At 42.3% G+C, this 71,233-nt stretch overlaps 2 protein-coding genes across 4 annotated transcripts; both read left to right on the top strand.

Moving 5' to 3' along the window:
• Positions 1 to 3,467: 3,467 nt before the first annotated feature.
• NAP1L1 (nucleosome assembly protein 1 like 1) lies at positions 3,468 to 39,411 on the top strand. 3 transcript variants are annotated; one of them, XM_065629990.1, is made up of 15 exons: positions 3,468 to 3,490; positions 21,679 to 21,713; positions 22,424 to 22,512; positions 25,088 to 25,190; positions 28,358 to 28,499; positions 28,963 to 29,043; positions 29,250 to 29,378; positions 29,894 to 29,965; positions 30,632 to 30,771; positions 33,857 to 34,002; positions 34,087 to 34,106; positions 35,362 to 35,484; positions 36,475 to 36,507; positions 36,941 to 36,991; positions 38,685 to 39,411. In XM_065629990.1, exons 2-15 carry the CDS (start codon positions 21,697 to 21,699, stop codon positions 38,718 to 38,720), a joined length of 1,182 nt encoding a protein of 393 aa, XP_065486062.1. In that variant the 5' UTR covers positions 3,468 to 3,490; positions 21,679 to 21,696; the 3' UTR covers positions 38,721 to 39,411. The 3 variants fall into 3 exon arrangements, with proteins under 3 accessions (XP_065486062.1, XP_065486053.1, XP_065486045.1); XM_065629981.1 differs by lacking the exon at positions 3,468 to 3,490 and adding an exon at positions 3,754 to 3,877; XM_065629973.1 differs by lacking the exon at positions 3,468 to 3,490 and adding an exon at positions 4,149 to 4,248.
• A 6,273-nt stretch (positions 39,412 to 45,684) lies between these two features.
• Positions 45,685 to 51,888, top strand: PHLDA1 (pleckstrin homology like domain family A member 1). The gene is made up of 3 exons (XM_065632112.1): positions 45,685 to 45,741; positions 47,014 to 48,002; positions 48,223 to 51,888. Exons 1-2 carry the CDS (start codon positions 45,685 to 45,687, stop codon positions 47,995 to 47,997), a joined length of 1,041 nt encoding a protein of 346 aa, XP_065488184.1. The 3' UTR covers positions 47,998 to 48,002; positions 48,223 to 51,888.
• The last annotated feature ends 19,345 nt before the right edge of the window (positions 51,889 to 71,233 follow it).

The raw sequence follows: 71,233 nt of genomic DNA on the forward strand, positions 1-71,233 counted from the left end.
TTTTATTCTGTAAATAGTTCAGTGAGGGTGTTCTCGTTTTCAGTGACTGATGATAACTTCCATGGTGACTGTAACTCAGCCAGCCACCACAGACAGAAGCAGATGAGGAGCACTCCTATCATCCCTTGTTGTAACTCGGTGCTCACATGAGGACCGTTGCCAACAGATTTCACGAGAGGGTAACCTTGGGCAACCAGTACTTTGGAAAACAGTCGGGGGTGAGCTGACCTCAAATCAGCTACGATCAGAACACAACATGAGGCCAGGCTGAGAGAGTTTGGGTTGTTCAGCCTGGAGAAGAGAAGGCTCTGAGGAGAATTTATTGTGGCCTTTCAGTACTTAAAAGGGGCCTGAGAAAGATGGGGACAGAGTTTTTAGCAGGGCTTGTTGCAATAGGACAAGGGGTAATGGTTTTAAACTAAAAGAGGAGAGATTTGGGCCAAACATGAGGAAGAAATTTTTTACAATGAGGGTGGTGATACAGTGGAACAGGTTGCTCAGAATGGTGGTAGATGCCCCATCTCTGGAAACATTCAAGGCCAGGCTGGATGGGGCTCTGAGCAACCTGATCTAGTTGAAGATGTCGCTGCTCATTGCAGGGGGTTGGACTAGATGAACTTTGAAAGTCCCTTCCAACCTAAACTATTCTATGATTCTGTGTGGTCACAGCTTTCCATACATCACAGGTTTATGGCGCTGAGCAGGATCCGAGTCCTGTAAAACTGAGCCTTTGGTGTGTGCCAAGTGTGCTTGGTACTCTGAAAGTGTATCTAGGTGTGCCTGTAATCAAATCCACATCCATACTAAGGACCTTTTGCATTTTTCTGTTAGTTCAAAAGGGACTGAAAGAAGCTTAAATGTTCACTGAATTGGTTGTTACAGAGGAGTTCTTGATCTGAAGTAAGCATACCGAGCTACATGACCTACACATTTTCCTAAGCAAAAGCACTGTCACGCTAGCTTAGCTGCAGCCTGAATGCAGCTCAAGCACACAGGACACATGCTGTGCTTAGGCAGACTGAGCCTGGATGTGTCAAACTCATTCATTGCAGCAGGCTTGGCCTTCTGCAACAGCTTCAGTGCTTGACCTTCAAGCCCCTCTCAGGTACAAACCCAGGTCTGTGCTCCAGCCCTGAGTGTCCTCATGGCCTCTGTCTGGAGATGTCCCCTGCCTGAGCCTCCCTCTGCAGCCAACCTAGATGTCAGTGATGCAGAAGGTAGGGGGAAGGACTCAGAAGTGAGCACAGCTGATAAGGCCTGTGCACTCCAGGGAGAGATCAGATTCCCTGGTGCTTAATTGCTTTGTGAGTAAGACACGCAACTGGAGTGTGAGGGACTTGGTTGAAACTCTTCTTCCTCTGACATGCAGCAGCAGTTTGGCCTCAAGTCACTGTCCCCAGGAGACCTGCTCTAGCTCCTATGGCATGGGGCAGCTCTCCCAGGGTCTCTCAGCAAAGCTCTTGCAGCTTGCAGAAAAAGCTGTGTCTCTGCACACTCAGTGACCACATCTGCACATTTCTTACATGCATGTTTTAAGGCTTTTAAAAAGCTTCCTCTCAAGATGTAATATTTTCGTCTTCCTGTGTATTTCCCATGCTTCACAGCATGCTCTGCAACTTTTAGTTTCAATCTGCCTGGATACACAGGAAGATGAAAATTCAAAGAAGAGAAGAATATAGAGACCATTAAAGCTCAAATACAAGTTTAATTTCAACCCAAGTCAAGCTTTAAAGTTTCTTATTGTCACGGCCACACAAATGTTGGATAAGTCAAACCATTTTGACTGCAAACCCACCCAAAATAGAAAAATTGGATGTGCATACAAATCAGGTATTGTAAGAAATGGGCTTGTCTTTTTCTTTCCATAAACGTGTGATGGCAGGGGCCATGTGGAAGCAGGGTGGTATGTGTATGTCCTCCACCTTGTCCCTTCCTACTTAGCTGTTCACAGCAACTGCTGCTTCTCGAAAAATATTTCTGTAACTGTTGTTCTTCAAAAACTGCTGAAGAGCCCTAATACAAGGACTTTGTTTTTATTTTGCCTCATGAGAAGGGGTTGACCTACCTGACTAATGGTAAAACCCCTAAAAGACATCTGTGAATTTTGGATGAAAAGGCATTTCCCTTCAGTCTAGAAGTAAGTTTCCAGCTCAGACATGCATAGATCCATCCGCACTCCTTGGCTCCTGCTGTTAGCTAGTTTACCCTCTACTCGATGCTGCTGGCTTCTGCGCATCTCATTGCTTCTGTACATCACTCCTCTGCAGAAGTCACTGGGTCTCACCTCTGGGTTCTGCATGTCACGAGGTGGCAGGCTGCAGAAGGACACGCCAGGCAAGCCCCGCCTTGTGAATCACTTGTTTACAAATGATTGCCACTTTAGCTGATTGAATAAAGGGAACATCTGCAATAGCATATAATTGGTGTTGCAAGAAATACCAATCGATTGCTCATTTTTATCTGCACAGCTCTGTTCATATGCCCAAGCATGGCACATCTCAGATAAATAAAAAATTAGCATCTAGTACAGTTTTAAAATCTGAGGGTTGCAAGAGGGCTACCGATTTTAAAATCACATAACATCACCATCTCTGTTTCTCCCTAATTCTTGTCACTTGGACTATGCTGTGCAACCTCTGCCTGAATCGTTTTGCCTCCTTACACTACTGCAGTTTCCAGCTGTTTTAAATTGAACGTTACGAAAAAGCCCACATCCCAAAATTCAATGTACTGGGGAACAGGGCATCTTAAGTTCCCTGCATAAAGCTCTGTCTTGCGGGTGGGATTTCTTTACCAGAAAGACATCTGCTTATGGGGGCTGAGACTTTACTGCTGTACACTGGAACTGGTGTGGCCCTGTACAGTGAAGAATAAGATCCTTTATCTTTTGCTTGTTCTCAACATAGTGTTGCAGATGCTAGGCAAATTTTTTGCTTTCTGTTGTCATTTCTATTATTTAAATAGCTACATTTAGCCTGCCGATTGCTTTAGACAAGTAGATGCAAGAATTTAGTAAAATGCAGAGAACACACAAATATCTGGTGATTTATCCTCAGTGAACAGCTCTTATACCATTGCACCGTGTGTCTGTCCATCCCTCCTGCCTTTAATAATGTTTGAAATCATCGGCTCATTCCAGCCAAGAGAAGCTGAAAGTCCCAAACACATTTATGTTTCTGTAAGTCTAGTGTAGATCACAGATGTCTTCCCCAAGCGTGCTCCATGCTATTACTCAAGACCACGTGCAGGGGAGAGAAGCCCTGGGAAGGAATCGGTTTTAGGAAAGGCTTCACTTGGAGCTTACAGTGAGGCTTGAGAGGCATTTGCAGAAACCAGGCTGCTTAGGTCTCTGGCAGGCAAGCACGGCAAGTTCAACTGGGAGGGCTGAAGCTGTTGCTGCTGGCTGTCCGTCCCGGGCCAAGGCAGGAGCAATCGAAACTCTGATGAAACAGCGCTTGAACCACCATGGTTTTCAGCCTGGTCTTTTACGGTAAGCTAGTGCTGACTGTGGTTTTACGGTACCCGTAGCCTTTGTGAATAGGGTCTACCTGTTTGAGTAAATCTGTACCTACTTGACAGGCTGCTGCTATTTTTGCTCTGGTGCCTTCAGAGACCCCCCCAGTTCACGCCTAAAGCAGCACTGAGGTGGTCAGGGTAGCATTACGTCCCGACTCCCTGGCAGGTCCCCCCTCCCGCCGGGCAGGAGGCGCTTCCTGCGCCACGCAGTGACCCACCGAGTGGGGAACAGTTCCGGGCGCCACAGAACAGCCCAGGCCGGGCGGCCCCCAGCTCCTGGTGTGCTTGCGGGCGGGCTGCGGCCCAGGCGCAGGGCACCTTTCCCCTCGGGCCCGCGGCGGGGACGAGGAGCCGGCGCGAGGTACGTGAGAGGACACACGTCCCGGGGACGACACGCCCGGGCCTTCCCTGCGCGCGGCCCGGCCCGCCCGGCGCGCGGCAGCGGGCGCGCGGGGGAAGGGCGCCCGCCGGACAAGCCCCAACCGCCTCGGCCAACGGCCGGCGCGCGCCCGAGGCGGGCGGGCAGGCGGCCGGGCCGGCGCGAGCGAGAGGGCGCGCGCGCGTTGCCAGGAGACCCGGGGCGCGCGGGGGAGGGGAGGGAGAGGAGGGGGGGGTTACGTGGTGACGTTAATTCTATATGAGCGCGAGCGGCGGGAGCTCGGGTCTTTTTACCGCCAGCCGCGCGGCGCCTCCTCCTCGCTCCTGAGTCACCGCCAGCCCCGGCCCGCGCAGGTACCGGGCGGGGCGCCGCGCCGCCGGCCGCCCCCGAGGCCGGGGGGCGCGGGTGGGGGGCAGCGGCTGGGGGGCTCCTGGCCCCCGCGCGGGGAGGCCGCGGGTGCCGGCCTGGCCTAACGGGGTCCCGCGGCCGCCGGGGCGCGGGGGGCCGGCGGTGCCCGCACCGCTCCAGCTTCTCCCTCGCGGCCCGCGGGGCGGCAGCGCCGCTGCTCACCCGGCCCCTGGGCGGGGAGCGCTGCCCGCAGCCCCACTCCCGCGCGTCTCCCCGCCGAGGGGCCGGGCCGGGCTAGGCCGGGCCGCTCGGCTCGGGCCGGCGCTGAGGGAAGGCGGGTCTGCCCGGCAACACGTGGGGACGGAGCGGGGCCGGCGGGGCGCTGCCGGGGAAGGGGAGGGCGGCGAGGCCGGAAAGCCGCACCGTGGGGAGCGGGGCGTGCGTGTGTGTCCGTCCGGCCGCGGTGAGGGACGCGGCGGGGGTGGGTGCCGGGCGGGCGGTGGCTGCGCACATGGCGGGGGGACGGCGGATGGCAGCGCAGTGGCCTTGTGCTGGCTCCCGGGCGGGGAGCGGCGGCTGGGGCGTGCTGTGCTGCTGGCCGCTGGCAGGGGGACCCAGAGATTCAAGCAGGGGACCGGCAACTCTTGCTTCCTGCCTCAGGAAACAGCGTTTTTCGGGTTTCTGGAGTTCAACATATCGTTTCTGTCGGTGCCTGCTAGCTGGTATCAGCCAGAATGAGGCCCTTGCTTCCCCCCTGCTTGTAGATGTGTCCGGTGTAAAGGATAGAGGTAGGAGATACAGGAGGTGAAGGACGACTGTTACCAAGGAAAGCTAAGAAACTGCCTGAAAGATCTAGTAACTACAATTGGAAGTATTGTCTTGTGTTTAGCATTCATATATATTTATCTGTCTGCATATAAAATGTATTCTATCTACTCCATATTGGATGTTTAGGGGACTTGCACAGCCAGTATTTGTGGGACTTTCAATATTTAATACAAAACCTTCCCCATTTGATTGCAGAAGAAAACACAAGCCTTTTTTCAAATGACTGTGGTATCGTAATAGTATGCAGCATCTTTCAGAGTTTGTCTCCAAGCACATTGCAATTTTGTGCATGTCTATTTGTGTTTGAAGGCCTATGGAGATACACTTAGATTTCATGTTTTAACTCCTTTGAGAAAGGTAAGATAAGTGGGTACTGGGTGTGCAAGGTATGACAAATACTTTCCTCCATTCACCTCCTCTGTTGGGGTTTCAATGTCTGCTCTTGGATGTTACATTAATCAGGCAGGAGATAGTGCCTGATTATTTTCATTTTGATCATGAAATAAAACTTGAGAGAAGAACTAAGGCCTAAGGCTGCATAGAGTCGTAGGTAGTTTCTGACTAGCTTGTTAGTAGCTTGTTAGTAGCTTGTTAGTAGCTTGTTAGTAGCTTGTTAGTAGCTTGTTAGTAGCTTGTTAGTAGCTTGTTAGTAGCTTGTTAGTAGCTTGTTAGTAGCTTGTTAGTAGCTTGTTAGTAGCTTGTTAGTAGCTTGTTAGTAGCTTGTTAGTAGCTTGTTAGTAGCTTGTTAGTAGCTTGTTAGTAGCTTGTTAGTAGCTTGTTAGTAGCTTGTTAGTAGCTTGTTAGTAGCTTGTTAGTAGCTTGTTAGTAGCTTGTTAGTAGCTTGTTAGTAGCTTGTTAGTAGCTTGTTAGTAGCTTGTTAGTAGCTTGTTAGTAGCTTGTTAGTAGCTTGTTAGTAGCTTGTTAGTAGCTTGTTAGTAGCTTGTTAGTAGCTTGTTAGTAGCTTGTTAGTAGCTTGTTAGTAGCTTGTTAGTAGCTTGTTAGTAGCTTGTTAGTAGCTTGTTAGTAGCTTGTTAGTAGCTTGTTAGTAGCTTGTTAGTAGCTTGTTAGTAGCTTGTTAGTAGCTTGTTAGTAGCTTGTTAGTAGCTTGTTACTTTACTGCTGTACCCATTTTACAACAGGAAACTCCTTAAAGAACAAGAAGGACACTGTGCTTGTATCAAAGTGAGCTAAATGGCTTCCAGTCTCTTGGAAATCCAGATATTATCTTAATTCTTAGGGCAAAATAAAATTTGAAATTTACATAAATTTAAACTTGAATGACTTTATATCCTGTATACCAGCCAAAATTTTGGGTTACTCAGGGTTTCAGGTACCTGAGACATTGATGTAAGTGCTTGGAATAGCCTATTGATACCTGTATTTCCTGTTTGTGTGGCTCACTCCTATAGGAGCAGTATATATTAGCAATCTTCCTTCCTTCTACTTTTCCTGTATTTTGTGACAGGCCTTGCATATCATGTACTCTGGTTTCTGAGGACAGAGGTTTGTTTATTTGAGTGTATGTGGAATCAGGGTCTTGTGCACAGGTGGTACAATCTGGTGTTTTTGAGGGCCCCTGGTCTGTCTTTGGCATTCACAGGACTAGGAGGTGAGGGTTGGGGCTGCTGGCAGTGCGCAGCAGTGGGCTGTATCTGTGCAGCCGGCCCAGTGCTACAGGAAGTGCCAGAAGCACTGGGTCTGCTGTAGTGCTCTGTGTGTACAGCACAGTAATGCTCTTGCCATCCTGCTGTTTCATCGAGCCCCTGCCTCAGTCAAAAACTGTTCCTGGGAGCTGGCAGGGCACTTGTTATGGTGATTGCTTACTGAGCACCCTGGAAGTGGGTGGTCTTTTTTTTTCTTTTCTTGCATAGCTGACGATGAACCTGTGTGCACAAGTGAAACTGAAAGCAAGGCATTGTGGGCTTGTATGTTATGAAGCTTTTAAACAGACTTTTCACAAGCTTGAGTGAGACCTGAGTTTTCCAGGCTGAGACAGTGTTCTTTAATATAGAGCTCCAGATCTTCAAGTAAACTTTGGCTTACTGTGCTGTCAGTTGCTTTGGTGTAGGTCTGTTCCTTCACTTAACTCCTAAAAGTTGAAGTAATTGTAAAATGAAGAATTTAACTCACTGTGGCAGAGATTATATTTCTTCAGGGAATACAATAGCTTGAGGATTTAAATTTCAGTAATGAAGAATCTCAGGGGAGGAAAGACAAGCATCTTCTGTTTCGAATTCTTGGTCAAATCCTTTGGTAAAAGACAGATTGTTCCAGTAGGCTGGTGGGTATAATGAACATGTCTATGGTATCTATGCCTGTTTGCTAATATCGTTGTAACCTGGTTCATCTTCAGATTCTCGTGGCATGGTTGCGAATGTGCTGTATCTCGAACTGAAAGTCCGATTCTTATTTCTTTACGGAACTTTGGGAATTGGACAGACTGCAGAAAATGGAGATGCAGATATTCTTAAAATGCCTGTTTGTTTTTCTGCTTTTTTATGTACATTCAATGGAACTTCAGCTCTGGGCTTTTCCATGAACTGATAGTGCTTGGGTATTAGTGTGGTACTCGTAGGCATTTACACAGAAGATAGTACTGTGCAGACAGAAACAAGACTTCTAAATGCTGGTTGTATTTTGCTGGAGCTGAGGAGTCTTTTGAGTTAGATGGAATGCATTCACCCAGACCAGAAGCTAACTTCTCATTGGGAAATTAGCTAGTAAATAATAGAGCAGAAGGGTATTGTACAAGTAATGTTTAATCTGAGGAACATTTGTGATGATGGGTTTAATGCTTATAGGCCAGTTTTCATTTGTAAATTACTTTGAGCTCCAAAGTGATTGTAATTGAAGTTAATTCAATCTAGCTGATCATCACTCAGCTCAGAGGTTTGTGCAGTTTCTAATCTCCTAACTTTGTTAATCTGAAGAGCAGCTCTGGTGTCATAATGTATTTGTCTGGAAAACCAGACATGCCTGGCAGGCATCACAGAAGTTGCTTGGGGATTCCTTTGATGACCTTCTGAAAAATTAAGCAGTTTAGAAACAATGCATGAGGTTTTTGAGGACTTCCTACACTCAACAAAGATAATGCAAAGGAAAAAAAAATTATGAATATGGCTTCATGTATTTAGTGATAACTTTGACCTTAAATTTTCAGGAAGATTACATATGTTGCACAATAAAACTTCAGTTGCATTCAGACAAGAAAATGAGACTGCTAATTTACTTTTGGTACTTTGTATTTAGTTTTAAAATATCAGTACTTCAGGATTTGAAGTAATTTATGTTCTCCCTAAAGATTAATCTTTTTAATGAATTTACATATCACTAAAACATAATCTGCATCTTAACTACTGTCAAAGGCTAGACTGGAGATCTTTCCTAGATGGAAAGCTATTTAGATTTTAATAATGGAAAACAGAGGATGCATTTGGGGGCTGAATATATGCTTAAATGTACATCTGCACAGACATAATTTACAGTGGCGATGTCTCAGTTTAAAGCTTAACTTGCGGTAATGACTAGGCAGTTGCGCATCAGCTGTTTCGCCTGGTCTTTGTAGACTTTAGACCAAAAATACTACCAGTTTATTCTTAGTAGCTCTTTATGACCCAAAGGCGAAATAAATTTTTTAGATGAGAAAACTTCCGTTTCTGGGTGTACCTGTAGCTGTGAAGCATTCAGTTGCTGATTTGACATTTATTCTTTAAAAAAACCAAAACACACCACTACCAAACCCTCACACACAACCTGAGAGATGCTAGAAATGCTCTCATTTTTAAGTGTAGGAAGTTCTGGTTCAGAGGTTTAACTAGGCACATGAGTCTGAAAATGGAGTAGAGCAAACCTCCAGGCTTTGAAGAGCCAGGTTAGAACCATAAATGCTTGTCATCTTTTCTCACTGTCTTCAGTAGTATTAGTTCACTCCAGTACTTTATCTAGATGTTGTTTAACATATGGTGTTTCAAAGGAAGGGCAGTTCTTTCATGTTTCTTGTGGGATGACTGGCCATTGATAGAAGGCTTCTTTTTAGTTCTGGCTCTGGTTAAAAACCTGGCTTAAGCATTGAAAGGTTAAGATGCGGGGACATAAAATAAAACAATGGTTTACATCCACACAAATTTTTAATCAGTTCTTTTTGAACTTCCTTTAACTTAAATATTTTAGTGTCATTTATCATTGTTCAACTCTCAAATACTGTTAATCTCAGATTTAAGCTGCTTCTGTTCCACAGATATTCCTGTGACTAGACCCTGAAGTGGTTTATTTCCTCTCTTCCAGAATGTTCAGCAGTGAATATGGTATTTTTTTAAGGATATGACACTGAAGTGTATAATGATCATATTTTGCATTGTCTGTTTTAGTCATCATGCAGTCATTTCAGATCTTGCCTACTTCTGCATGTTGAGTGGAAGCCTTCAGTGGGCTGTGCACAATTATACCTGTGCCTTTGCACAGCAATTTTTTTGCCTTTTGAATTCTAAATGATTTTGAATTGTTTCTTTTAATATATGTTAGTTAGCTTTTACTACTATGTATTTTGCCTCGCTTGGATCACCCTTTTAAGCAGATCTTAGTTCTGTGCTACTCCAGTTTTGGAGATTACTCATCTTGACTTTGGATGGTTGAATATGAGCTGGTATAAGAGCTTTATTTTGTTCCTTGTGTGTGCAAAGTAGCATCATCAGAAACCTGCTTGCTGTTTTTGAACTGGTGATATCTTCATGAAATGGCCTTTTGATTCTTTTATCACCTTCACTGTTATGGAGGTATCAGGTGATAGTACTGGTACTAAAAGCACCATTGAGTGAAATTCACAAGAAAATGCTTCTGAAGATCGCTTTGTAAATAAGGCTCAAGTTCTTTTGCTCTCTACAGGTGTAGTATATGTTACAAATGCTTTTTAAACTCCGCACCTGTATTCATTTGAAAGTGACTTGCTGAAACCATAACCATGTGTATATTTCTGTTGGGTCTTACTACCAATTGTAACATCTCATCCCTAACAGCCACCAAAGATGTGTCAAAGTTAGATTGATGTTGTGTGGGGTCTTTTTTTTTGTTTTGTGTGGTTTTTTTAGTGAATGCTAGCTTCTTAGTTGAAAACTGGACATTTTAAGGTTTGCTGTTTAGTAATGGCTTTGTTTTGATGAGAAAATATTAAGATAACAAGGAAGTTGCTAAACATATTTTAGAAATTTCAGTGGTTTCGTGGGGAGTGAATGAATTTACAATGTTGCATTCATCAGATGTTCCAGCAAAAAACACCCTTTTGAAACCTATGTACGTTTTCTGGTGTGTGTGTTTACTTTCTTTTCAGATAATGATGTTTAAATGTTTTTTTAAAGTCAAACTGTGTAAAAACTTCAGTGCTGCAGTGTGTGAGCCTTGCAGATAGCAGCGTAACTGCCAATATGGTTGTTTGATTATGCGTCAATCTCAGTAGTCAGCTGACACTCTCCTTCATTTGATGTGGCATGCACAAGCTGATCTTTTAAATTGTTAAAATGCACCCTGCTACCTGAATTACTTTATTAAAACACTATTTTTTTATTACTTTGACACTAACAAGCTGAATACTTGTACCAGCATGAACTGTATAGAGAAATACTCACTTAGGAAGCTTTAAATGTGGGTTTTTTTATATATGAAGATTCTGATTTCAGCCCTTCAGTGTGGCTGTAGTTTTTCTGTTATCAGTGATGGAAAGGAGAAACTCCAACAAACTATTCTGATTAGTTTGTTGAAAAAAAAAAAAGTCTTATTTAGGTTTTTCAGATTCGAATTGAAACTTCTGGATTACTTTTCTAATCATGAAAGATTGTCCTAAATAGAAATTGGTAGGTTTTCTGCTACAGAATCTTGGCATCCAGAACAAAGGCCACGTTGTGTGTTAATTATCCTATTTTTAGAACATGATCAGGGAGCTCAGATCAGTAGTAGAGACAAACATGCAGATATAATTCAGCCCTGATTTTAAATTGTAATGCTGTAGTCTATTTCCTTCTCCTTATGGAGACTCGTGTTTTGCTGCAAGAGTAAAGAGTAAGGCACTACCTAAAATTCAATAAAAATGCTACAAAATTAGAGTTCAGTATTTATTGACTGAATCTTCATTTCCTGATTTAAAATTAAGGGGAAAGCTCTAAAACGTGTTTCCACATGAACGAAAGGAAGCCCTGCAGTTACTAGTAACTAAGTAACTTAGTTATATATGTGATCACTCTATCCTGCTTTGAAGAATCTGAGTTTTTTCCCATCATGTAACTGGCATTCTCTTGCAAATTGTAGAGCACTTTAAACTTGAAATGTATAAAATGTGTTTTCATGCCATAACATGTTGTTGTGCAGAGACCTGCAAGCGTTAGTGAAATAGTTGCGTTGGCAAATGGCTGAAGTTGGTGCCTTTACCTCAGGAGTTACTATGAAAAGTGAAAATTACCACTTGAAAGAGAGAGAGCAGACAGTTTCAATTAATTGTGTTGTGTTACTAGGTTCAGCCTTATCATGATTTAGTGTTTCTATTCTCAACAACCACATTCTGAATTTTGCCATGTTATTAGAAGGTAATATGTTGTAGCATACTCTTTCACAGTAGCTTCAAACTTGTCTAACCTTGTTTGTGAGTTATTCTAAAATGTCCTCACCTGTAGTGGCCTGCTTCGCTTGGCCCTACTGTTAGTTACGCAATTGCAGGTCTAGCCCTGTACAAAAGAAATACCCAGCCCTTTTTTTTAACTTTACAGCTGTTCAGACATTGCTGATGAAAGGAAGGGGGTATGCATAGCTAAGAAAGAACTGCGATAAGCTTTCCCAGCAGCATTTGCTAGTTATATTTGCTTTAGCTGACTGAAAAGGTGGTTCAGCAGAGAAACTTGGTGTTCCCTTTACAAAGGGGGCATATCTCCCTTCTGGTGATGTGAGTGCTTCCCATCTTGGTCAGTTTAGCACTTCCATATAACTAAATGTTCTGAGTATGTTTTGTGAGACACCACTGCTCATCTGAATTTCCTACCCTTCTCTGCTTGGTCCAGAGTACCTTACTCAAGCTTCTGCTAAAGATTCCCATATATTGCCATGCCAGTTAGCATTGCTGCTGTTGACTGTGTGTCTTTTGGACCTAGTGGATGAGTTGGTGCTTGCATAATAAAATTGCAGCAAAACAGAAGGGTTTGAGTTACTATGTCCAGTTACAGTGTCCACTGGCACCTTCTTGTTACGGTATTGAGGAACCCGGATTACTTGCTTCCATTGGCCATTAGCTCCTTAATCTCTTTATCAGACCTCGATAGCCTTTATATTAGTGCTGTCTTGTTTATTATCTCATGCTCTTGTTTTCTGTGCTTGTATTTTGGCAGACTATCTTAATTACCTACTCTAGATTTGAAAATTTAATTTTGTCAATTTTTGCTCTTCTACATTAACAGTCATAAATATTTTGTTAACAGAAGAACTTTGAGGCACTTTTAAAAGGAAATTGTCTCTGGAGAGTTCAGTGGCTGATAATGCCTTTCATCAAATAGATGTGGTCTCTTGATGTTCTAGCACAGGACCACCCTGCTCACTTAATTAAGACTGATTTTTTGGGGGGGGGTGGTGGGGTTTTTTTTTTCCCTTCAGCTTTCCTAAGAAGGTGTGTTTTTCAATAATGTGAATGCTATAATCCCTTTGTAACATGTTGCTTGTCTACCATGTTAATGCTAGGCACAATATCCCCTTGTTACATGACAGTTTCCATGCTAATGATGATAGATGTTTCATGAATTTGATCATACAAGTAAAAAAGAAACACTTCGTCTTCTGCTTGATCACCTTTTGAAATGGCATTTTTTTAATCTGATAGGTTGTTCAATTGCTTCTTTTCAAAGAGGAGCTAAATGCTCTCTTAGTTACTACTCAACTGAGTGATCCTTTCTCATCTAACAATTTTCCTACCTGCTGGTTGGTACCATAGCTTCTACTAACAGTTGTGAAATTATTTATATGTGGTTTTTTAGGTCTTAGTACCAAAAAATTTGAAGTGTGTAACTCTACGCCATGTATTGTGTACTTCTTAAACAGTTCACCCAGTTCTAATATTGATGTGAATGAAACTGCGCTATGCAGAGCATCTGAACTCTTTAAAATAACAAACCTCCCTTAGAGGTTTAAGCAAACTACCCCAAACACTTATTTTGAACATCTACAATCAAAGAGCGTCTTTTGATCATAGAATGGTTTTGGTTGGACGGGACCTTAAAGATCATAAAGTTCCAACCCCCCTTCCATGGGCAGGGACACTGTTCACTAGACCAGGTTGCTCAAAGCCCCATCCAACCTGGCCTTGAATATTTCCAGGGACTGGGGAATCCATGACTTCTCTGGGCAGCCTATTCCAGTGCCTCACCACCCTCATGGTGAAGAATTTCTTCCTTATATCTAATTAAATCTACCCTCTTTCAGTTTAAAACCATTACTGCTTGTCCTATCACTACATGCACTTGTAAAAAGTCCTTTTCCAGCTTTTTCGTGTGTCTCCTTTAGGTACTTGAAAGCTCTTATAAGGTCTCCCCAAAGCCTTTTCTCCTCCAGGCTGAACAACCCCAACTCTCAGCCTGTCTTCACAGGAGAACTGCTCCAGCCCTCTGATCATCTTTGTGGCCCTCCTCTGGACTTGTTTCAACAGGTCCATGTCCTCTTTATGTTTGGGGCCCCAGAGATGAACACAGTAATCCAGGTGAGGTCTCACAAGAGTCAAGTAGGGGGGAGAATCAGCTTCCTCAACCTGCTGGTCATACCGCTTATGATGGAGCCCAGGATACGATTGGCTTTCTGGGCTGCAAGTGCACCTTGCTTGCTCATGTTGAGCTTCTCATCAGCCAACTCCCCCAAGTCCTTCTCCAGTTTGCTTTCAATCTGTTCTCCTCCCAGCCTGTATTTGTGCTTGGGCTTGCCCTGACCAAGGTGAAGGACTTTGCACTTGACCTTGTTGAACTTCATGAGGTTTGCACAGGCCCACCTCTGAAGCCTGTCAGGATCCCTCTGGATGGCATCCCTTCCCTCCAGTGTGTTGGCTGCACAACATGGCTTGGTGTCATTGGCAAACTTGCTGAGGGTACACTCAGTCCCACTATCTATGTCACTGACAAAGATGTTAAATAGTGCTGGTCCCAGTACTGACCCCCAAGGAACGTCACTTATCACAGGTCTCTGCTTGGACATCAAGCTGTTGACTGCAGCTCTTTGAGTGCGGCCATCCAGCCAGTTCCTTATCCATGGAGTGGTCCATCTGTCAAATCTGTGTCTCTCCAATTTAGAGATGAGGATGTTTTGCACAAGTCTAGGTAGATGTCATCAGTTGCTCTTCCCTTATCCACCAGTGCTGTAACCCTGTTGTAGAAGGCAACCAAATTTGTCAGGCATGATTTGCCCTTATGAAAGCCATATTGGCTGCCATCAATTACCTCCTTATTTTCCATGTGCAGGAGGATCTCCTCCATGGTCTTGCTGAACACAGAGGTGAGACTGACTGGCCTGTAGTTCCCTGGGTCTTCCTTTTTTCCCTTTTTAAAAATGGGGGTTACAATTCCCCTTTTCCAGTCAGTGGGAACTTCGCTGGACTGCCATGTCTTATCAAATATGATGGACAGTGGTTTAGCAACTTCAGCTGCCGGATTCCGCAGGTCTTGTGGAGGCATCTCAGCAGGTCCCATGGGTTTATGCACCTTCAGGTTCCTTAGATGATCTCAAACTTGATCTTCTACAGTGGGTGGTTCTTCCTTCTCTCAGTCCCTGCCTTTTCCTTCTGTGACTTGAGTGGTGTGGCTGGAGCACTTGCCAGTGAAGACTGAGGCAAAAAAGTCATAGAGTACCTCAGCTTTCTGCATATCCTGGGTAACCAGGTCTCCTGTTTCCTTTTGGAGAGAGCCTACATTTTCCCTAGTCTTCCTTTTATCGCTGACATACCTATAGAATTGTTGCCCTTGACATCCCTGGCCAGATTTAATTCTATCAGGGTTTTAGCTTTCCTAACCTGATCCCTGGTTGCTTGGTCAATTTCTCTGTATCCCTCCAAGGCTACCTGTCCTTGCTTTCAGCCTCTGTAGGCTTCCTTTTTGTGTTTGAGTTTGTCCAGGAGCTCCTTGTGCATGCATGCAGGCCTCCTGGCATTCTTGCCTGACTTCCTCTTTGTTCGGATACATTGCTTCTGAGCTTGGAGGAGGTGATCCTTGAATATTAACCAGCTCTCTTGGGCCCCTCTCCCTCCAGGGCTTTGTCCCATGATATTCTGCCAAGCAGATCCCTGAAGAGGCCAAAGTCTGCTCTCCTGAAGTCCAGGGTAGTGAGCTTGCTGTGTGGCCTAAGGATCTTGAACTCTGCAATTTCATGGTCACTGCAGCCAAGGCTGCACTTGAGCTTCATGTTCCAAATCAGCCCCTCCTTGTTGGTGAGAACAAGGTCCAGCATAGCACCTCTCCTTGTTGGCTCCTCTGACACTTGGAGAAGGAAGCAATGCATTCCAAGGAACTTCTGGATTGCTTGCATCCTGCTGTGTTGTCTAACAGATATTGGAGTGGTTGAAGTCCCCCATGAGGACTTGGGCTTGTGAATGTGAGGCTGCTCCTATCTGTCTTACAGGTCCTCTTCCACTTGGTCTTCCTGGTCAGGTGACCTGTAGCAGACCCCCACTATAATGTCATCCATCTCTGCTCTCCCTTTGATCCTGACCCATGAGCTCTCAGTCTGCACCTCATCTACCCCCAAGTGGAGTTCCTTGCATTCCAGCTGGTCATTGACAAAGAGGGTGACACCCGCTGCCACTTGTCTCCCCTGCCTGTCCTTCCTAAAGAGCCTGTATTCTTCTGTTCCAACACTCGAGTCCTAGGAGCCATCTCACCACATCTCTGTGATGCCAATAAGATCAGTCTTGCAGGTGTGTGCATGTCGCTTGTTTATTCCCCATGCAATGTGCGTTTGCATAGAGGCATTTGAGTTGGGCACCTGATGAAGCTGACTTTGATGGGTCTCTACACTACTTTAATTTTTGTTTTCTGGTGCTGAGTATGTAAAGCAAAATGTTACAGGTTGCCCTCCTGGAATGCTAGGCAAGAACATCAACTTGAATTGACTTTCAGTTAATATATTGTTCTCGAGTTTCCCAGTCTGTAGTAAGAGTTGAACTTGGCTGTTATGATGTCATTTGTCTGGCACTTTTGGTTTCTGCATGCAGTGCAAATAGTTTGCAAGACTTAATCCTGATATGCAACTAGTTGTCCTCCAGCTGGACCTCTCTTTTCTTCCCTGACTTCTGACTTAGTCCACTTAATTATTTTATGTTGCCGATTTTTAATCCCACATAGGGTTCATTTGTTTTAGGTGTTTTCTGTTAATGTGTTGCTTTTAGTTGCCCAAGGCTTGCCAGAGACAGAAAGTGGCTGATATGCTATTCTATGGACAGACTGACTGACTTGCGCTGCTCTGAATTATTGACTACTGGGGAAATTAGTTTGGGCAAAAGAGTAGATTCCTTTTAAAGATGTGAGTAAACAAGGCTTGTCTGTAACTTAGGTCAAATATCCTCAAAAAGCCTCATTTATATCCCTTGAACTACTTGAGAAATTTCTTCTAGTTGCTATTGCAAGCTAATTGTTGGAGCAGTTCCTCTAGAGAAGGCTAAATGATGTTTCCTGAAAGGGAAGGCATGGGTCCTGTGTGTGGTATAGTATCCAGAGAGATGCTGAACAGCTGAGATCTGTTGGCGGCCTGCCAGCCGTAGGGCTTGTGGAAAAAAAAAAGCAAAAAAAAAAAAAAAAAGCTGTTGTTTTGCTGCAGAAACTGTCTTAGGAATGTCTTGCCTCCTCAGCTGACTCCTGATTCACCTCGCTGTGACCTGTCTTCCCAAGGCTGAGCGGATGTCAGGGTAATCTCATACTGGCATGCTTACTTCGGACACTTAAAGCTGACCTTCAAAAAGAAAAAGCTTCTCACCAGAGTGTTTGTGTCCTAGCTGTAATGTGGCTGGTGCTGCTGTGCAAATTCAGATCGGTTTCTGCATGGATAAAGGCAGATTGGGAAGGGCTGAATATTTACAGTTTGTGTTTCTATCTTCACTTGACCAAAATTAAAGGAGGAACAATAGCCCCTGAAAAACTGTGAAAGCTTACTAGTGGGTAACTTGAGGATGAACACATGGCAATATCATTGTTTCTTCATGTATCGAACTACACTTCTTCAAAACATGACAGATTAGAGGTAACGTCCTTTAAACATCATAAAATTAGCAGATTTTCATACTGCCTGGTAAGATTTAGGTTTGTAAGGGTTCTGCCAATTTTTTGTAATTCTGCAGGATGCACTCAAAACTGTGGCTAAGCTTGTACTGGATTAACAGTCTCCTAACCTTTCAATTTTGAAAAAGGACTCGTTTCTTGTGATGGTGGGTGGGCTTGTGATCAAGTTTAAGCTACCTGTATGAAAGAGGTTTTCAACTTTAGCCTTTGGAAAGCTTGCACTGTACTTTGCTTTTCTGTGCTTTTGCTTCCTTTTTGTAGCACAAACTTCCTATATGTTGTCTTTAAAGCCCTGCAAAGATAAGATAACTATTTCTTTTCCTCTGTGTATTTTTCCAGTGAGCAGCAAAACATTGTGAGGCCTCTGCGAGCCTCTATATTTGACCATAATGCAGTGCTACTGGTTGTAGCTGGTTAAATAACAGGGAAACAAAATATCTTACAAATAAGGAGGTTATTTGCCTGCTGGCTTTTGGACAGGGAAGGAGGCTACACTTTATTGGTAATCATAAATCTTTTCTTGCGGTCAGGGGGCCTAGATTTTAAGTAGTATCTCAGCCCAAAGCAGCCACCTAGACACCGAGGCTTGAAGTAACACCAACACACCAGCTGTAGCCAGGTTTGTTATAATCCTGCACTGGTAATGGTGAACTGATATCTCCCAGGGACTACTTCAAGGAGAAACACCAGTGAATGCTTCTTGTTGCTCACATGCCAAGGTGCAGCTGCTGTTCACAATCTTAAGTGCACCTATGAAACAAACTGGGAAGGATGGCTGTGTCTTTCTTGTGGAAAGCTGAGTGATAGAGTACTACATCAAAATAATTAGTTTTGGGGAGATACTGCAAAATAAGTACTTCAGTGGTGTTTTAGTATTGCTAATTGTGGTATAGATCGTATCTGAAGCTCTCGCTAATGGGCTGGGACCTCGTATTAGGTGGTGTGAAGTAACAGTGGAAGGTGTTTGCTCTTAATGCATTTTCTCAGTGCTTTTCTGCCTCTACAGGTGGTGTGTGGTTTGTTTTATTTTTTTTGAACCAGTAGAAATGTGTTTGCAGAGAAGCTTATGGTTGCTTAGGTATATGACAACAAACTAAGCATGATGCAACTATATATCCATGCTAGTGGGTTGCACAGATTAGTCTAAATGTCTGCCAATGTAGTTCTCTTGGCATTATGCCTCATAGCCTCCTCGCACAAGAACTGTTCAGAGCTGGCAGATGACAGAGTCATGACAAACAGTAGTATCTCCTCAGTTTGCAGAAGAACTGGTCCAACTGCAAATGTTTTGATATTGAGTTGTGTAAAAAGCGGGGGGGAAGATTAAAGGATGAGACATGAAAAGACTCATGCAAGAAGAATAGGAAAAATGGGTTAAGGCAGACAGGAACACAGTGGAGGGAGGCACTGAAGTTGGTAGCTGCTCGATACAGTCTGTTTTAATTTCCAAAAAGTCTTTAAAGTATGTTATCCAAAGTCTTTGAGTAAACTGGGACATAGTCGGAAAACATACATTGTTGGCATAGATTGCATGGAATGTTTAAGCAGAGGGTAACTGCCCCTTGCAACAAGGGGAGGCAGATGCTGGACTTCACAGGGTTCTATAATGAGATGAATGCCTTTAGAATTGTCAAAGTGATCTTAAAAGAGAGGTGAACAGTGAAAAGATGAAAGTTGTTGATGAAAGATAGTTGTTCAGACTGGTGAAAACAAGGGCCTGCCTAGGAATTCAAGAACATGGGGACTTCTGGTAAAACTTCCTCTGCTACAGTGTTGCCCAGCATAGAAAAATTTGACTTAGTTATGATCTCTGAGCTGAATGTTGCAACTCAGAAACAGAATTTTAGTGCTTTGATACTTGAGCGATATCAGTTTACCTGCAGTTTCAGGGAAGATGAGGACTAGTTTATGAAATAAATATTTATTATGAGATTGTCAAATACGTGCACTTCCTGAGTCAGTGTGGTGTTTGTGTGGGTTTCCTTTTCCTTTTTTTTTTTTAAAGTTTGTTTGTTTGTTTGGTTTGTTTTGATGATGTTTTAATGGTGTGTTTTCAATGTGATTGAAAGCTAGAAGAATTTCTGGAGGAATTCTTTCCATGTCATTACTTTTTTTTTTCCTAGGTATCTGCTGCTGTTGGAGATGGGATGGATACTTCTGAAAGTTTTTAGGCATGACTTGGTCATAGCCAGTCTTGTGTCCTCATTTAGAAAAAAGTGTTTAAATGAACTGTAGATGTTGGTCTGTTTCAGCAAACCTGTATCTAAGTTGTTTCAGCTGCTCTTTCATCTAGCCCACTGGCTTGGTGAGACAACAGGGGTTGTGTTGTCACTGGCTGTACCTTTAAAAGAACTGCCTCAAGTTTTGTGGAAAGTGAAGCTGTATTTGATGAGGAGAATGGAGAGAGAAATGTTAATCTCTGCAAGGAGCAATAACAGTTTGAACATTGTCACATTTGCATAGAAATGTATGATCATACAAGGCAGGTGTACTGTGCATCCCGTATTTTTTTGCACGGTGATACTACCAGTCTCCTAGAAAAGGTCCTGCATGAACACAAAGTTAAGAGGAAATGTGTAAGGAAAAAGTTGCATGTTTTGCTTGGATAAAATCTTTTGCAAATCAGAAATAATGCTAATTTTTAGGTTTCTCAAGAAATAAGGAGAGATCTAAATGTGAGTGGTAATTGTAGTATGTTTTCAGTTTCTATAGGTCTTCAGTCCATGCTGTCTTTTGAGAATGATATCCAAAGTAGAGTCTTTGAAATAGTTTTATAGACATCTTGCCATCCATATGTAAACCTGAAGTGATCCAAATTTTGTAAACTTAATATGAGTCAAGTTTTACTGGAACTCTTGGATTTCTTACTGAATTGTTAGCTGTCCTGATCTGTAGCAGCACTGCCATCCTATTTGATACCAAATACTGTGTTATTTTTCTGAAATAAATTGACAAGTAGTTGGTTACTTAGTTTTTCTACATAGTAGGGAATTTAACCTTTTTTTGATTATGTGTAGTCTCCTAAATACTTCATTGACACTGTAAAGTTGTGGTCCTAAATTAACACATTGGATACTTCCTTCCCATGTAATTGTTGGGAAGTAGTTATGACACTGGAAAAATATATTTTTATTATATCTACCTAGAGTGTAGGTGTTAAATTATGAAGTTTAGATTCTCACGTGTCTCTTCATATTGACTGTTAACATCCTGATCTTGCTAAGATTGTGCTCTTGTGTTTCACACTTTGGATAGATGAGTGCAGTTTTCATATTTTCTGGAACACATGCTGCCAATGCTTTTACTAAAATTCTCATTGGAACACGTTATGAGGAGTTGAACTTTCTGAAAGAAACTTGAGCTTGTTTAGTTTACTGGACAGCAGTTAAAAGAGGGACTCTAAAGCAGTGGTTTCCCTGCTTCTTGGACTAGGGGATTCTTGGTACTTCGTGTCTCCTGGAACCGTTGGACCTAAGATGGCAGTAATGGGACAGTGTTTTCTTTTGTGTAGTATTGTTTTGGGTAGCTTGAAGTCGGGGACATCTTTTTGGACACTAGACTCCTAAGTACCATTTTGCGGGTAGAAAATGTTATTCATCTTGTAGTACGTTTGAGAATATAGGTGTTTCATGGTATAGAAGATTTTCAATAGTTTCAACATAAAATATTTCTAGTTACTGGAATGTGTTTGCGATGATACTGAGATAATTAAGAAAATTCTGATCAGTTAGGACGTGGAAATTAGTTGTGTTAAATAGCTTGGCACCTGGCATCAAATATTTTTTTTTACGTGTTGCAATTCTATGGGTATTCTGAGGAACTACTTGGATTGATTTTTGTAAAGTTGAGATTAAAACTAAATCCACAAAAAAGTGTCTTTAGTATTAAAAGAAAGATTTAGCTCTAAGTATCCTCTACCTGCAATTACATGCTGGAAATGAGTAAATGGTTACCAAAAGAGTTCTAGCACCTTTTTTGCTTCTGTTTTTCTCAAGTTATACTTCAACTTCATACTTGGACAGGACTAGTTTTCGATCTTTGATATTAGTACAGTCCTATAGTACAAAATGCAACATGGCATTTTGCTGGTACTTCAATTTATGTGAATAAATCTATGGGTTCTAAACCAAAACAAAGTTTTAAAATATTTCTGTATGCTTTAGAGTGAGGCCTCAAAAAATGCATGGGATATATGCCACTGTTCAGACTATAATAAGTATTTGTCCTGTTTATTAGGGCTGACATGGTGGTTGTTCCTTTCCTTTTTAGCATTATAGCACTTGCTTGTAGACCTTTTAAGTGAAGTCAAATGCTGATTTTTGTTTTTTTCCCTAGGGTTTGAAATCTAGAAGAATGGCAGACATAGACAAGTAAGTAAAATCTACATTATTGAGGCTCTGACTGTGTCATACACTGTACTTCAGATGGCTGTGATCTCCATAAACTTAGTAGACGTGGTCTAGGTAGTGATCTTGGCATGGTGACAAGATGTGAGGTTTACATCATGTGGGAGAAAAGCTTGAGTTGCTCGTGCTAAATGGATTTGGGGTCTTAATTGTAAGTAAATCTAAAACTGGGACAAGGCACCAGTGAACTTACTATGTTGGTTAGAATTCTGGAGGGGAGAAACCAGTAGTACTGCCCATTACTATTGTTTCACTGAGCATAGGTTTTTCTATATTTCAAATGCTCATATTGCATGGTCTTTTATGTAAAGATTAGGTGAACATATCCTCAATACTCAGGGCCTGTGCATCTTAACAAAGAGAATGTGTAGAGCAGAAGGAGGCTTTTGACTAATTGATATCAACAGGAGCTGAAAGAATTATTTTATAAAAAGAAGTCTTCAAAATTCTGCAAAGCTGCTAGCTCTTTAAACTGTTCTGAGATTGTCGAATGTGAAACTTGAATCTATGAAGACAAATTTGACTTTGGCTATTAAGATTCTTAGTTTGTCATAGATCAAAACTAATGCAACAGTTTGCCTCTACCCACATGATCTCTAACTTGAGTTCTTTAGGCTCGTTATAGTATTTTGTAAAATTAACTTCTTGATCCTGTTATTGAATATTCCTAATAGCAAAGAACAGTCTGAACTTGATCAACAGGATATGGAAGATGTTGAAGAAGTAGAAGATGATGAAACTGGTGAAGATGCCAACAACAAAGGTAATGTTGAAAACAAGAGTTTCTAAACAGCTGCATACATGCTTTCTAATTAATGTTACAAGGTTTTTACTGCTTAAAACAATATGAAATGGTAAAACATAACTACTGATGCATAACTATTTAAGTTCTGAAGGACTTTTTTCCAGTTGTGTGATTTTTATTAGTTGTCTGCAGTCCTTTATTTTAGTCATGGTTAGTACCAGTTCATGCAGCACTGGCCACTTATAAGGATAAATAATTGGAAAGGATTATTGTGGGTATGTGACTAGATTCTTTCAAAACTAACAACAGTTAGAAAGTTTTAAAAAGTGAAGCTTCGGGTAGAAGAAAATCAGGTGCACATGTGTGTGCGCATCTCTTATTTTTTGATCAGTTGCTTAGTAATTTGCAGCTGAATTGTTAAGATTGTGAACAGAACAAAAATCATGCTTAGTGTTGCCACTTTTAAAATGAATAAATCCTTTTTTTTTTTTTCCCCTCAACAAAAAAACCTTAACATGTATCAGAATACTTGTTTTGTCTGTGCTGAACTGTCTTACTCATACTTTGTAGTTAAACATTGGAGGCATGGTTAGAATCTGAAGAGCAAGTAGCCAAAAGAGAAATAACTAATAATAAATAAATAATAAAATTATTTCTACCACCGATAGTGCCACATTATGTGACTGCTTGAACAGAATAATAACACTAAAGTAGCATAATTTTGCTCAAGATGATGTTAGAGGCTTTGCTGTATCTATTGAAAAAAGTGTTTTCAAAACTGGACTGCAAAATTGTGGGGAGCACACTGGTCAGCTGAAGAACAGCTTATAATAATTAAATGGTAGGTTTTCAGGTGTCCAAAAGCAACCCAGGGGTGAATAATGTGTATTTTTAGTGATTAATCCCAGCTATTGTAGACAAGTATCTAAGGGCAAATTATGCTATAGGAATCTTGGAGGGAAATTGAATTTTATAAATCAGAAACATTTTTTCAGTAGTAGGGAAGCCTGACACTGTTAAGCGGTTCTTTTGCATCCATAATTCTTGCTTGTCTAGTTTTCTAGTATTTTTTTTATGCACAATTTTCCTTGTATTTTACTGATTTATTTTTTGAAATTAGTTTCATTTTTAAGTATGTCAAATGTCTTTCTGTGGATAATAAGTATAGCAGTCAGGCTTTTAGGAAAAAACCTCTCTGAAGACATAGTGTTCATGGATCCACAAATTTGCAAAACAGACTATGTGGTCAGATTTTAGTTACAGGGAATGTGGCTGTTGGCATTGGCGCACCATGTGTATACTGATTTGGTGTTAAAGAATAACTGGCAACGTACTCAAATGGCACAGTTAGGTAGGTTTTCAAGTGTATAGGAAAGTAAAATGAATAGTAAGACCAGAGAGAACTAGATAAATTGTCAAGAAGAATAGTGTTGACTAATGTGAGGTAATACCTTCAAGAAGTAATTACAGCTTGTACTGCAAAAATATAAACTGATTGCAATTGTTATGGAAAAACAGGACTATTTTGGATGTTGCTTGAAACATAACTTTTCAGCATGTAATTTCAGTGCTAGGACACAAAAGTGGAAGAGAATATTCACATATGGTTACCGTACTGAAGGGCGTAGAAAAGGAAAATGGTATGCTGTTTCCAAAAGCTTTGTATATCAGAAAGGATTCCGAAGCTTCACTGTAGTTTGAAGGTGTCAGAAGAATGCTATATAAACCTGATATCTTATAAGGAATGCAAAGTACATGTTTGCCTATCTGTAGATGTTGAGGATGGGGGAAGAAGGCAAAACCAGCACGATAAAAACTGATCGTAAATTCTTATTAAAAAATATGAAGTAGTGAAATTAATTTCTGCGAGTTGAGGCACAGATTTTGAGCAGAAGTTAGAGTTGATGTTAATTTGGATGATGAGAACACTTAGGCTAGGAATTCGTGGTTTTTAAATGTACTTCTACCTTGTAGTAAATCTGTCTTGTAGTTTGAAACAGGTTTTCCATTGGGACAAAGTGCTTTCTAAAGGTGATGTAAATGATAGACTTCAGGGACCCTAGTACTGATACTCTGCAGTCAATAATGTGTCAGACTATTCTAATGAATAATTCTTTTGCAGGAAAAGTTAGGTAAACATAGGTTTGTAAAGCAATTTTAAACGTAAGTCTGAATCTGTCTCGTTTCTTCCTGTTTACCTGGAATGGAAGGAAAATCTCAATTTCAGTTTTTATTCCCTTCTTAAAGTAAAAGCACATTCTTCTACCTTCCCATTCCTTAATGAATTCAAAATAAAAACAGTCAAGGCAAAACATGCTTTTAGGGGCATGATATAAAACCTTCCATTTTAACAAAAAAGCTCAGCTTGCTGAGTAGTAGCCATTTTAATTCAGGTGCTGTTTCCATTTTCAGAATAGGATGGAGTTGATCCATGCTTCCAAAATGGAGAGGTGTTTGAAGTACTTTGCCTATGTTTCTTTTTACAAGTGGATATATAGTAAACTTACTGCTCTTTTGTAGTATTTGAGTAGCTTTTATTTCAAGATTAGTCCAAAAGATGCCCTTTGCACTCACATAATTTTCTTTAATTCAGCTCGGCAGTTGACTGTGCAGATGATGCAAAATCCTCAGATTCTTGCAGCCCTTCAGGAAAGACTTGATGGTCTGGTAGGAACATCTACAGGATATATAGAAAGGTACAGTACTTGTTCAGCATGAGCAGAGCGGTATAATTTTTTTTTTTTTTGCTTTATGAGTACTATTGTCTGTAACATTAATAGTAATAAACTACTGTGCTGCCCAGATAGCAGGAAAACTAATATAGTCTGCCTGTAGTGCATATCAGAATTGAAGAGTGTTTACTTGGGCTTTTATGAAGAAAAATCTTAAAATATTTACAGTGGCTGACCTTATCCCCCACAGTGATAACATAGCACACTTATAAAAGATACTTTCCTGCTACTTGGAATGTCTTTTGTAGCTTTGTCTTTATCAAGAAACACCAGTTATCTTAAGTATGGTCAAATACTTCGAGACCTAGTGTCTCTAATAGTCATTTTTTTTGTTAGAGTGTAACTGGGAGCTAATAAAATTACAGATGGTGTATATCTGTGCTTCCTGTGGTCTCCTTATGTAGCAAAACTTGAAACAATCTCTTGCTAAGATTTTCTTTATCTGTGTTAGCAGGTAGAATTTTCTGGCTCTCTTATGTAATTTCTGATGGTGTATGAACACTTCGCACCATCCACAGGAATAATAAAACATACAACTGTCTTGCTGTGATGGGCTCCTACATTGCTATTGACTTGAACTGGGGCAGCTACTGAGTAACAGGCGTTCTGCTGCTGCTACTCCTACTCATACCACGTTCCTGTTATAGACCATAGCATGGAAGAAAAGCCCATTTAACCAGCAGCCATCACTAATAAATACTGGTCCAAGAAAGAGCACGGAGTCAAATGGTACCCAGGTTCTTTCTTGTCTAGATGCTTTACACTACAGGCTTTCTATGCCAAATATTTTTCTTCTGTTTTTCAACAGATGTTAATTAACCTCTACAAATCTTTCAGGTCCTTGATCTAAGAGTGAACAAAAGTGGTAACATTGATTTATGTGGCGTTCTTCTAGTCAGCTGCTCTCTAAGATACTGTACCATTTCTTCATCAATTCCAAGTACAGTAGTGCATTATCACAAAAGTATTGCAACTCTGCCCATGTACCAAATGCTTACCTAACTTGCATTACAAAAATAACTTGAAAATGTGTGTAAACTCGAGTGTGCACTTTCGCAACATATGCATGCTGACTTAACCGTGCTTTACAGGTGCCTCTTATGTGTCTTTGCAAGTATTGTTTTGATCTTATTTAACTACAGTCTAGGCATTGAGATGGCACAGAAGTCATCAGGAATGGGGGATTCTAAAAGCCTGTTATGTGGGCTGTTAAGGAACTAGGTGCATAAGCTGGTAGGAAACTAAACAGGTTCTCAGAAAACATCTGTCTGCTCAGGCTTAGAATCTGCTAATTGCTTGGTAGCTGTCCAATAACTTACCTCCTCACCTGTGCCTGGCCACAATAATTTTAATGAAACTTGCTCTCATAGACTAGAATTTCCCTCAGCTTCTCGTAGGAGGTTGTTTTCTTGTGTGATCATAATAATTGCTAGTGGCTTGTATTCAGAGCAACAGGTTTTACTTGCCACCGTTGTGCAGTTCAGTTTGGATTTCTTGGTCTGCTTTTCTGTTTTGGGTTTACTTTGTAAAAGCTGTCTCTTTCATGAAACTACCTTTCTTCTTTTTGAAAAGGACAAAGATGATAAACGTAGTGGATGTACAAATTGCGAAATTTCAACTGGTTGGCATGGACCGTGATGAAATGCAGCTTTGACACATGAAAAAGATACTAGATTCTCTAATAAAGGGGTTAAAATCTCTAGCCTGACATACCAGAGTTGGACATGCTACACGGATGGTGCTACCTCTAAGAAATTTCATAGTGCTTTATATTCACTTCCCAGGACCAGTACTCTTAGTCTTGATATATGCATGTGGCATTAAGTGGTCAATTGTTCCGTGACTTATTTGTGTGGTTAGATTAGTTTTCTTCCTTAACGCTTTTTTTTTTCCTTGAACTAACTGAACTTGCTACTTAAGCTGCTATTAGTTCTGATGTTGTACTTGAAGATAAAATTACAGCAAGTGATTAACTTGACTAACTGCTGGAAAAATGTCAGAGTAACAAGAATGTTATCAACCCTTTATGAGCATACATGACTAAATTTAAATGGTTTTGGTAGTCCGTGTAGCAGATATACTTTTGCCTGAATTGGAAGGTTAAGGGAAATATGGATGTAATGGTGATATGCATTACCTTAGTAACCACAAATAGTATATTCATGTTGAGCATAAAGCTGTTGGGGAAGAGGTTTCTGCATTTTAAAAGTGGACAAGGATGCTGGAACGTATCCTTGTCCTACCTAAGAGAGGTAAGAAAGCTCGAGTAGTACAATGTTTAAGCTAATATATTCTTGGTTACTTCCTCTAGCCTGGAGCTGGTCCTAACAAAAGCAGTTCTTTAATACTGTGTTCTAAATAACGTGGCACAACTGCTTAAATAAAATAAATATGGGAAGTTAGCATGGTAATCTCCGTAGCCATGTGCTGGGGTTTGGCCCATCTCACAGGCAAGGGAGGCTGTCAGCAATCTACCCTGTGAATCTCATCAGTAGCCTTGATGTAGGTAACTTTCTGTCCTAACAGTAAGTCTGTGTTAGCACATTTTACTAAAGTTAAAGCATTAATTGCTTTCCTTTTACACATGTATAATATGGAGGCTCATTTAGCAAAACAGCTCTGGCTCACTTTGGGAGTGACAGTTGATGTGTTAGACAGTAGTACCAGCTGCTTTCCTCAGTGAAACAAATGTGAATTTTGAAGATTAACTTCCTTAAGCAAAGACTAAGTCAATTGTCCTAAACTTACTTTCATAAAACTAAGCCAATTAATGATGACCTTTCTTAATTATGCTCAATTATATGAATTTACTATGCTACTCATTGCTAATGTAAAACTTGTTTTTAGTATGAAGTTTAATTGCACAAGTTTGTCTCATGATTGACCCAGGTCTTTGGAATGCTCTGTTTCAAACTGAGGTTAAGCCTTAGTTTAAGGGCCTGTGCTAACAGTTTCAATCTGCATGGTTCAGTGGGTCATAGTTTTGATTTGTGCAGCTTTCTAAAACTTATAATAGAGTGTAAAATCTGTTTTGATGCAAGTCAGCTAACTTGCAAGGGGGCTGGATAAGGAGGGGTCAATATGTGCTTAGAATGCTGTGTTAGTAACAGTTCTGTTGCTGAATTTTTCAGCTTGCCAAAAGTTGTTAAAAGACGTGTGAATGCTCTCAAGAACCTTCAAGTTCAATGTGCACAGATAGAAGCAAAATTCTATGAGGAAGTTCATGAGCTGGAAAGAAAGTATGCTGCTCTCTATCAACCTTTGTTTGACAAGGTATTTTAATGCTAATCTGATTTATACCTAAAAGCTTTAGTTAAAACACAAGGGAACATAAACTGAAAGCTTATGCATGTTCTGAATTACTTTGGTCTCATATGTGCCAATTCAATTCAGTTGACACCACTTGACTGTCCATGTGAATATCAACTAAGATGAAGGGGGAGAAAGGTTCAGTCTGTTCCATGGTTACTGAAATCACTTTAATATACCAGGCCTCATCTTTTTAATTGAACAGATGTCAGATGGTATGGTAACCTCTCTGGAACTTTAGTGCTTATTTTGGTGTGTTGAAAAGCTCATAGCTACAGAGTCATCTTACAGGGCCAGAAGAAAATGTTTTGATAAATAGTTAATGTATTACTAATTGTGTAACTTTAGGATTAGGAATTTACTGGTTAGAGCATTGCTGATCTGAATGATGAGGAAATACAAAAATATTCTTGGTTTAATCTTCTAGCGAAGTGAAATCATCAATGCAATTTACGAACCTACAGAGGAAGAATGTGAATGGAAAGCAGATGTCGAAGAAGACATTTCAGTGAGTATCTTAATCAGTTCTCAATATCTCATGCTTTAGCATGAAACAAGATTCAGTACAGTAACTAAAATTAAAAAAAAATTAGGTGATTTGCTTAAAGCATGCATATGAAATTTCATCTGTGCTGGTATCAACATAAAACTCTTAATGAATCTTGTGGGCACTCTTTTAAAATTAAGAAAAACTAACATTTTTATTCTATGAAGGAGGAAATGAAAGATAAAGCCAAGCTTGAAGAGGAAAAAAAAGATGAAGAAAAAGAAGACCCTAAAGGAATTCCTGAGTTTTGGCTGACAGTATTCAAGAATGTGGACTTGCTTAGTGATATGGTTCAGGTACGTGGTGCTCCAGACTTGTTTAAAGTTGCATTAGTACTTAATCCAAGTGTCTTTAACAAAGGAGTAGAAACAGTACATTGCTTTGTGTGTCTGTTGGAGAGCAAAAATGGAACAAGTAACTTGGGTGTCATATCGTACTTTATTCAACTGAGAGCACACAGAACTCTGAAATACCTTTTTACTGTGCTATTTGTTGAACTTATTTTACCTTACTAATGCACCTTTTGTGCCCATAGGAGTGTGTGAGATGCATGTTAAACATTGGTAAAAACTGTACTGGGTGTTTCCACAGATTTAGGTTGTGTACTGCAGTGGAAACTATACAGCCACTGTTGCCATCTCTACTTCCCTACCACCACCTGCTGGTCACATTCATGAAAATGTTTGTTCTGTAACCAGGTTCTTGTCCAGTGTGAGACTGAATCTAAATATGGCTCTTTATCACTGCAGGGTCTTAAATCTGTATACAATTTAATGTTATGAAAATTGAATAAACTGTGTCGTCTTTACAGGAACATGATGAACCTATCCTGAAACACTTAAAAGATATCAAAGTGAAATTTTCAGAAGTTGGACAGCCTATGGTTAGTTGAACTTCTTAAACAAGATTACTTATTACTGTTATCTTAAGACTTATATTTGTATATTAGTAGTGTGGTCTGTGATAGCCAATTGTCTTATGGCGATCGTGAAAAATATGCAGCTGCTGCTTGTCTTCTGAAGAACAGTACAAGGACCAGTACTAGTCTTGCAGTATCATATGAATGAATTTGTACTTAATTTAACCTTCAAATTCTGATGAGTTAGTCATCCGATATTAAGGCCAAGTAACTAAGTTTCACCTTTACATTTTGATACCTTCAGGAACCTTTTGTGTAAGTGTTATAATCGGGTATAATTTCCTTGTCAGAAAGCAGGTAACTTCTCAATTTAAAATATTAAAACTTAGCAAGCTATCTCTGTCTTAGAACCTGGAAAGCTGTTCACCAGGAGATCTTGTGTCATTACTACAAGCAGTATATTAAGTAATAAGCACAAGATCAACATGTTCAATGAAAACATTTGAATATTTACTGTACAACTTGGGCACCAAATTGCAGAATAAGTTACGTATATGTGCTGCTTCAGTATTGGTAGGCAAGGATATGTTCTGTTGCATGTGTATTTTTGGTTTTGGATTTTAGGTACTTAGAAGTTAAATGTATATATTACTAAATGGCTGAATTTATCGCTCTACAATTCTTTTCAAGAGTTTCACATTAGAATTTCATTTTGAACCAAACGACTACTTCACAAATGAAGTGTTGACAAAGACGTATAGAATGAGGTCAGAGCCAGATGATTCTGATCCCTTCTCCTTTGATGGACCAGAAATCATGGGTTGTACGGGGTAAGTGCTAATAAGTAACTTTAAGGCCATGTAACAGTTTCCTCCTTAGCATTATCCAACTGTAGACTTTCAGCATCTTGGGAAGGTGCTAAAAAAGATATCACTACATAATAACTTGTAAACGACTGGGATCAACTTGAATTTTTTAGTGTTTTTCAGTACAATATATAAAACTATATATTTTATCATAGAATGGTTTGGGCTGGAAGGGACCTTCAAAGCTCATCTAGTCCAACCCTCCCTGCCATGAGTAGGAACATCTTCAACTAGATCAGGTTGCTTAGGGCCCTGTCCAGCCTGACCTTGAATGTTTCCAGGAATGGGGCATCTACCACCTCTCTGGTCACCACTCTTATCATAAAAAGTTTATTCCTTGTATCTAGCCTGAATTTCCTCTGTTTTAGTTTAAAACCATTACCTCTTGTCCTATCACAACAGTCCCTGCTAAAAAGTCTGTCCCCATCTTTCTTACAGGCCCCTTTTAAGTACTGAAAGGCTGCAGTAAGGTCTCCCTGGAGCCTCCTCTTCTCCAGGCTGAGCAACCCCAGCTCTCTCAGCCTGTCCTCTTACGAGAGGTGTTCCAGCCCTCTGATCATCTTGGTGGCCTCATCTGGACTCCAACAGGTCCATGTCTTTCCTGTGCTGAGGGCTCCAGAGCCAGGTGCAGCACTCCAGGTGGAGTCTCACCAGAGCAGAGGGGCAGAATTACCTCTTTCGATCTGTTGACCACACTCCTTTTGATGCAGCCCAAGATATGATTTGCTTTCTGGGCTGCAAGCGCACACTGCTGGCTCATGTCCAGCTTTTCATCCACCAGTACCTCCAAGTCCTCCTCTGCAGGGCTGCTCTCAATCCTCTCATCCCCCAGCCTGTATTGATCCTGGGGTTTGCCCTGACCCAGGTGCAGGACCTTGCACTTGGCCTTGTTGAACCTAATGAGATTCACATGAGCCCATGCTTGCACAAGTCCCTGTGGGTGGCATCCTGTCCCTCAGGCATGTCAACCACTCCAATCAGCCTAGTGTTGTCTGCAGACTTGCTGAGGGTGTGCTTGATCCCACTGTCGCTGATGAAGATATTAAACAGTACTGGTCCCAGTACGGACCCCTGAGGGACGCCATTCATCACTGATCTCGATCTAGACATTGAGCCATTGACTACTAGTCTCTGGATGCGACAATCCAGCCAATTCCTTATCCACCGAATAGTCCATCCATCAAATCAATACCTGTCCTGTTTAGAGAGACTGCCAGTGAAGACTGAGGCAAAAAAGTTGTTGAGAACTCTGGTTTTCTCCTTATGTTTTTGTGAGTTAGGTTTATCTCCATCTCCAGCTGCACCTTGGCTTTTCTGACCCCATCCCTACCCAACCAGGCAATGTCCCTGTACACTTCCCAGGCTACCTGTCTCTGCTTGCTGCCTCTGCATTTCCTTCTTGCGCTTTGGTTTGACCAGCAGGTCTTTACTCAGCAGCACCAGTCTTTTTGCCTTTTCTGATTTCTTACACATGGTGATCGAGAGCTCTTGTGCTGTATGGAAAGCATACCTGAAGTACATAGAGTGTGTGCATATATATATATATTTATAAATACAAAATCTAATCAGTATTTCTCTAGAAATACTGTTCTGCGTTCACTACAGTGGAATTGAAAGACGGATGGTGTTATCTTTTTCTACACTTTGACAGCTTTTTCCAAAATTTGTTTGATGACTTATTTTAATCCTTTTGTATTTTTGACATGCAGCATTTTGGGAAGTCTGTTACAGTTTTACTTTCTATGTTGTTCTTGTCCAGTTTGTTTTATAACTGTTGGATGTGCCTCTGAGTGTCTTTCAGCTGTGTTTGAGAAATGGAGAGCAGTCATGTCCTATTAACTCCAGGTTCCTCGTGATTTTAAAGATCTGTCACATTCCTTTCTCTGTGACCTCTTTTGTTCTAAATTAGCTGTTATTCCTCAGACTAAATCTCTTTATTCTGTACATACTCTTTTTCTTGTGGACAGAAGGACAAAAGAAACCAGACTTGTATGTAATTAGCCTTATGGGTACATCAGGGTTCTGTGCTTTGTGACCCGTTCAGTTATTTTCATCTTAATGTCTCTAATGTTTTGACTGATCTGAGTGATGATAACTAATTTAGAGCCTATCATTATGTAGTCAGGGTTGGTTTTACCCACACCTTACCGTGCAGTTATTGATACTGGCTTTTATTTACCACTTCATTTTCCAGTCACTTAATGTAATATATTTCTGCAAATGTCCTGTAAGATTTAGTCTTAAGTTCTTGAGTAGTTTCAATCAAACTGTTTTGTCTTCTACAGTTCAGACTGGTTTTGAAAAGCGTAAATCCTGGCCGAGATCACTGTAAGATGATTCTTTGCTTCAGTGAACATGATTTATTCCTAGTCCTCATTTTGTGTGTTAGTTAAGACAGCCTCTTCTTATCGCCAAACAATTCATCTCCTTCCTTTGAGTCTTTAAAGGCATCTAATCAGAAACTTCCACACATGTGAATGGTCTTACTGATGTGACTTCTTCACTTACATGTCCCCAGAATTCTGCGTGTCAGACAAGCCTGTGGGCATGATTTAGCAGGATAGAGTTGTGAAAAATAAAGAGGCAAAAATCCCATAAACTAACAGCTAAAAACCAACCAAAAATTACATTCCTCCTTGATGCATTATTTTAAGGGCTTATTGATTACAATTATAGGTGTGGTAAACCTTGGCATACCTAGCATGACCAAATATGACATTACCTTATAATGGATAGGTAGCACGAAAAATTATGTGACACCAGTCTGTGATAGTAAACTAAGTAGAACTTGGTAGCAGATTAAAATTGGTATTTCAGAGATTGAGTGGGGAAAGAGAAACTTTCAGATGAAAAAACTTCAATCCTAAAAATGAACCTGTTACTTTTGTTCTCAAGTATAAACTCATTAAAAGATAGCACTGTATAAACACTACCTTAACATTTATATTCACTGTATGCCTTGCAGTTGTTATAGTCTCAGTAGGTACCTGTAACAAGTTGAATGGTATTAAGTGGCTGTTGTGGTTTTTTATTTTTCTTTCCTCTCTAGTTGCCAAATAGACTGGAAAAAAGGGAAGAATGTTACTTTGAAAACCATTAAGAAGAAGCAGAAACATAAGGGTCGTGGAACAGTTAGAACCGTGACAAAAACTGTTTCTAATGATTCTTTCTTCAACTTCTTTAGTCCTCCTGAAGGTAAACTGAATATTAGTTTGTCTGCCTTAACTTTAGATATATTATGTACTTCATTCACTTATTTATTTAATTTTTTTCCTACAGTTCCTGAAAGTGGAGACCTGGTAAGTTGTCTTTTTTTTAAATAAGGGGGTGGAGGGGAAACACCAGTAAAGGAATTCATGTTTTTATAAACAAAGTTTGTTGAAATTGTTTGGCAATTTCTTAAACGGCTTCAGTTTTAACTGTTTCTATATTTAACTGAGAATACTTGTGTGAATAGTAGGTATTTGAGTTTTCTTCATTAGGAGTATTTGTTGAATTGGATGGTAGAGTTCAGTTTAGTAAACTGTAACAGCTTATCCTTCCTGAAAGCTACCTTGTGAATTGTTAACAGTTGTACAAATATAGTGATCTTTGTTATTAGCCTTTGGTCTAATGGGTGTCGTCTCTCCCTTTGGGTATCGTTTGGATGATCTTCTCTAATGGCTGCATGTATCTGGTTTGTATTTTATGCTGTTAAAAATTTCCCAAGATTATTAACTCTTGGACAAAGTAATAAAACAAGAACAGAAAACTGCAAGAGCCCACTTTTGTGTGCTCACTAGTAGAAAACTGTGGCAATAAGCCATGTTTTTCCAAGGAGAAAAATTACTGAAAACACTTAAGTGCTTTATCATGCAGCTTTAGTGAGAAATCGGATTAAAGCCTCCAGAAGCATGTTGTTAAAACTCCAGTTGGCAGGGACACCAAGAGCTGTGTGCTCATAATTTTATTTTTAAAAAGCACCTTTTAAATTCAAAATAACTCCTCAGATGAGGAACAGCAAAACACTTGGTGTGTAAGCAAAAGGAGTGAAAACCTGGGACTGGATCAGAGTATTTTTAGGTGTTCAGGTGCTTCACAATGGGTTGCCTAATGAGAATCATGGAGGAGATGCACTGTAGAAATTAGAAGTAGCTTGTAAAATCTTTAGGTAGGCTCACCTGACTACTAGTTAGTTCTTAAGGGTATTGTGCATATGAATTGAAAGTTTATGGAAGGTATTAAGCAGTTTTTCTATTTAGAACAAAAGCAAGTTGGGAGTGGGGGAAGAATAAAACTTAAATGCTACAATTTTGTGTAATTAAGCTTACTGAAGAAGCAGCCTCCCTACTGCATAGAGCAGGTAGGCTGTTTAAAGTGTACAACTTGGTTTCACAGTTTCAATTCTATAAATTGAGTCCTGAACCAAATAAGTCAGCACATGGGATTTGTAAAAATCTGACCACATAAAAATCTGTGCAACTTGTGTCAAAAGTAGTTACCAACTTATGGTTTAGGAAATAATGTTGGGTTTTCTTTGTGTGGTGGTGTGTGTGGGTTTTTTTTTTATTGCAGGATGATGATGCTGAGGCAATCCTTGCTGCAGACTTTGAAATAGGCCATTTCTTGCGTGAACGTATAGTTCCCCGATCAGTATTGTACTTCACAGGAGAAGCTATTGAAGATGATGATGAAGATGTAAGTATAATGTTCTTTCAAAACACTAAAAACTTTGAAATAATACTGCTTTGACTTTGGGTAATTTCTGACCTACATTGTTGGTATCCTTAGAATGGGATGTATCAATATTAGTTTCAGCTGAGCTTCCTAGAGTGTTCAGTATAGAGCAGCACAAAAGTACTTCATCTTTGAAGTAGTGACTTCAGAGTTTTGTGGCAGAATTAGTGGTAGAAGCTGAACATTTAGAGGATGTCTGAGTAGAATTCTGTGTATAAGGCATTCCTAGGGTGCTGTATCCAATACTTTGGTAGAACTATAATAAACTGCCAGAGAAAAAAAATCAGTTTCTGTGTGCTTACAGTGATATTGGGCTACCACGTTCCTTTGAGATTCAAGCCTGATCCTTTCAGGAGGGCACTTATCTTAAAAAATGTTAGCTAAGCGCAAAGTATGCTAAAATATTCAAGGCAAGCCCTGCAAAAGCTTGAATTAAGCACTTTGAAGGAGCTAAGCTCAAAAAACAAACCACAAAACCCCAGAACTTTATATGGGTAAAATATTTTCTCTCCTCTGCCTCCACACAAACAAGGATAGTTTGATAGTTTGATTTGGCTAAGATAAGTCCAGTCTTAAAATTAATTTTTAAAATGTAAAATGGTAGCCCTCAATCCAAAGCCTGTGGCTCGAGGAGGAGGGAAGTGACTGACTGTACAGATTGCCTTAGACTTTGAGACACCCTACTGCCCAGAAATGTTGCCAGAGTCTAATAAGTTCTTCCAGTGTTGCACATAAGGAACTTAAGGTGGGCAGTTTACCAGAGCATAGCCTGAGAGACTGAATATTGTTCATGCTGATGCATAAAGCATTTTTAAATCTGTCAGGTATAGGAAGTTCTCTTAGAGTATAATACAATGTAGTCTCTGGCATCTACTTGATTTATCTTGCTGTACTTGAGCCATGAATGACTGCATTTATGACACTATCAAAACTATTTATTTTCTTTCCTAGTATGATGAAGAAGGTGAAGAGGCAGATGATGAGGTAAGTTAAAGTAAGGCCTTAACTTAAATGGTTTCTCTTTTGTAGTTTATGTGGAATAAGAGTAAGAATTCCTTTACTTTTTGAATGCTCTGGACACAAATTTAAGTATTACTTATGAATGTAAGGTACAACACATTATTTTGTCGATCTAAGGTGAATATTAAAAAATCAAAAAGGCAAACAAAATAACCCACAAAACACAAACCAATCACCGCAAAGCAAATTAAGACAACCCTAAGGTAATTTACAAATTAAGTTGCAACTGATGTCAAAAGATGATGTGCTTTGTGGAGGGCAAACTAACACAGTTTGCATAACTTGAAGTGGTAATTAATGTATTAAAGGTTATAATATAATCTTAGTTTTCTTGAAGATGTCTCAGGAAGCTGCATGTGGATAAGCTAGAGATATTTGAACAAATGTTTCCTTTCAGGAGGGGGAAGAAGAAGCAGATGAAGAACATGATCCTGAATATGACCCAAAAGTAAGGAATTAAAGCATATTTGAAGTTTGTGTATGCATATACACACTTAAAATGTAAATCCTGATTTATCTTTTTTTTTTTTTTAATTTAAGTATTTACTCAATAGTTCATATGATGAGTATGTTTTGGCTGAGGCTGTTTCAGTCCCAGTTCTGACAGACTTTTATTGGTAGAGCAACTTTTTGAATTCCTTCTCCAAGAATCATCTTGTGAAAGTAACTTGGCTTTGAGTACTGAATTTAGTCAGGCTTGCTTTTCTATAAACTTGTTATGCAGCAAGTTACTGCTAGTGATTAAAATGTTCTATAGTTGTTCTAAGGACATGCAGAGACCTGAGTAATCCAGGTTCAGTTTTTAGGAACATGTCACAAGCTGACTGGCACATATTTTCCTAGCACAGTACAAAACAGAGGCTGTTTCAGGGCAGATAACAGCAAGCCTTTTATTGCTTGAGGTAGCAGGAGTCAAGGTTCAGGAATGCATCTACAGCCAAGTACTAAAATGTGAACAGCCAAGAACAACTGGCAGCTTTCTTACTGCATTGGAAGGGCACATGACTAGTCAGGTTCAGTTTGCAGGAAAAGTGATTGATTGCGAGCCACTCAATTCATAGCGCTTTTTCCTGGCTGAGGGAAAGGCACGTTTGGCTGGCTGAAAGCATCTGATGGTGGTAGGTGAAAGTTGCAGTCATGAAAAGGAAGTCTGTGTGAACTAAAAATATCTGCTGCAAAATGTTCTTGCAATTTCAGAGGAGGCAGTATTATTTTTCAGGAGGAATGGTTTGAGCTATAATCAAAGTACTATTGAAAGAATTACATAATCTTAGCATTGTATCTAGAAAGATGTGTAGGGTACAGAAATATTTTTCAAAATGTACAACCTGTTGGTGAGGTTTCCTCTGCTCTAGTGTATTCAAATTGCTTCCTATCAAGAACGTTTTGGAATCAAAATTAAAAATTCCCAAGATGGGCTTCTTATTTCCACTATTTCAGGTTGCTTTTTGAGGCTAAACAGAACTGAGAAAGGGCAAGACAGTTTTGGAGAGAACTGCCAAAGGGCTAGAGAACAGCTATTCAGACCAAGCTAGTGGACTAAAACTTGCAACTGAACTTTGCCCCCCCAAATTATTTTCCTTAAATTTGCCTATTACTGTGAGATATTGTTGTTTTTCTGTTTCAGTATAACAGCAGAAATTTGCCATGTTAATTTTCTAACAACTGGACTTTATTGCAAAAGACATTTCCGGAGTGTTAGGAATGTACCATGATTTGGTGTTTCATCGCATTGCTCTCAGAGGCTTCTGGAGTAAGGCCGTGCCCTTGTTACTGACCACAAGAAGTTTCTTTTGCCTCAAACTGCAGAAAGCATGGATGCTGCTTCTGAGCTGGGTTCTTCGTTACTGTATATAACTTCTCCTTGTTCTAGTTTTAGTGTCATTCAGACTATCCCACCACACTTAGTTCTGAACTGATTTTTGTTCTGGATAATAGCCATGCACTAACAAAGCCAAAATAAATGCAATGTGGATGCTTCCACATCCAAAGGCAGTGGTGTTACTAATACAAAGCAATTACTTTAAGGGAAAAGATGATGGAAGAACATGAATACTGGGACTTGAGAAAGTATGCTTAGCAATATTAATAGTTCTTTTAAAACACTATCTTTAAACTGATATTTCCTCTTTTTTCAACAGAAGGATCAAAACCCAGCAGAATGCAAGCAGCAGTGAAAGCAGTGTGTATGTGGCCTTGAGGATTACCTGCACTGTAATAGCCTAAACACAACTATTAGTTACTTACAGCCTTATGTTTTGTATCTTGGTAGAAATAAGTAACCAATTTGTTAAAAAAAAAAAATCAAACACATAAGAACCAGTTTAAAATGTAGGTTCAATCTACCTAGCATTTTAACAGTATAATTTTCTGCCAATATGTAGAATGCAGTAAATCCCCTAAAGCATGAATGTTAATTCATTGCTACATAGTTTTGGTTCTTGTGAAGTCTTTGTCACGTAGCTATTAGACTGCAGCTGTGAAGATTATCAGAACTGTTAACTGAGACCAATATTTCTTTAGAGAAAACTCTCTCCTGAAGAACCAACCAAAGTATTTTTCAGCCCAATAGTCTGAACGGGTTTAAGTCTGCTTGCACTAGCTGTGCCTTCATTACCTTGTTATAGAAATGGCAGTGACTTGTACTAACTAGGAGATGATGATGCATTTTGAATTTGACTACTTGAGAAGACTAGTATAACTTGTTTAATTTCCAACGAGACCACATTAAACATTCATAACTGTCAGCTTGTTTATGCTATGGGTTTTGTATTTTATGTGACATAGTGATCTACAAAAGAAACCTAGTCATCATATTAAGGTTATTGTTTACCACTGGGGTGTGAATAAAACCTAGTATTTTCAAAAGCTAGTCTTGTTTTATTATGATGTGTGTATCTGCATGTGTGAACTGGTAAGGCATATCTTTCTTGCTGCAGTTCACTTTTTCCTGGAAATAAAAGTTGAGTTACTGAAAAATTATACAGCATTTTAAAACAAACAAAATAGTTTGTAAAGTTTGATCCATACTTTCCACTGGCAGTGTGGTACTTGTGAATCTGAGCTAGAATTTTGGTGATTGGTCAATGCTGCCGTTTTGGAGAAGACTAGTTTTTAGAAGTGGGGCTAGATCTGGTAAAGGACTTCAGTGTTGCTGCACCTGACTCTGAAGCACTGGTTATTAGTATGAAATCTGGAGCCAAGAAAGGTGCCTTGAATTTCCAGTCCGTGTAGACAGGGCTTGGTTGTCCTGAACAAAATTTTGTCCTGCAAGCATAAGGGAGTGCTAGAAAACTTGGCTGTATTCTAGTTTGTACTCACTATATCAAACATCTGCAGAGGAAGAAACAAATCCCAAGGAATTTCTCTCCACACCTAATATTCTGTTCACTGTGCTTATGCTTGTATGTTCTGGTTCATACTTCTTCCATATTTGGATGTTCATTGTCAGCTGACACATATGGGGTAGATCTTTCTCTTATCCTCATGAGTTGTGGATTGAATGTGCTCAGCTTGAAGAAACTATGAACTGAAGTCTTCCACTGGAGTTTTCCCAGTCACTAAGGTACTGCTATACTGTATGCAGTCTTGTCCTTCACATAACTATAGAAGTTCTGGTCTTTTAAGCAAGTACCCAGATAACTTTTTGAAGTGTGAAAAGGTCCAGCCTAGCCATGGATCTATTTCTGCAGTAGCTACTTTTTTTTCCACTGATATACTGACTTAGCCATAAAGGGTTAAAGGTTTGAAAAGAGCAGGGCAAGCAGGAGGCAGCAGCCACGTGAGGATGGAGCTGGTGGAAGAATCTCTAGCATGTCTGTTGTTTGGAGGGTAAGTAATAGAAAATATGGCTTATCCCAAGTGCCCTTCTGAATCTTCCTGCCCCCTGAGAGGAAGGTGGTTTAGCGTGCTCTGACTAAACTGTATGTTTTGTTTGTGTTTGGTTTTTTTCTTATTCCTTGAACACTTAAATACCACACTTCATTTCAGAATCCCTGCCAGGCTTCGTCTTTCTTTCCAGATATTTATGGATTTGGGAGCAGGAGCTCTTGTTATCTATAGCTGTATAAAAAAACTACTGTCAAAGCTGTGCTCTTAGGTAACCCATACATCATAGCATAGAAAAATACAGTAATGAAAAATTAACATCACATTGCCTGGTAGCTGTGTGTTAAAGTAGATATAGTTGTGTTCTTGTGCTGACATTAATCCTGACATAAAATGCTTATCCTTTGAAGCACTGACCTTGCCAGGTGTTTGCATATCACTCGATCTCTTTTATTAATGTTTCCCAGGATAAAGTTGAAACTTGAACTTCAGGGCACGCAGAAACCAAACCGATAGCATGTTATGAGCTTGAGCAGTCAGTTCATGGCTTTGGGGTTCATACTTCAGGACATGAAAAGTATCTGAAGTCCTTACTTAGATCTAGACCATTTTTACTAACAGCATCTGGCAACTGTATCTTAAAAAGAGAAAGCTCTATTAAAAGTTGTCCAATGAATTTCAGAAGTTGCTGTTCTTAATAAATTGTCTGTTTTGATTGCTTTCTCATTAATATCTTCATACCCTACAATGGGGTACCATATTTGAAAAGAGGAGTTGGTAGATGTCAAAGCTCACCTGCAGTCTGCAAGATCCAGAGCCATGAATCCATCTCCATCAGTGGATTTTGCTAAGTTTCTCTCTGGGCTGGCTTGCTAGTTCAACATCAGCAGCTCTTGTGCTCTCCGGACTGCAGCAAAAGGAAGGACATAATCATATAAATGGAGGTGCCATTTCTTATTACATCGGTTAAATAAAAACTGTTTTGGTGCTCAACGTAGTTTTGTGATCGACACTCTTTGCAATTCTGAAAGGCAGCTTGTAGCAGGAACATTAAACTTTCAACATCGATTGGAGTTTTGTGACTCATTCTTTTTACTTCTTGTGGATTTATACCAGCTACAGAGAAACTCCTCATTTAGTATTAGAGAAGTTACCTTGTTAACAAGTTCAGTCTAGGAAAATGTGTCACTGAAATAGGATTTTGTGGTCAGTTGTTGAAGTACTGCACCAGAGTTTAAGGTTGGTGTAAATGGTGCCTTCTGTCTAGTTTTGGTTGCTGTATTGAGGGAGAAGTACCTTAAGGAAAAATGGTGGGTTGGTGAGGTAAGAGAACTAACCGAGACTTTAGATGAGAGGGAAGGGCACTTAGAGCTTGAGCTTGATGGAGAAGGATGCATCTTGGTAATTCTACACTTTCAGCAAATGTAGATTAGTTTACATTAGCACTGAAGTGTCTTCCTATCTAGTATAACTTTATTTTAGGATACTGTATTAGTTTTTTACCATTTACAAAGTAGTAGACCAGATTTAAGCTTAGCATTCTAAAGTTTTACTGTCTGGGAAAGGATGGTCTCAGGTGCCTTTAGAAATGTTACCTTGAGTTATTTAAACACTAGGCATAGCAACACTTCTTACCAGTGTCTTCTACAGCTAACTAGCTTCTTAAGCTCAGAATCTGTTGGATTCTTGGAAGTGATGTTTCCCAAGCTATGTAGGAGATATAGCAGATACTCTTTGTTTTCATTAAATGAAAAATCAGAGCAGAACATAGAAGACGGCAGGAATCGAATGTGTTCATCTTTTGTTTCCAAGCTTGTGTGTAAAACTTCCTCTGTGTTTTAAGGCCCACTGTTGTAGACCTGATTCAGAAATTGACAGGGAACTTAAGCTGATCATCTGTTTGTGTGTGTCTGCCAAAGGTTTCCTATTTCCAGAGGTATCTGTGGAGCAGTTGCTTCTCGGATCCATTGTGCTGAGGAGGGGGATTGTGCTGTGACATACTCAGTGGCTTAAGGAAACAAAATGCTGAACTCCTCAGTACAAAGGGGACAGTGATAATGAAGGCATTTCTGCCTGTAATGGCCCTGACAGCCTGCTAGGTTGGGGCTGCACAGATGTTGGAGTAGATAGACTCAGCTCTGCAGTGCTTCATCTTCCATTCTGTGCAGATGTAGCCTGCTGCAATCCAAGACTTTTTGGTATGGGTCAGAAAGGTCATTGCTACCACACCTTCAGTTTAGTTTCTTAACTGCTCTGTTCTGTTTGAGATGCACTGGTTCCCTGCAAGTTTTGGAGAGGGTGTTAATGACTTTAAATTGCTAATGCTTACCTAAAGCAGACATAGATCCAACTGTTAACCTAACACTGGAACTAAACCATGTCCTCAAGAACCTCATCTATATGTCTTTAAACACCCCCAGGGATGGTGACTCCACCGCTTCCCTGGGCAGCCTGTTCCAATGCCTGACAACCCTTTCTGGGAAGAAACTTTTCCTAATATCCAATCTAAACCTCCTCTGGTGCAACTTGAGGCCATTTCCTTTCATCCTATAACTTCTTGGGAGAAGAGACCAACACCCTCCATGCTACAACCTCCTTTCAGGTAGCTGTAGAGAGCAAGAAGGTCACCCCTCAGTCTCCTTTTCTTCAGGCTAAACAGCCCCAGTTCCCTCAGCTGCTCCTCATCAGACTTGTGCTCAAGACCCCTCACCAGCTTCATTGCCCTTCTCTGAACTCTCTCCAGCACCTCAATGTCTGTCTTGTAGTGAGAGGCCCAAAACTGAACACAGGATTTGAAGTGCAGCCTCACCAGTGCTGAGTACAGGGAGACAATCACTTCCCTAGTCCTGCTGGCCACACTATTACTGATACAAGCCGGGATGCTGTTGGCCTATTTTTGACCACCTGGGCACACTGCTGGCTCATATTCGGTTGCTGTCAATCAATACCCTCAGATCTTTTTCCACCATGCATCTTTCCAGCCACTCTTCCCTGAGCCTGTAGCACTGCCTGAGGTTGTTGTGACCCAAGTGCAGGACCTGGCACTTGGCCTTGTTAAACCTCATGCAATTGCCCTCAACTGAATGACCCAGCCAGTCCAGATCCCTCTGTATGGCCTTTCTACCCTCCAGCAGATCAACACTCCCACCCGGTTTTGTGTTATCTGCAAATTTACTGAGGGTGCACTCAATCCCCTCATCCAGATCATTGATAAAAGTTCATTTGGTACTGCTGTGGGTTATAGGGAATGCTAAGGCCTGGTGCTGTGCTTTTGATTTTGTTATGGTAAATTCTCCATCTATTTATGCCTGATTTACTCTGGAGTATATACACATATTAGTGAGATGGATTTGTAAAAGTGAAAGTCTGCCTCCCAGATCCCATGCTCAGTACTTCAGTGTTATGTGAGCAGCAAGTTTCAGTGAAACTCCTGGGAGATAGTAAAGGTCAAGAAAATGCTTTAAGAAGGAACCACTTATTGTCTAATGACTGATATCACGTATTGCAACACATCTATTTGTCACATATTTCTCAATCCTTGCCTATTTTTTTCCTTCATTTTCTTTCAGTCCAACAATGATCAGCTCGTATTTCCTTTAAGTTTCCCTTTTAACCTTTTGTTTTAGCCACTTCTCAGCAATGGAAGAAATGATGATGTTTAAGGGTTGTCACTCAAGATGTGTTTAGCATCCCTCTGAAACCTGTTGTTGATAGTTGGTGTCAAGCTGCTGTCTGCAGGTTCATTACCCAGGAGAACACTAGTAAAATTATGGGCCTTTTAGTCTATCATGGTTGTTTCCCAAAACAATGTTTCAGGGTTTAAAATGAATACTTTAATTACCCTTAACATAATTACTTTTTAATTAAGCTTACACATAGAAAATTTTGACTACTTTAAGTTAAGGAGCTGATGATACAGGAGACCAGTGTATTTAACAACCATACATTTCTGTTAGCTGTATCAACTTTGAATATAGAAAAGGAAAAAAATCAGTAAGGAATAAATGGACTTTAGATGTAGAGACTTTCTATCAAGAGTCATTTTTTCCAGGTTGTAGTATTTCAGGTTCGACAGTAGGAGGCATCTGCACATCAGGTATTTCTGGAGGAACAGATGCAGAACCTGCACAGTATTTAGTGAAATATTAGTAAAGGCAGCAGATATGGAACACTTAATATAATTGTAGTTGCTTAAATACATATTTAAAGAGAAGTGAAGTAAAATCTCAGCGGGATATGTAGTGTGCTTAATAGTGCTAAATGTGTTTTCTCAAAATGCTAATGTAAGAAATATTTATGGGAGTTCAGTTTTGACTTCGGTTCTAGGAGAATGAAGTTTATCCTTTACTGGCAAATTCTGCACAACTAAATTGGGATATCTTGTTCTTTTACTATGGAAACTGTCAGTATTTCATCTTACCCTAGTCTAGGTTTTGCCTGATATGGTGGTTTTGGACAAATGTTGTGTATTTTAAACAGCTGTTAATATTTGTTGGCTTTACAGAGTACAAGTTTAAATGGATGCTTTGCGTGTTTACTTGTCATAACATGCTGAGGTGAATTTCACCAGGAATAAAGCATTAGCAGTGTGTGTCTGTAGATGTTGAAAATTGGGTTAAAAATCTGACATTCAACACTTCACAGAACTTTATGCCATGGAATGGTGAAGTAGAATAAATTTAGAATTTATTTGATGAAAATATTTGGCCTTCCACACTAGTCTCACTTTTTTTTCCTTTGATCAATTACTAATTACTATTAGCACTGAGAACAAGTGAAAAAACTCACATTAAAGTATGTGTAGATTTTGTGTTAATGTTCTTAATTGCTACAGTACAGCATTCAGGAGGAAAAAATTCTCAAATGCTTGTTACAGAATAATACGTGTGACTCCAAGCTCTCAGGCTGGTTTCCATGCTACTGGTTAGTGCATTTACTTGGAATCAAATGGTTGTTCACTGACAGCAATGGAGCAGCAACCACAACTGTACAAGTGAATGACTAGAAATTAGTCTTCTGTAGGTTTAGTTCAATGTCCTATGCCTTACATAAATTCAGTATTTTAGTTAAGCTGTTTGCTATACATGAATACATTTTAACCAGTTTGTTTTAGTTTGACAATTTCAAAATCAAGTCTCTTCTCATGTGGCACAATCAGGAGTGAAGATGTAGATGCAAAACACATCGGGTGATGAGGCAGGAGATTCTCTTAAGTCCTCAAGCCGTGTGTGAGGCTCCTTGGATGTGCTCCAGCAGCTGAAGATGTAGACCTTTGTGCTGGGGAATTTAGGCAGTGGACTGTAGATGGTGACAATGGCAAATGGTGTTCAGATGTTTTGGAAACTAGCGTGTACTTCTGATAAAATAGGTGTGAGATAGTTGTGAGAATGAACTGTATCTTAATAGTATATATATTAACTTTGCAGGAGAAGGGACTATTCTTTAGATGTTTAAGATATTAAATCTTTTTTTGTTCAGTTTGTGGCTAGCAAGTTGCCTGCACTGATTTGAATGTCTTCCAGTTACGTCAGGAAAGGTAAAACAGCAAAGTAATTTTAATTGCCATCATTACCTTAATTTTTTACCTCTTGATAATTTATCAAAATTAACTTAACTTGAAAAGGAAAAGATTATAAGAGGAAATACTTTTTAAAATGTTATCAGAGATAAACTCCATTAAAGCTATCATTGATTCATTTATTTTTTTTTTCTTCTAATGTGCTCTCACTGACCTCTGCTACAGTGTGATCTGCTTCCCAGCTGCCAAGATTACAGTGAGGTGTGTGGGGTTTTTAGGGGTTTGTGTGGGTGTTGTGTCGTGGTTTGTGTGTGTGTTGGTTTTTTTTTTTTTAAGTGGCTATGTTAAATGCATTAAAAAAAAAATAGTACTCTCAACCATAGTATGAAACTTCTAGCATTCAGCTGACATGGGCATTGTCAGCCAAATTCAGTTTTGTGGGCTTTTGATTTACATCTAATACATCAAAGGACTTAAATAGTTTAATATTAACCTTAGGTCACTTTAGTTTTCTATGCAAGTAAAGGAATTCAAAAGCTAACCTCAGGGGAGAATCCAAACAATAAGCAAATGTGTGGCAACAAAGCACTATAACAAGAAAAATGGTCCTAGCTGTTTGCCAGCTTGGTTTTGTTTGCGAGTTGTGGATATTGGGTTTTTTTTTCGTACTCTACTTTTAAAATTTCCAAGCAGTGAGGTTCTAGTGTTTCTGTTTGGAAGCCATATGGATACTTACTTTCTTTAGGCATTACTCAAACTCCTGCAGAGAGTAAAGATGTATTTTATATATACAGAAGAAGCTGCTTCTCCCCAGCACAGCCGAGAGCAATGCAGAAGTTTAGGGATAAAGCTGCCCTACCACGTTCTGTGTCAGTCTCCTTAATTTTATGGAGCAATGATCGTTTAAATATCTGGGTATTGCTGAAAATTGGCACCGGTTTTATTGGCCTTGAATCAAAAACACACAGAAGGGGCCCCTTTGCCGTTTTTCTCCGGGTGAGGGAGGCTGGGGGAATTTGTTCCGATCAATGCTGCTGGAATACCCTGCTGAGAGCAAATGAGCGCTATCGAGTGTCTGAATCGTAACGTTAACCCCTCTATTCGCCTATGGTCGTTACCTACAGCGGGGAAACCCTTCCCGCGGCAGCGTCCTGCTCCGTCTTTGCCATCGCGTTTTAGGCAGAGGAGCGGGGGACCGGCGGTGCTGCCCGCCGCTGAGCGGAGGGGCGGCCGGGTCAGGCCGGGCAGGAGGAGCTGCCGCCGCGGAGCGCAGCCCCCAGCTCGGCGGGGCGGGCCGGGAGGGGCAGCCGCTGCGCACCGCGGCCGCGCCGTCGGGCTTCCCCGCTGCCGGCGGGAGGAGCCGCCCGTTCGTTCCGCTGGGTGTCACTCGGGGGTGGGAGAGGCGCCTTCAAAAGCCGAGGGGAGGGAAGGATCCGCCGCCCCAGCCGCCCGCACCGGCAGCGCGCCCGCCGCAGCCCGCCACGCCGCGGTACGGGCGGCAGCCGCTCCGCTTCCTGCGGGCCGGGGCGCTCCCGGCCCTCCGCCTCGGAGCCGGCGCGGGGCGGAGAGTCATCGGCTGGTGCCGGCTGCCCCCCGACCCCAGCCCCTGCGGGCGGCGGCTCCCGGCCTCGCCGGCCCATGCGAGAAGGATGCTGGAGAGCGGCTGCAAGGCGGTGAAGGAGGGGGTGCTGGAGAAGAGGAGCGACGGGCTCCTGCAGCTCTGGAAGAAGAAGCGCTGCATCCTCACCGAAGAGGGGCTGCTCCTCATCCCTCCCAAGCAGCAGCCGCCGCCACAGCAGCAGCAGCAGCCGCCGCTGCCGGCCGAGCCGGCGGCCAAGATCAAGGAGCTTCACTTCTCCAACATGAAGACGGTGGACTGCGTGGAGCGGAAGGGCAAGTACGTGTACTTCACGGTGGTGATGGCCGAGGGGAAGGAGATCGACTTTCGGTGCGCACAGGAGCACGGCTGGAACGCGGCGATCACGCTGCAGATGGTGCAGTACAAGAACCGCCAAGCCATCCTCGCCGTCCGCTCCACCCGCCAGAAGCAGCAGCACCTGGCGCAGCCCCACGGCCCGCGCCTCCGCAGCGCCTCCAGCTCCGCCTAGCGCAGGTAGGGCTGCCGCTCCGCTCCTGCCCCCGGCACCGGCTCAGCCCCTGCCCCCGGGGCCCGCTCCACCCCAGCTCCGGGGCCGCGCTCCCCACCCGGTGCCGGCCCCGCGGGTGTCCCGGGCTGGACCCGGCCCTGGCCCCGCAGCGGCGGGGAGAACCCGCGCCGGGCACCGCTGCTTCAACTCACCGGCTGCCCTTTGTGCTGTTCTGTCTTATTGCAGGTTAAGTTAACGAAGCGCTTCGGGGAAGCGGGACTGAGAGCGTTCGTTGCGGACATACTTCAGTTGGTCAAAAACTGGGCAAACGCCGGAGATGCAGGTAGACTGGAGAGAAGCGGCGCAACAACCTGAACCCCAGCTAGCTGCTGCTGCTGCTGCTGCTTTGCCACCCTCGGTGCCGAGAAGCATTTCAAATCTATTATTTATGAACCTTGGAAAGGATTCTTTGGTGTGATGAGACTTCGAGGAGACATGATGTACTGTAACTTTATTTTAATGTATTTTATTTTATTTATTAGGGTTGTTTGTTTGGGTTTTGTTTTGTTTTTTAAAGGCTTGTTTGCAAGACATTTCTGAATGTAGGCCGTATACAACAAGCAAAAGAAAAAACAGCGTGTACGTTAGCCCCTAAAGAAACTAAAAAATTCTGGGTAGTTCAGCTATGTGTGAGTTGACAACAGAGTTTTTCGTTTTTACCTGAAATACACTGTATTACACTAACGTGGAAAGTGTGATGTGTGGTTTGGAATTTGGCTGAAACCCATACTGCATACGAAAACTCTTCCCTTTGGCGAGAATATCAAATGCATTCTGGGTTTTAAATTGTTTTCTTTTAAAATATGGGCATGGTGGAAGATGATAAAATCTTACACAATCTTGGTTATTCAAAAAGTAACGCTGATTGTTATTCTGAGATCAAAAGCCGTTGTTTTAAGGTATGAGTAGAAGGGAATCTGACCAACTTATTTCGTGATGCAGGAGTCGCAGTTGGACTCCACTTTACCCGTTTGATGTCCTTGCTCCTAGGCTGGAGGGCCGGAGCTGAGCTGCGCTGAGGAACGTTTCTTAGTGTCTGAGTTCAGGGCTCCCTCTGCACAGTTGTTTTTCACATGGTCCGGGCTCTTGGCCTTTGTTGAAATTTTGTTGGAGGTTTTTAAATGTCTTGCATTAAAGTAGCCCTTAGTTTAAAAAACATCTTATCTACGTCTTAGCATGCAAACAGATTATTTTGCTCACAGTTTTCATAAGCTGAAAGTTGCTCTCTAGCTGAGACAAACTAGATTAATTTCGGTGTTTAGCAGCGTCAGATGTTGTGAAAGATGTGCAATCTCGCCTCGAAAAACGTTGACGAAGCCATGAAGTTGGAAAACAAAGGGCTAATTGCACAGCTGGTGTGTCTTCCTCTGCTTCTTAAAAGTCAGTGGGAGTTTGGCTGTGGATGCTGGTGAGAGCGGGATGGAGCTGTTGCCCCAGAGCAGAGGAGGGAGCCAGGCCGGTGTGCTTTCTGGGACAGGGCCCTCCAGGCGACGGACGATTTCGGGTTGTGTGCTGCTACGGCTCGGATTCTCTGGTTTGAATTAAGTGGGGCGGTTGTAAGCGGGACTGAGCGATGTGGCCCGTTATCTCTGGTTCAAGGTGAAAAGTTGCAGCTGAGGAGCTATTTATTTTAACTAGCGTGGTGAGGAAAACTGCTTTTAAAAGGCCCCTTTACAAGTAACATGAATGTAAACAAAATCTTTTTAGCCACACATCCAGGACTTTGCTGTTTGCTTAACTGAGGTGTAGCTTGACTGTGAAAGCCCCCACGTTCTTCGTTCAAGCTGTTTCCGTGAGTGTTTAAAGTGAAAGACTGAAGTGACACTCAAAGGAAGATCTCAGAATTGGCTACTGCATATGATGGTCTCTTCCTCTGCATCCTAAGCTAAGCTTAGTCCTGTAAGGAATAAGTCGAGATCTCTTTTACGCCTCCTTTTTTGTTCCTTGCCTCCAGGTCTTGGGATCACATACTAGACATTCAAAACACATCATGGTGCAGAATTGAAGCCTGGACCTCACTGGTCCTCTGTGCTCCCGGGCTTTTCTTTCCGATCTGGCCCTTGACAAGGTTGCTTGACAAGCTTGGAGTGGTAGATTACAGCTGTCCTAATGAAGTTATTGCTTTGAGACTAATTGAAATTGAAGGTGCCCTGCATCTTCTAGGATTAGATTCGCTGTCTTCGCAATCATAATAGCCAATTTCCACATCTCTGTACATCTGCCATTATCATTCTGCTAATGCTTGGATGTTAGAGCTGCAAGGGGATCCTCTAATGAGCTAGTCAAAGACTCACAAAATAGACTGTAATTTGTAATTTGGCTCCTCTTTAGAGTCATTAATTACAGTTTACTGAGTAACTAATCCACCTTTTCAGATATACAGATGTATCGCTGATATCTCACCTACTAAAATACGTTTTAGCCTACTGAAGGATAAATGTAGTTGACGAAAATTAACTCCTGTGTGATCAGAGACGTGCATATTTCTCTAGGAGAGGCAGATATTCCTGTCCTCAGTGGATGCAAGCCCCTGAATGCCACAAAAGTCTATGGATCTAGTCTAAAGCTGAAATGTTGCTGCTCTTCTGGAAGTATTTGTACTTTGAAAATGAAAGATGACAATTTTAGTGATATAATTGACTTCAAGGTTTGAAAAAACAGCTTTCATTTGAATTTGCTGCTCTTCTTCACTGGTTCAAGGTCAATGTCTCACTTTCACCTCATGTTTCTTGTTTTAAGTTGGCCTGAAGGATGCTCTCAAAACCATTTGGACTGATATAGTTCAACAAACTTTTGCCGGTTGTCATTGCCTGCTGCGTCACCTTTTTAGAAACATTGGTGTCAGCCAAACTCTTAGCGTGAGAGACATTCACATCACAAAATCCACCTTGAGCTGTCCCTGTGCCTGCAGCCTGAGTTGGTGGGGTGGGTGTAAGGATCAAACCTCCCCCGGGTGCCTCCGGACGGTCTCCTGGAAACCGAATGGGAACAAATTGGCTGGGGTCCCCTGGGGACAGTCAGACTGTGTGGCTCATGCCATGTCAGTATAAATAAGGCTAAATTGTCTGATGTGGACAATCCGACAACTTTCTCACGCTCTGAATTCCCTGATTTTTTTTTTTTTTTTTTTTTTTTTTTTGACTGATAGTAATTTTAGACCAGGAAATTGTTTGATGTTATAAATGAGGTAGTTCTGGGCTTTTTTTGCTTTGTTCCTCTACTACTGTGTAATCTTTATTGGAGCTACTTGGTTAAATACTGTCTGTCACTGCCTGGTAAGCAATGGCTATGAAAGTAGGTCCAGCAGATTGTGCTCCATCTTATTGGAGCTTTGCAAGAAAAGAAGTTGTGTTGTCTTTCCCCTAACAAAAATTAAAATTAAAAAAAAAAAAAATTAAAAAGCCAAAACCATGACAGCATATGGCTGAAGTAAATTCATTAGAGAATAAGAAAAATGCCAGTAAAACACACACAGGCAAATGCTTGGTATAGGTAAGAAAATTGTGGACAGTCATTTCCTAAAGATGTGAAAAATACATATCTTAATTAAAAAAAAAAAAGTGATCAAGGGGCAGATTCAGCAAGAAAATTCAAGCTGTTGTGACTGAGAAAATTGGAGGAAAAGGAAGATCAAGCAGATGTTGTGTCTGTGACATCCTGAAGTAATTCCTCTTTTTTAAGGTTCATGATATGCAAATGCCAGCTTCTGAGTTATAGCTGCAGTGATGTACCAAATGTTTTCTAGCATAACCTATTGTGAGCAGAAATAGCAGTGTCATCAAAAAAATTGTGTGTAAATATGACTCATAAATGATTTCTGAGAGATGTGATTTATTTTTCATATTTTTCAAGATGCATTCCATTTCAAATAAAGAGGTATCTATTGAAAGAGCTCTCGATATGTTGGAGGAATGGTTGTTTGGCGGGCTATCTGTTATGATTACAGCCTGAACAAAGCTTTTTCAATGTCTCAAGCTCAGTTTAAGGGCCTAAGGGGAACACGTAGATCCCTTCCAAAGGAAAGACTCGCTTAGATGCTCTGAGTAATCTTTATATGTAGCACAGTTATGGGGCTCGGAGTCCTCAGTTTTGCTGCTTGCTGTGTGCGACGTGTGAGCACCCACACAGAGTCCTACAAACTTCAGTAATACTCCGCCTGGCGTCACAGCACACGTACAACATATCTTTGGGACACAGATTTCGGGCTCATAATCTTTACCTGTGAATGGTGTGACATTAGGAATTGAAAATGAAGCATTAAATGTGCCTTGTTGCTCTTTTTTTTGTGTATTTGAAGCACTGTGATTTGAATTTCAAGTAAACTGTAAGTAGTCCAGAAAGAACACCCCCACCCTTTGACGTATCCTCCAACCCATTCTCTTCTAGCTTTGTGGGAAAACAAATGAGGTATGACAAGAAGAATGTGTGATGACTTCTGCTGCTTTGGGGTCTCTACAGAACTTCAGCCGTTTGGTCGCCTTGAGCTCCCCTGAGGTGTATTTGTGCTGCAGTAGGTCCTTATTTTAAGCACCTTCCAAAAGTGTATTAACTTTAGTGGCACGACGTGCATTAACCTGGACTTACTGGTGCTGTTTGCCTTCACTGGAGAGATATCAGTAACCTCTTCCATAAGCAGGCTATTGCTGTAACAAGTACAAGTTCTCTTCGCAATAGTAAACATCCAAAATACAGGCATTTGAACCTAATATTTGGTACACAAACCATGGCTTAAAGAGCTAACCTCTCACAAGTGCTTTGGAAAGCCAATTAAGCATCTGTAGATTCATTGTCTATTCAAAGGTCCACCGTAGCTTACAGATTTTAGACATGTCCCGTATGAGCTTTCAATAACAGTGATGAATAAGTATCTTTCTAAGGGCATAAATATAGTAGAACAAGAATTTAATAGTTTGTCATTGTTTCTGCTTCTGCATTGACAGTGATATCTTTATAAAGGTGCATTGAAGACATTTTTCTCCACTTTAAGTTCTAATTAAGAGGATATAAAATAAGGCTGCTCACATATTCATGGTACATATGAAATGGTCCCTGAAACTGGGCTATTATTTTCCTAGTGGGGAATATTGTCTTAATAGGGTTTTCTTAAAAGTTTTTTCTCATCTAAAGTAGGATAGGAAGAATGCTGAAACTCAAGGATCAATGCACAAGGTACAGAGATCAAATCTGAACCTGAATCAAAGTCCATTGAAATCAAGAGGACTTTTTCCAGACTTAAGACAAGTTTTGACCTTTTGCAAAAATAGTGGCTATTTCTCTTTTTCTGTTTAGAAAACCCAGGAACAAAAGCCCAGAATCTGGACCTCTGCCCATAATCTGTGCCAGCAGTGATGGTGTGTGATTAGGATAACACTGACATTCTGGCCTTTCGTCTTTCCCAGTGACATGAGGGGGATAGGAAGAAGACGGAATAAAGCCTATGTTTTCTGAGAAAAATAAAATAGGAAATAAGACCAATCTAAATGTCTTCTCTCCTCTCTGAAATGAAATCTAGCCCACAACTGTTTCTTGCAATTTCATTAAATTCATAGCACAGCTGAAATGGAACAATTTTCTTTGTAATTGAACCCAAACCAGAACTAAACCAAAGCTGCCTGTTTCTAAGCAGGAACATCTCAGTCCTTCCTAGAAAGTGCCTAAATGGCACTCGGTCCTTCCTAGAAAGTGCCCTCACCTAACCATACTTCTTTTTAAATCAACTGTTGTGAAGACCATCAACGTAATTTTTTTTTTTAAAAAAAAAGCTTATTTCAAATTTATAAAGTTATAAAGAGTATTATAGGTGTTTGTGATAATGATTTTTGTCTTTCCACTGAGGCGTTTTTGATGTGTGAGGTAAGGACCTTGGAAACACCGCACAGCGGTTACATGCTGCTCACAGCATCACTTCATGCCTTCTGCTCTGAAGATGAGCAGGACAAAAGATGGTGACTTCGGTCCTGCTAAGAGCTGAACACCCTGCAATTGTCCTGACATGCAAAGGACCTGGGAGCTGCTTGGGACCTCACAATAGGGCTCAATCACTTATGGGGTCTTGGCCTAATGCTACACACTGAATTTACGAGGAAAGGGGCATCAGGACCTGGGTGAGGCGCTGGGAAATGAGGTCATATTGCTGGCTTGCACCCACCTGAAGCTCCTGCTCTGCATCAGCAGCCTGGTTTGATTGCAGCACCTACAAGCTTTCCTTAGGAGACTTGTAGGGAAAGCCAGAGGTGAGGCTTCTGTGCTTAAGTCCTTGGGATTATTTTTTTTTTTCTAGGAAAACATCAAAACAGAGACATTTACCCCAGTATAGACTTGTCATAGACACTTTAAATTGGCCAATTTTACCGCCGTTCCAAGTCATTCTGCTAGATGTCTCCAGCAATGCCAGCCACCACTGCAGGGGAAATATTTGTCTGGATGGGAGTTTGAATTACTTTTTGTGTAAAATTGTGCTATGACAACAGTGGATTTCATATAAACAAAATTTTTATTGACCCCACTTCATAATCTGTCTCTTGCAATAGTTTGTGAATATAGCCATATTGTGAATATAGCTATAGTAGGTGAAACAAACCAGTAAATACATATAGAATGACTAACCATTACAATGAAGTGTACAGAGCTCTGTGGTCAGCAGAGTATTTTAAATGAGACAGTTTACCCCATGTTTTGTAAGGCTTCCAGCAAGATGAGGAAATCACTGCTTTTGTTTTTAAGATCTTGTCAGTGTTTTGTAAATATTTCTGATATTTATGACTGTACATATGGTTTTGATTATAATTTGCAGGACACTCAAGAATTGGGTCATATACTGTTTAAGAGAGGGTTATTTCACTAACTGTTATTTTTGTTAGGTTTTGTCGCTTAGTTTTGGGATATTTTGCACCTACTGCCATTTACAAAGGTGAAAGTACCGCGTGTAGTAACAGCACTGAACCTGCGACTTCCACGGAGAACAAATCCAGCCTGTTCTTGGCTTGGATGCCAGAGCCAGGGTCCTCTGAGGGAAAGGCTCTCCTTCATGTTGCTGTGTGCTTTGGACCCGGGCCTGAGGACGATAACTCCCTGTACCGGCGATAGCACCTCTCTGCAAGGCTCTCAGCCCACTTGGATATCATATCTCTGTTTTGGAGAAGAGGAAACTCGGGACCGGAGAGCCCGTGTCGCCTGCCCAAGGTCGTGCCTTGGGAGCTGGAGAGCAGTATCGCCTGTAAGCAGGGTCCCCATCCCTGCGTGCGAAACGCTGCCTGTTGCAGCGGAGGCTGTGTCATTTTCTGTGCTTCGTAGGGGACCTTCCTTAGAGCCAACTGCAAATGCAGTGTCCAAGTCGGTGCCACAGGTCCTTGGATGGAGACCCAAATGAGTGACTATACCCTGCCAGGTAAGTTCCAGCCTTAAAAAATCATCGTGATGCAGCTACTTGTCCAGTGGAGATAAGAGCAAGACAAAGTACTGAGGTTTCACGTGGGATTTAGCTGAGTCTTTGGATGACTTCAGATTATTACGAGGCATTGTGCAAACAGCACACTAGGAGTGAAGGGATCTGCGAGTGATTGCCCATTTCCGGAGCCATTAAGCTTCTCTATTTACTGTGGATTACAAGGACAAAGAGAGGTTATCAGCCCAGTAATAACTTGAAAAGACTGTATAGATATGAACCCCGCATTAATGCAGCTTTTCCAGCCTGCTTTAAATAAAACACACGGAGAAAAAAAAAAAAAAAAGGGAATAATTTTCTTTTGTCTACCATTATGCTATCACTTGACCATTTCACTCGGAAATAACGAGTTTTGAGAGAAATCCTTTTGGCTAGAAACACTTATCCCAGTCACGTGTTTTTCTAATACCAGAAAAAAAAAAAAAATTGATTGATGCACATGGCTGTAGTAGCTCACAGACAACCAGCTTCTCCTAACCTGCTGCTGGGGGGGTGATGGAGCTGTGTGAGCCTTTGTGAGTTTCACAGCAGCCCGTTAAACCATCTGTGGAGCTGAAAACTCCTCCATGCCCTTTCCTGTGCCAGCAGTTACTGCAATATGCAGGTGACCTTGGCTACAGGCTTTTTTCGTAAACAGATGAAGATGAGAAAAATTACTCCATTATTTTAAAAGTCGGGCTTGAAGTGGAAAAGCTATTTCTTTATTGGCTTTTTTCGGCAGCTGCCACGACTCTTAGCCAGTCATGGAGTGGTGCCTCCAACTGGGTTAGATGTGTACTGGCTGCTTTTTTCATTTTTATCATGGATTGTTAATATTTCCTGTTCCACTAAGCCACGTTTCCCTGGTACTCATTCCTAGTGCTTGGCTCCTAAACAAAGTCACAGCTCTTGTCACAAGGCTGCATGCTTATCCCTTGTGCGAGTGATGACTGACGGCTCAGCAGGAGGGAAGTAACGCTGACAGCTCTGCTCCCGGGCAGCGAATTGTCAGCATTCCTCACCAGGGCACCCAGCTGGCCTGGGAAAAGGCTGCTGTTTGGCGGGGGGTGGGCTCTAAAATAGGCCGCCTGTCCTTCCAGAGCGAAGGAAGATGGAGAGTGATGGTCGGCCGATCTCTTTCTGAGCAGAGGTGGAGTCGGACCTGTGAAACTGCAGAGCCCAAAGCGACTCGTACAATTCTGCAGGCACAAGCTGAGTGGTCGGGTGTGAAGAGACAAGAGTATCTGATGGCTGAGAGGGCAGTAAGACATTGTAAAACGGTGATAATTATAACCAATAAGCTATCTTATCCCCCCGTTCTCATTGTTAGAGAAAAGACAGCTTGCACAGGATGACAGCTCACTGGATGGATGTGTCTGGAATGAAACAGAGATAATTTCTGCAGCCAATCTGTGGGCCCACTTCTGTATTTAAGAATTAGCCCAGAGACAGTTAAGAGCAGCAGCTGCAAAGGAGCATTTAGCTGCTGCCCTAGGGAAACCGCTACAACCACTCCCAAACCATTTGGAAACTGTTCCTCTGTGTTTTCCTGAGGGTTTAAGCAGCTCAAAGTCATGGCCCGCAGAGGTCTGGTGTTGTGAAACTGCAGCCATGGGTCGATCAGCTGCCTGCCATCCCCCCAGCATCCTTAGTTGTCTGGGAGGGAGGCCAAGGAGAGGCTTTGTCAGGCAGGAGGTGCCTCCTGGGCAGGCAGCCGGGGGGGCTGGGGCTCACCTCTGTCCTGCTGGGGCTGGTTACAGAATCGCAGAATCACAGAATGGTTGGGGTTGGAAGGGACCTCTGGAGATCATCTAGTCCAACCCACCTGCTAAAGCAGGTTCACCCAGAGCAGATCACACAGGGATGTGTCCAGGCACATTTTGAATGTCTCCAGAGAAGGAGACTCCACAGCCTCTCTGGGCAGCCTGTTCCAGCGCTCGGGCACCCTCAAGGTAAAGAAGTTTCTCCTCATATTCAACTGGAACCTCCCATGCATCAGTCAGTGCCCGCTGCCCCTCATCCTATCACCGGGAACTGCTGAAAGAGTCTGGTCCCATCCTCTGGACACCTACAATGTCTCATGGGAGAAGCCTTCCTGCACAACTCCTGCTCCAAAGGCCTCTGTGCAGGTGGAAGAGGAACAGGTCTTGTTGTAAACGATCTCAAAGGCGCTCACCTGCCCTCTGGGGACGTGCCATGCCACTGCATCACTGGCGGCTTTACCAGCACTGCTGTCCCTCACCACAGTTGTGAGAGTGCGAACACTGAGGACAAGCAGCTGAATGAGGGATTATCCATAAAGCTCACCAGGGGTTTCCAAAATGTCTTCAGCTCTGCAGTTCTGCCGTTAACAGCCTCAGAAACAGCTCTACTGACCTGTGTTAAAGTGGGGTTTGGGGAAGGTGCTCGGAGCTGAACGTGTCAGACAAATGCTTTGGCTGTATCTCAAGAACAGAGGTCCCCTTGCCCAGCACCCTGCTAGCTGGCCTGGGAATGTAACACCCACACTTGGCACCTTTATTTGCAGGGTTGGGGGGCTTATTTTCTCCCTAGTTTTTCCCTAATTCTGGATGTTTCATCCACAGAGGCACCTGCCAAAAGGTATTTTATTTTCCCAAAGGTAATTCTAAACAATTTGATCGTTTTCCTGTCAGCTGAAAATCTGCACCAATCTTTTTTGCTGCTGAAGCTCAGCGAGCAAGGATAAGTGCTTATACAGGTAGGCTTGACGTAGTATTTAATGGTTGTTCTGGGCAATGGCTGGGCTCTAACACAATGCAAAGCTTGCATAAAGGGAAAGATTCTATCTATCTGCAAATCTAGCATGGCTACGAAGATCAGTTTGCTGGCTTTGATTTCCTATTTTTTTAATTTAACTGAATCTGAGAGGATTTAATGGTTAATTTTCAGAGCATTCTCTTAAGGATTTTTTTTCAGTGCCTCCACTCAAAATGAAGTAAAAACCTTAAATCAAGCTGAATTTGGGAGAAATAATTTAGTTTTGCCGAGCTCTGGATATACTTAGTCTTTTTCCAGCCCTCTTTTCCCTTCTTCATGTCTGAGTTTAGCATGCAGCATTTAGTGGGAGAGGTTTGCAAACCACGATGCCAGCAGCTGTTCCACCATCCATTTTGTGTGCCTTACTGATGAGGCTGGTGCCTTGTAAAGTTATGGTAACCCTTGAGCAGCCTCAGGTATGTCCTCTGCTCGGTCTGTACACAGCCATCATCTATCAGGTTTGCCCTTGTAAAATGAAACTCCAGCATAGCTGGGGCTTACTTTTAATTCAGCTGTCACAGCCTGCCCCAAACTGGCCCGGGGGTACTGGCTAGGCAAAGCCCTACAATGGCAACCCTGCACAAATGTCCTTCAGGGGAGGTCTTATTTAGTTTATATTTAAATATTTTATTTTATTTTATTTTATTTTATTTTATTTTATTTTATTTTATTTTATTATGTTGCAGTCATTGAAAAGCATTCACAGACAATAAGGAGATGGGATTGTGTTTCCCCTCTCACAGCTGCTAATGTTGCTTCCCGCATGTGATTGATTAAGGTAAAATCTGGATTGCCTTTGCCACTGACATCGCTGTCTTTCTGCTGCAGGCAAGAGTGAGTTAAGGTGCACTGAAAGCAAGGATGGATCTAAAAGCACAGTTTATTCATGTGGTACACTTAAGGGGCTTTCCAATCTTGTGCCTTGTGGCCTTTCTTTAACCTCGACTCCACAGAGCTGCTGTGAAATCCAGTAGCTCCCTGACCCACAGTCTGGGAGAGGCAGGCTCAGGGTGGCAAGGTTTGTATGTACCACTCAGAAGAGAAAAATGCTTTTATAACCTGAAGAATTCTCAGTTTATGGAGAAATGCATATCAGAGGGCCGGGACCTTCCTCAGCATGATACTTATGCAGGTGTCAAACTCCTAAAATCATGGTTTTCTCCAGAGCTGGCAGGGTTAGCCCAGATTTGGGTGTCCTCCTGAGTCACACCCCTGTTCCTATGCATTAAGGGACCAGGATACAGCTGTTTTCAGCTCCCAGATGTTGACTACGTGACACCAGAAAGCTGTATCTGCAATTTGCTGCTCTTGGTCTATTTAACAGTGTTGCTATAGATGGTACAGTATCAGTGGGCTAAATAGCTCAGAACTGCAAACAGCAATTTTAATTTCTGCCCACTCCCAGGCCATAAAATTCCTCAGCTTTTACAAACCCTGTTGCTGCTCTCCCTTTGCATCCTTGAATGGCTTTTTGAAGAGGAAAGCTCAATTTTTGTATACTTCCCCTCCCTCCTCCAAGAAACCTTGCTCTTAAGTTTGTCAGCAGCTTCAGAGAGATCTCCAGCCCCCAGGGTGCAGGGTGTTCAAATCCTTCATGTCCTCAGGCATGTGCACAAGTGAAGTGGAGAAGAATGAGGAAAAATGAGGCTGCTGAGCAACCAGAGATGGTCAATAACTGCCCACCCTCAAGAAGTTGTCATATTCCTCCATCCATGTGTGCACCTCCAGGGCAGGTCATGGGAGTGGTGGGGCAGCTCCGTGGCAGGTACCAGTGCTCAGGTGCCTATGAAGGAGGTGAGTCCCTGGTGGAGACATCAGAAAACAGCTCAGATTTCTCCTTAATGGTCCCCTGGCACCCTTCAAGGCTTTTCTGCAGAGGATGGATTTTCTGCTGGTGGTCATTATGCGTGTCACTGGAAAGCAAACAGTGGAGGAGGCTGCATAATTCACACTCCTTCCTCTGATTAACTACGCGGCCTCCTCAGCAATATGATCTCCTAATCATGCAGGCTGCCCCAGAGGGAAGGGCACACCAGACCTTAATGTTTGCCCTCAGCCTGAGCATTACTCAGTGGCATATGGAGAGCCTCAGTCCTTCGGTGGGAGTGACGCATTGGCGAAATGGCTTAAGAAGCACAGTGACCTCAAAACCAGCAACTCCAGGGTAAGTTCTTGAGGATATGGGACACCAGGGCCTCTCTCTGCCCCTCCCCAGCCTGGTGATCAAATATCATGCCCATATTTGAGGGAGTCTTTCTAATACACTTCAAAACATGCTGGTGGAAGCTTTAGCAAAGACCAGACCTGGCTTTCCTTGGCTGAGCACCACCCAGCCTCACAGAGACCCCTTTCACCTGGAGCAAACACGCTCCTGGGGCTTCTGGTGCAGCCGCCTTTGCTGTGGTGGCAGCACTGATTAAACCTTTCTAAAAATTTAGAAGGAACAGCTAAAGTAAATGGGGCATTCAGGAAAATAAAGAGTAGAGCTTCAGAGGTGAAATTATGGTACTGCTGAAATCTATGGCAAAATTTCATTGACTTCAATGAAGGATCTGTCCCTTTAGAAAGTCTGGGATCAAAATAGGAAGTTCGTCTATTTTGTTCAATTGCCAATATGAAAAAGACATTTAAAAATAATTTAGTTGCATTTGTCATAATTTATATTAGCTGCTTGGTTATTGGGAAAAGGAGAGGCAGGCACCAGAAAAGAAAAGCATCAGGTATTCAGGTATTCAACTTCTGATATGCTGATATCTGACAATTGAGTCTTGTAGGTCCCAGAAGAAGCTTCAGCACTTAAGATGTTGAAGAAAGCTTCTTTGACACATAGTCTCCACATGTGTACACTTGAAGGGACATCTGGCCTGGACCTGAGTCTGTAACAGCCATTTCAACACAGTTTCACTTTCCTGATTGTCTTTGGGAATTTAAAATCAGTCAGTAGTAATGAAACAGGTGTTGCCCATTAATGGTTCAATTCTGCCATCTTTCTCATTGCTTACATTCCTCTGCAGAAGGAATAGATATTGACCTCTTCTCAACAATGATACAGGCAGAGTTTTATGAGTTGTTTCTCATAATACTGATAATAAAAATGTGAGAAATACAAGCATGGCAGCATTAGGTAGCAACGTAGGAGAGGGCCCGTGACAGCAAGAAAAAGCAGGCTGCAACAACAGACCCGGGCTGCTCCTGCTCAAGTGAAACCTGTGCAAATCCTGATGTGCCAACATCTGCTCAAAATTTGTCCCAAGGGTGGGAATCATCTCCCCAGCCTCATGACTGCAACGTATCTTTGTCCCTGCTCCAGCCTGTTTGCTTTCGTGTTGCAAAGCTGCTAGGCATCTGCACAGCAGCATGCATAGAATCACAGAATAGTTTGGGTTGGAAGGGACCTTCAAAGCTCATCTAGTCCAACCCCCCTGCAATGAGCAGAGACATCTTCAACTAGATCAGGTTGCTCAGAGCCCCACCCAGCCTGGCCTTGAACATTTCCAGGGATGGGGCATCTACCACCCCTCTGGGCAAGCTGTTGTAGCATGCAGGAGTGAAGCCCAGGGCTGCCCTTGCCAGCCCCGCGGGGGAAGGCACTCATGGCTGCTCCCAGGCCATGCCTGAGGGGGCCACTTTGTCCCCACTTGGGCTTCCCAGGCTGCTGGTACCCCAGCCTCAGCCCTGCTGGCCTCCCTCACCTGGCAAGCATTGATGGAGCCAGGGCTCCATCCAGAGCTCCACCAGCAGGATGCTGCAGCTGGGAACGTGCTTCTTGAGCACAGCAGACAGGAAGGCAAAGCTCAGTCATGCCAGCAGAGCCCGGTGCTGTACGGCACCAACTGCCTGAAACGCTGCTCTGGGTCGCTTGCTCCCCAGAGCTGCTCTCAAACCACAGAGCCTGGCTCATCTTGGTAGCTCCTCTTGCTTGCCAGCAGCTGCCTAATAAGTCTTTTCTCTGCGTAGTATAAATAATTACGGAGCTGTCTTCTCCTCTGATGCTCACCCTGCCTCCGAGCCAGCCCCTGCTGCCAGGGCCATGTTTATGCCGTCTTTCCGCGAGGCTGCCCGCAAGCCCTGACACGCTGTCCCACGCAGCCTGCGAGGAGAGCGGCATGGGGCGGCCGCTTCCCGGGGAGCGGGGCCGTGGAGGAGGCGGCAGTGAACCCCCCACACGCCTGCCCTGGGATGCTCTGCCAGGCAGCTGCCTGCACCTTGGCAGCCAACACCCCGCGGACCCCACACTTAGGGTGGTTTCACAGCTGCCTCCTCCTTTGCGAAGACATTGCCAACGCTGGGGGAAACAATTGAGAGTCCAAATTCACTGTGGGGCGCTGGGAGCAGGAGCTTAGTCTGCCTTCACGCACGTGAGGTTTCCCCGTGGTCCTACATCCCTTGCTCTTGCCGCGTGTTCCTGTCCCAACGTCAGCGGTGTCAGGCCTGGTCAGTCAGGGAGCCAGCTGGCTTGGGGCACACCAGGACGATGTTGTGTGGGGGCTGCCACCCCAAACCCTGGTGCAGCAGTGCCTGCAGAAGCCCGGGGGCTGGCTGCCCGCCCCACCACAGCCCAGCCACAGCTATGTGCGGGAGCTGCGTCTGGCCTTAACATTTCGGCTTGAAGAAAATTCCCCCCACTCAAGACTGATGCTTTCCCTACATGCTCATATTGGCTGCAATACCCTCCATCCATAATCATCATGTCCAAAGGTGGAGGGTCCATTATACTAGGTACATGAAGAGCGACTTATACCTGGACACCTAGTCATTAGAAGCAACTCTCACTAAAGGAGAGTGAATGGTTTGCCATTACTGTCTTCCTCTGTCGCAGCTCCTTGTAGATGTACAGACTTAAAACTAAGGAGTAAGTCTTGTTTACCAGGTCCTGGTGACATTCCTGACAGTTTAATTAGCGATTTCTGGTTATAGCTGTAGGAAGAGTACTGCAAGCCCTGGGAATACAATTCTGCTGCGCAGGGGTCAAGCCCAACAGGGCACGATAAAGAAATAGAAAGCCTGGTTCATTTTGATTGCCTTTGTATTTGGACTGAAATAAATTCTTGGACATTTAAACTGGAGAGTTTTGATCAGAGGTCTGGCTGGAAGCGGTAAGGACCTCCTAGGTTGTGAGGGTGATTCACAAGGGAGACAAAGAGCAATCTGTCCTTCCCCCCTGCATTTGCCTCCCATCTGCTGCTTTGGGGCACAGTCCCTTATCACATTGTACTTGTGCAGCACATCAATGGCAGGCTGGTCACCCAGGACTGGGCATCCTATGTCCTGAGGATGTTGCAAATAATTGCAAAACAATATTGTTCTTTAATGAATGCTGATTTGCCACTGTGAGTCTTATGGACTGAGTGTGGCATGAAGGGTATTTGTTTTATTAGCTCTACGTTTGTCTGTTTTTCTACATGGCATTGACTTCATGGTATATGCAAAGAGGAGACCAAGAGATTTCATCCAGCCCTTGGCCTCCCCTATTCTGACTCACCTTCTCCTTGTCTAATTGTTCTGGTTTGCCCCAAATCTGTTCCTCTGTGAGTGTGCCCAGCTCACAGCAAACATCTCCATCCTTAGCACAAGCAGTGAAGTGTTTGCGTGATGTTGTTGTCAGTAGATGGTTTATCTAGTTGTAATTCCCATGGCTCCAGTGCTGCGAGTGCTTATACACAGACCTCATTTTGCAGGGGTGGCAAGGGGAAAGGTCAGTATTTATGAATCATTTCCTCCTGGCTGTGGCAATGAGGTTGGTTTGCGGAGTGAGTCATGGAAGAGCAGCCTGGAGCGGCAACGATCTCCAAGGAAAAGAGAACTTCAGGTCCTAATTGACCCTTGGACATTCTAGTCAAGTTACCAACATCGTTTCACATCCCTGGTCACAAAAACCTCTGTTTACTTAAAAGTATAGGTTCTGTAAGTATTGTATACCACATATGTGAGAACCCATGCTTCTTCTGGAAGTATTGCAAGGATTCACGTGTATGACTGCCTGGATGGTAAACCAAGTATTGCGTAGCGAAAAGATGGAGGGAAGCCTAGCACGCCTTCCTCTGTTAGGAAGATGGGCTTATGTTTGAAATGCGTGCTTGTTATGGAAGTGAAAAGATTTTCCTAAGGGCAGTAACCTTATAAAACAGAGTGGTTGAGTCTGGAGTGATTACCTCTTGGAATGAAATTTCCATGTGAGTGCAGAAGTGATGCTGCCACAGGGTTTTGTCTTATGTATTAACATCAAGCAGCCAATATGGTACTGCTGTGTTATGAGCTACACAAACACAGAGTAAGCCCATCCCCACAATACACAAAGCATAAAAACTAAAAGGACTGAGATGCTGAGAGAGGTTGTACGTGACCCACCTCAACACTTTTGAAATAGCATCAGCTAATTACCAACCAAAGGATGCGTCTTCTCACTCAAGAGATCCAGTTTTAGTGCAGGTTTTCAGGGAAAACGTTTAATTCCCTGTATTAAAATGTTTTCAAGGAGAGCTGCCCAGCTGCAAGCTCTAAAATTTTCAAAACTTCCTCCAGAGCAGCGCTATTTATTTTCATTGCCCTGTTTACCCTGTGCTCTTAATTGCTGCCATTAGGACTATTCGGAGTTGTGGTGGTGAGTTAGGCTCCTTCATCACCGGACCCCTCCAAGGTTTCCATCACACCCCTTTGTCCTGACACGTGTGCGGCTGGCAGCGCCGGGACAGGTGGAGAGAGCCAGGGCTGGGCTCTCTAGGGTGCTCAGCAGGGACCAGCCACATTTGGCAGAGCAAATCCTGATCATCCTTGACGCTGCCCGTGCTGTGGATGCCTGGTCACTCTCAGCTATTGGACATCTGAGAGGGAAACATGCCCATCCCGTCCCCTCCCTGGCGTGGGAGTGCTCCTGCTGAAACTGGAGTCATATATTGCACTGCTTGTTGAGACAGAGGACAGAGTTTTGAGGGGCTAAAAGTAGAAGGGGAGCATGTCAGCTGATGGCAGTTCCTGGGTGAGCCACTTCCAAATAGTGTTCCCAGCTGTTTCCCTGACAGGGCATCTGTCTGAGCATCATCCTGGAGCCACATGGGGCTTTCTGCTTGGCCTTTCACACAGCTACCATGAGGCCATGGCCCTATGGCAGTAATTGTCAGTGTAAGACAGGAAATCTAATTAAAAAGGAGATGAGCTACAAGGGGATAACATATGGTGGGTTCACTTTCAGCAGGCAGAAAAGGCAGGCAAGGGGAGGGCTTGCTCTTGGGGCTCGCTCCAAGGCACAGGAGGGCTGGAAGGCTCAGACCTCTTGCCGAAGCTGCTTCCAAGTGTGCTGTGCTTGCTGCAGCGAGCATGGGGCTGACTGGCAGCCCTCTCCCCATGGCAGAGGCAGTGACAGGCTGAACCATGCTCTGCCACCGGCAAAATGCACCGCTGGCTGCCCTTGCACTGCGTAGGAATAAAGTTCCTGTAGGAATAATTTATCTTTGGCCAAAGCGGCTCCATTTACAGTGACCCTGAGGCTGCCAACCAGGAGGAGGACCCTGGCAGCAGAGGGTTTGTATTGCTACCGACAGGCTGAGCCTGCCTGGGGATCCCACCTGCCTTGGCAGCCGGCAATGCTGGGGTCTGCCCAGAAAAGCGTGGTGCTTGTGCGTTGTGGCCTTCCCGCCGCAGCAGGGCTGGGCTCAAAGCAGGAGCATCTTCTGGGGTATTTCCCTGTGCAGGGATGGTGCTCATCGATTCAATCTGGATGTGCGGGGAGCTTGGCTGCTGGCCAGCAGCCGGTGGTGTGATCTTGCCTGTAGTTGTGACCGGAGAGGCTGGCTGCATAGCAGGGAGAGGAGGCTTTACTTAAGAACAGAAAGCACAAAACGAACTGCCCACCTGTGGCCTCCTCTGAGAGCAGCAGGCGACGCAAGAGCAGCTCCCCCAGCTGAGCGGGTCTCGCTGCCACCCTGCTGATGGTGATGGACACTTCCTTGTTTTTAAAATATCCAGCAGCACGAAGTCCCAGCATTTCACACATCTGAAGGCCAGGTCGTTTCCTCTGGAAGCAATCCACAGCCACCTCCGATCACTACAGAAAGACAAAGGTTGTGTTAATAATGTAACATCCTGTGCTGGATGCTTTCAGTGCTGACGGCGGCATCACGACCAGCAAGGAGGCACCCTGAATAGCAACGGCCATTGTCGCATATGCGGGAAGGTATCGTTCATCCTCAGGGATTTAGAGCTCTGTGGCACAGTATTAACGAATATAATCCCTCCATTCAGTTTAGGACTTTCTCATATATCTTCAGTATCCTCAGAACAGCAAACTGTAATTCACAGGAAAAGCTTGAATGTGAAACACATGTTTCAGCAGAGTTTTACATCCTCACAGTCAACATTTGGCTGGAGACACTTCTTTTTATTTCCCTCAGGAGCTTAGTGATACTGTTGTTCAAGTTCACAGTAACTCCTGGAGGCTTTGCTTCCTTTGTGCCTACTGAAAGGCATCAGGTTTATCTTACTGAGCCGATCAACAATAATTGAGGAAGGGATACAAGATAATTTGAAGTTGCACAATGCTCTTGTAGCTTGAACCGTGCCTGGTTTCTTAACAATGCTTCAATTTTCTACTGGGTACCCACAAGTCAGGAACATGAAGTGACTGTACTTCAAAAATCCTTCCACATTTTCATTTTTTTCCCTTGTTGCAGAGATTTGACATGCTTTTCTTTACATATCTTGGTAGTGAATACTCTGGTTTGGACACAGTATTCGAGACTTAATATTTTAAATATGCTACTAGCATTTAAGATACACATACGTATAGTCACAGTCAGCGCTAGCTTGTCTTTTCTCTGTGATCACTGTTTGGATCAACCACCTTGTGTGTAAGGTAACAATGATTTTTTTTTCAGCTTTCCTTTTCTGCTTGTGTTCTTTCTTTGCTTGAAATCTCTTGTAATAAATGTCTTTGGAGAAGGCAGGGTGAAATGCTCCACCTGTCTTTAAAACCACACAGCTCTTGCCGGAGCATGGTCCTACTCCTGAGTGTGAATTAAGGTAATTCAAGCACTTGGCATTGGATGTGGGGAGAGGCAGGAGACTGAGAGATGTGCCCAGGGTGGAAATCCTCTCTGCGAAGGGTTTTAAGCCTTCAAATCTGACTTTAAGTGTGAAGAGCAGGACCCCACTCCCAGACTTCAGGTGCCATTTTCTGTACCATGCATTTCCTTCGTGGAATGGATGTTTTTCTTGCCTTTCCCACTTTCTGCCCCCACGCAGATAAGTGCTCAAGCATTTCCTGAGCTCATAACCCTTCCAACCGAGTGACAGTTAATCTGACCCAGTCAAAAGCTTGAGTACCAAGTGTCAATGTGTCTCATATAAATACTGTAGGCAATTTTGGATGTTTCTTTACTGCACGGAATGCAACACTTTAAGCATTCCTCTGTCTGCAACTGCCTGGCAGCAGAGCCATTTTTGCTATAGTATTATGTATCACATGTCTAAATTTAATAACATTCCACATTATATATAGACCCTCTATATATGTATATACTATACACACACAGCAGATATTTTAAAACTATTAGTAGCTTTTTTCAGTTTTTGGTGAATGTGAGGAGCTCTCATCGGTGATGAGGCTTGTTTGGCTGGAGCAATGATTTTGAACTTGTAGTCTGTGAGTAATTGAAGTGTCTTCAAAAAGAAACTACAATAAAAACCCAAAAGCCAGTAGGCTTAAAAATCTCTACCACGGGCTCTGCACATCGTGGAATGAACAAAAAGTCTTACAGGACTGAAAGCTGCAAGAGGTTGAAATGCATTAGTCTGTGGCCTCGTTTCTGTTGCTTTGTAAGTGTACCCGGACTATTCAATGAAGTGGCATCAGATCAATGGATACACACATATTTTTAAGGAAAATTCTGATTATCCTCCTTCTGCTAAGCCTTGTCCCAGCCATTCACTTCTATGGAAAATATTTAGATTTCCTGTAAGAGAAAAATAAAGACTTGGCTCTTAAGCTGAAGTTGTGCCAAGTCTAATCTCCAGCTAGCAAATGTTTTATTCTTCTTTTAATTTGATTTATTTTTTTTATCCCAGCCCAGTATATTGTTTCATTGTATGGAGAAAATGTTAGCGCAGTGGGTTGGTAGAACACCTGTTGCGTAAATCTTGGTGATTTTTATAATGTGAACTCCTGCTGTCAGAGACAGCTGTGTCTCACATTTAAACACGGAGTATAAGGTATCTGAAGAGGAAGAAGAGAAAAAAAAAAAGGCTTAGCATAAGAAAACAACGCATGAGTGGCCAGAATCTGTTGTCAAGATTTATAAGCTAAATGAGTTACAGTTGAAGTGAATATTAAAAGAAAACCATTCTATTCCTAGAAGACAAAGTGTGTTTTCTCAAAGGGATTCCCAGAGGACTTTGCATTTCTGACAACGGATGGAGGAGACAGCTGGTCCACATAAAAATGTACGTGCTAATTAACCTATTCCTTGCATTACACCCAGAGAATATTTAACGAGCAGAGACATTGTTGAGGAATACTAGCAAAATTTGAGGGGCTTTCTTGCACAATGCCAAATTCTTCTAACTTGCTATATATGGTCCTTTGACTTGTTGGTTCAGCAAGACCCTTGGCACAAGGAAGGAAAGCAAGGACTGTTGCCTTCATCAGCAGAACTATGCAAAACTTGGGGTATTTTTTTCCATTGCGGTTTAGCCTCCTCCTCCTCTCCACCACAAATGTCAGTCCCTGGTGACAGGAGCAGAGCCACCAAGCCAGATTATAGAATCATAGAATCTTAGAATCATAGAATGGCCCAGGTTGGAAGGGACCCCAAAAGATCATCTGGCCAAGCTTTTGTGGGAAAGAGAACCTAGAAGAGATTATCTAGCACCCTGTCCAATCACATCCTGAAAACCTCCAGTGATGGGGACCCCACCACATCCCTGGGGAGGTGGTTCCAGTGATAGATTGTTCTCAACGTAAAACATTTCCTTATTATATCAAGCTGAAACCTCTTCCAGGACCTCACTTGTGACAGACTGCCAGCCTGAGTATAACCCATTGATCAGCACCTTCTGTGGGTGCCTGTGAGCCAGTTTCTCACTCATCTTACAGACCATCCCTCCAGCCTGTATCTGGCCAGTTTGTCCAGGAGAAGCCTGTGGGAAACAGGGTCAAATGCTTTGCTGAAGTCCAGGAAAACATCAACTGGTCTCCCCATGTGGACAGGAAATGTTATTTTGTTGTAGATGTCTGCTGGCTCTCCAGACATCTCTGTTTTGCATGTGTTATCCCTTTGGCAAGGACCTCAGCTGCAGTAATAGTGGCTCAGGGATGCTAGTGTTGGGTATGTGTTGGTCCTTACTGACAGAAATGGGATATGAAGTCTCTCTTCACCCACGTTTTGGTTCATACCTTGCAAGACCATGGGGCTACCACCTTACCTGGACTCTGTTGGAGATAAGGATGAGGCTGCTCAGCCCAGCTGAAGAGTAGATGTTTTCACCACTGTTCACAGCAGTATGGTGTGAACCCCACGGGGCATCTAAAACTGAGGAATGCAATTTAAGTTGAAAGAGTTAACTCAGCATAATGAGCTGCTGTCGGAAACAAACACGTATAGGGAAAACCAGCTTTCTGAGCCCACAGTGGAAATTTTGTCTACGCACAAAGGGGAATTGGGCCTTTGGGGAACAGCCTTACAAGCAAATTAGAATAACACTGTAGGAAGGGTGATGTATGAGAGAGGTCAACATTTGCAACCAGATCAGGGGGGACTTTTTCCTTTAGTGTTTGATTATTTGTGCTATCGCTTAGATCATGTCAAGTTTACTCAGACATAGTGGTATAGTGTTCTCCAAAAGCTTATCCCAAATATTTTAATTCACTTATTTCTCTCATCCGCTTCCCTTTCCTCTTCCATTTCACTATTACAGATGTCAGTTCAACAAATAAAGTATGTGGGCAGAACAATGAAACTATTCTCCTGTAAAAAAGAAGAGATTATTTCATTCTCCTCCTATTAACTTTAAAAGAAAAGGCCTTTTGTACCTTTTATACAAGCATGTGCAATGATATGATTGTGTACCTCATCTCAACTTCAGAGGAAATGATTCATGAAGGACAGTATCTGGTTGGAAAGCCTGTTGGTATACCCTGAAATACCTTTTATCTAGTAACTTATTTCAAGTAAAAAAAAAAAAGTAATTCCTGAGCGTAATGCAACACACGTAACCTGGACTGAGCTGCTTTCCTTTCCGTTCACTCTGCACCAAAATCCCAGCTGGGCTATGAAAGTGTCCAAGGAGTTGTCCATCTATTTAGATACATAATCTGATTTTCCTTACTTTTCACATCACATTTTTAATTATGAAAGCTGGAGAATGAGGAGAAAATGAGGGAAGAAATGGTTAGGATCAAGTGAAGAAAAAATGCATTTTTTGGGGGAAAAAAAAATATTTGATTTTGAGGATTTGCCTGACATGTACTATCTATCCAGAGAAATAAATAAGAATGAATATCCAGAGAAATGAATAAGAAATTAAATAACTATTGTGATGTAAACTATTATTTTTGTGTGACAAAAGCGTTTCTGTTGCTACTGTAAATATTGCCTATAAGAACCCGTGCCATGACACTGAAAACATGGGTCGTGTCTTTCTAATCAGAAGATGTTGTGATTTTTTCCATCTTGAATTATTTTCTTTAGACTCATAGTGTGGGATGTGGGCTGCTATGAAGATGGATTTCAGACAAGGCCAGCTGGGTTTAGTGCCAGACCATTCGTGCAGCTTATCAGGATAGGGGCAACAAAACCCTGTTGGATTCAGCTTTCACCCTTCCAATTGTGCTCCCCTTCTCCATATGCATCTTGTCTCTGACTTCTTTCCCTGCAGCAATTCATGCCACGTGCTGGCCATCCTGGCGACGTGGAAGAGCTGACATGTCTCCAGAGCAAGAGCATTTTAATTTAGCACAGACATGCCCTCCTGGATCCTGTGCTGGTGCCAGCAGTAGCTGTGCGG

This window comes from Caloenas nicobarica, chromosome 1, assembly GCF_036013445.1.
Source record: "Caloenas nicobarica isolate bCalNic1 chromosome 1, bCalNic1.hap1, whole genome shotgun sequence".
Classification (NCBI taxonomy): Eukaryota; Metazoa; Chordata; class Aves; order Columbiformes; family Columbidae; genus Caloenas; species Caloenas nicobarica.

Bases quoted from the DNA above. Each gene is read 5' to 3' on its own strand.
- NAP1L1 (XM_065629990.1), top strand. The intron at 28,500-28,962 runs GTATTTTAATGC...TTAATCTTCTAG, and splicing joins ATCAACCTTTGTTTGACAAG to CGAAGTGAAATCATCAATGC. The intron at 35,485-36,474 runs GTAAGTATAATG...TTTCTTTCCTAG, and splicing joins TTGAAGATGATGATGAAGAT to TATGATGAAGAAGGTGAAGA.
- PHLDA1 (XM_065632112.1), top strand. From the start codon at position 45,685: ATGGCAAATGGTGTTCAGATGTTTTGGAAACTAGCGTGTACTTCTGAT. The intron at 45,742-47,013 runs GTGAGATAGTTG...CGTTACCTACAG, and splicing joins GTACTTCTGATAAAATAGGT to CGGGGAAACCCTTCCCGCGG.